General features: G+C 33.7%; 1 non-coding gene across 1 annotated transcript; it reads right to left on the minus strand.

Moving 5' to 3' along the window:
* Positions 1 to 20,128: 20,128 nt before the first annotated feature.
* On the minus strand, positions 20,129 to 20,235 carry LOC139846229 (small nucleolar RNA R71). Its single transcript, XR_011758958.1, has one exon. It is a non-coding gene; the product is annotated as a small nucleolar RNA R71 (small nucleolar RNA).
* Between the last annotated feature and the right edge of the window lie 51,854 nt (positions 20,236 to 72,089).

Here is a 72,089-nt window from a genome sequence, read left to right on the forward strand (position 1 = left end):
ATGAATTATTAAAGTTAATTATTAAAGTATGAATTATTAAAGTGAATTATTAAAGTATGAATTATTAAAGTGAATTATTAAAGTGAATTATTAAAGTATGAATTATTAAAGTGAATTATTAAAGTATGAATTATTAAAGTGAATTATTAAAGTGAATTATTAAAGTATGAATTATTAAAGTGAATTATTAAAGTAAATTATTAAAGTATTAATTATTAAAGTTAAAGTAAAGTAAAAGTAAAATAAAGGTAAAGTTAAAGTATAGTAAAAGTATAAAACTATGTACGTATAATACGCGTATAAATATATATAATATTAATTTAAATTGTTATATATATTTGATAAAATAAAATATAAATATCGTTATTTTATCATACTAGTTAAGTAATGAGTGGTCAAAAAGAATAGATTTCTTAAATCACAGTGGACCTCATAACATAGGCCCGTAATCATATCATAATGTATCTGATAATTCAATCATTTGATATTATCTCTTAATTCTGTCAATAAATATATCGAAACAAATACGTTCATGTAAAGTATCATATATCTAATACTTTGTTAATATTTTCAGTTAATATTATATATTATATATACATATCTATATACACATAATTGTTCGTGAATCGTCGAACACGGTCAAAGGATAATTGATTACGTGAATGTAGTTCCAAACTTTTTGAGATTCAACATTACAAATTCTGCTTATCGTGTCGAAAACATATAATGGTTAAGTTTAAATTTGGTCGGAAATTTTCGGGTCGTCACAGTACCTACCCGTTAAAGAAATTTCGTCCCGAAATTTGATCGAGGTCGTCATGGCTAACTATAAAAATGTTTTCATGACGAATATGAGTTGATAAATAGAGTTTTATCATCATTGAGTAATATAAATAAAACAATTTGATTACGCGAAGAGTATAAGTGAAGCTATCGCAAGAGAGTGAAATGAGTAAACGTATATTTATTTTAACTGATGACATAGTTATGATTGATTTCCAGAATTCATTGGATTTAAAGAAAATCTTTGCAATAAGATTTGGTTCTTCGGCGATTAAGAAAATCATGACCTTCTTTGATTAAATGCGATAATCTGTCTCGATTCCTCTGTCTGGTATTTTACTATAAATCCACCCCCTTTGTTTCTTTATTTTCACAGCTCACACCTTCTAGTCTTTCTCCCCAATTCATACTTTAAAGCATTCGTTAATATGCTTTATCCAGTATTGATTCTTGATATACTCTTAACTTTCATATCTGTCATTCTTCTTTTTCATCTACCACTGGAGGAAGTTATTTTCTTCTACCATTACCTTGGGGTTATTATGTTTTTCATTCTCCCGTGTCTTTATATTGCTATACGCATTGATATACACGGTTTGTAATTTCGAGGTTGTTATCGGGCTTTATATTCTCCATTATATTTCGGAGCTTCATGCTTTCATTTTCTCTTCCCAGCCTTAAGTCAAGCGGATAATGGTCCAGAATTCGTAGATATGAATTTTTGGATGAACATAGTTAATGTTCCAAGAAGAAAATCGTAATGGCACGATCTTAATTTGGCAACTTACCAGAATATCTGAAAATATAGAGCTATCAAGATGATATGTTCTTAATATGTTTGGGAATTGGGTAGAATGTAAGAGTCGTGTAAATAGTACATGATGACGGTATGTTCTATGAATCATCACGTTCCATTAGAAACTCAGCATGAATTACTGTAATATAATCACATTGATCAAGTGTCATTATATTATACTAACTCATGTTTCAGTTCCCAACACTGCTTTAAAAACATTCCTATTTTAAATTCGAATTTTTTTTTTCTTCAGAATTTAGAAACTAACACAGTTTCTTTTTATGTTGTAACGCAGATATTACGAAGAGATAAAAGATTTCGGATAAGAATAGTTGTGAAAATATCTTCAGGAATATCGAAGATATTTATAATAAAAGATACGATAATATCTTAGAATTCTTAACATAGATGGATGATGAAGAAGATTTGTATGTGAAGGTTTAGAATAAGAAGTAAGGTGTTTGCTAACGATTTCAGTAGACACTGAAACATTTGGATCCTTTGAAGGCAGGTTTAGTCTTTTTGATTTGTCCATAGCCTCCTTCATGGTCTGCTCAATCCATTTTCCAGTTTCAAACCTTCTCTTTTTCTCAGCTTTACCACCATACTATTCTTTATCATCAAACTTTTGACTGTTAAAGTCGTTTACAGTTTTTGCTGCTTCATCAGCATTTTTCCAATTTCGGAGAACTAGTTCATAGTTTGGGATGTTTTTCAGAAAATTCACATTCGAAGTATGTAAGTCTAGGAGATAGACGTTATATGTATACATATAACTTTTAACGTAAAATTGTCGCGAAATTCAAAATACTGATTGCTAATTCCCAGTAGTTGGTGTGACAATTATTGCTACAGGATGTAGGTGAGTACATGATGGGGTTTTAATGAATAAGTATAGTGGATTTTCGGAGAGGCTTAAGTCGAAGGTTAATGAAGTTATTGATAAGTTTACTGCTAATGTGACGAGATATGAAAGGTTCCCCGGTAACCATGATGAAGGGTTTATTCGTATAAACAAATGAAGGTGATTTGCTGGAGATGTGACAAAACTGTCTATTTTGGAAAGAGATTGAAAAATTATATTTGGTAATAAATATCAAAGGATCTGACATGGATACATGTTAAACTATAACTTTGGTTTCGAGAGCTTTTCAGGTGCATGACAGTGGGTAATGTGTGGTTGGATAATCATCTCGCATGTCTTTAGGAATTTCGAAGTGTTTGAACACATATTGTAATTGTTAATATACATATGATGTTCTAAGATTTTGAATGATACAAATATTTTTGTGAGTTCCATGAATAGAAATGAGGTTCTAGGACAGTTTTGAAGTCAAAGTATAGTTTTGAAAGATGTAGGAATCTAAGAGTGATGATTTCGGTTATATCTTGAATCGAATTCTGAGATTTTAAAATCAGAATATGTAATTAGATTTTGAATGAGTATGGTTGTTTTGATTTCTATAAAAGAATGTATATTGTTGTGAAAGTAGGGAGTATAATGGATGACTTGCTGAATCAGATTCGAAGAATGTAACATATTAATTGTGAATTTATATATCTCTCGGGTATTACCTACCCGTTAAAAAAAAAATTCACAATTAATATTTTGTACAAAAGAATTTTATTACAGTCTTTATGGAAATATATATGTGTATATTTCTTCAGATGTAATATAGATTTAATGAGTTAATATTAAATTAAACTCATTTGATTTATGGTTAAGGCTAGGATAGATAATTTCTAAACTTTAGAAATTACATAATCGCCGTAGAATGTTTCCCCAATGAAGTTATGAATCAATACTTAATCGTTGTGGTATTCCTTGGTATCTACATGGCATATGACGTCGATGCTCGTGGGACAGATTGTGAAGTTGAGGTTTGCGATGCGGTTGTTGTTGGTGGTGGTAATGGTACTGTTGATGTTGTTGATGGTGGTACTGGTTATGCTGCTGGTGCTGCTACTGGTGTTTGTAACCTTTGCACCATATTCTCCAAAGCCACTACCCGAGCGCGAAGCTCGTTGACTTCTTCTATTACACCGGGGTGATTGTCGGTTCGGACGAGAGGATAAATAAGATCTAGAATTTGGTGTAGTATATAATCATGACGAGATACTCTGGAAATGAGAGAGAAAATGGGGTTTCGGATAGGTTCGCCAGTAAGTGCTTCAGGTTCATTGCCAAGAGGGCAATGTGGTGGATGAAAGGGACCACCTTCTTCTTGTCTCCAATGGTTAAGTAGATTACGAACCCATCCCCAATTCATCCAGAATAGATGATGGCTAATTGGTTGATCCATTTCGGTCACGCTGCTTTCGGAGCTCATGTGAAAATCCATATCGGCATAGCTGTCGGAATCCGAGGAACTCAAACTGGTTGAGGGATCCATCTTATATGATCAGGGAAAGAATTTTTTTGTATGAAATAGATTGTAGAATTTAGATTTGGTATTCTTCAATACATAATTTATATATGTATATATAATACCAAAATCCCATAAATTACGGAGGAATCTTTGAAAGATGTCAGTCAAAGTTCACAGTAACAGATATGCTAAGATAAGAATTTGTCTATACACTATTATGCAATAAATGTAGGAAAACGCGTCTAGACTTAAGAATGATAAGCAGGTAATTTCCTAAGGGTGGTAAGTAGATGATTTCAGACTAAAAATGATAAGCAAAACTTTTGACATGCAGACACGGTCGAAGTCCAGACTCACTGATGCTTCTTAACAACTATCAGTTAGACACGCTAATACAAGACCTGGTTCGCTAAGACCACCGCTCTGATACCAACTGAAAGGATCCGTTCATATACATTATAAATGATTCACAATAGTTGATTACATCGCGAGGTATTTGACCTCTATATGATACGTTTTACAAACATTGCATTCGTTTTTAAAAGACAAACTTTCTTTACATCAAAAATTGACGGCATGCATACCATTTCATATTACATCCAACTATAATTGACTTAATATTAATCTTGATGAACTCAACGACTCGAATGCAACGTCTTTCAAAGTATGTCATGAATGACACCAAGTAATATCCTTAAAATGAGCTAATGCACAGCGGAAGATTTCTTTAATACCTGAGAATAAACATGCTTTAAAGTGTCAACCAAAAGGTTGGTGAGTTCATTAGTTTATCATAATCAATCATTTCTGTAATAGTAATAGACCACAAGATTTCAGTTTCTATAAATATCCGTACACTCGCGAGTGTATAAAAGTATTCTATAAGTTGTAGGCACCCGGTAACAAGCCTTAACATTCATGTTTTAGCCTCTGAAGTACACCAGATCAGGTGTGTTTAAAATAACCTCGAAGTACTAAAGCATCCCATAGTCAGGATGGGGTTTGTCAGGCCCAATAGATCTATCTTTAGGATTCGCGCCTACCGTACATAGACAAGTAGTTTAATGTTACCAAGCTAAGGGTATATTTCTGGTTTAAACCCACGTAGAATTAGTTTTAGTACTTGTGCCTATTTCGTAAAACATTTATAAAAACAGCGCATGTATTCTCAGTCCTAAAAATATATATAAAAAGGGAGTAATGAAACTCACCATACTGTATTTCGTAGTAAAAATACATATAACGTCATTTAACAAGTGCAAGGTTGGCCTCGGATTCACGAACCTATATTAATTATATATATTTATATGTTGGTCAATATTTGTCTAACAATTTTTGGTCAAGTCATAGTGTACCACAATTCTAATGCTCGAGACTAATATGCAAAAGTCAACAAAAGCCAACTTAACCCAAAATGACTTCTAAAATTTATACGTGTTTATTATATAACTTAACTATAGTCATTTTATATATTTAAATATATTTATTAGATTTTATAATAATAAAAGTCATTTATTAATAAAAATTTATATTAACGTTTATATATGATAAAATATACTTTTATATATCTTAAGTAGTAAAATTTATAAAGTTCACTTAATATCGTAAAACTATAGCGGTAAGTATTATTAATGTAATTATATTACGTTTGGTGAAAAATATCTTTGTATCCCCTATTTATTTGATAAAATAATATTGATCATAATAATAATAAGTAAAAGTTGTATTATTTTGTAATAATAATTATTATTATTCTATAAAAAAATAACAATATTTATATTTACTAAAAATGTTATTATGATAAAATGATAATACTAACATAATAGTAATAATGATATTTTATAATAACAATGATATTTCTATTAAAATAATAACGATGATAGTAATAATAATCATTTTAACAATAATACTAAAATTCAGTTGACTATAACTTCTAATCCGTTCATCGAAACCATTCGATATCTAAATGAAAAGTTCTTAATTTTTTGCTAGCTTTCCAATGACATGCATATCATATACCCTATCACAGTAGCATATGTATCTAATTCAGGATTCAACAAACCTATCTAAGGACAATATCGAATGTACAAGCATGCATAATCCTATATACTCGAGCACTAGTCAGGGATACACTATTAAAATATAAAAGTTAAGTTATGAGTGCTCACGTATCAATATTGAGATTCAATATTGCAGGAAAGTACGTAGACGAAACCAAAATGATAAACGTTAGGTTGACCTCACGAGCAATACCCTCGATCAATACCCATAACCTCCATAGCTATAACCCATAATTTCCTTAGCTCTATCCCGTTTGAAAACTTATTTTAAAATCGTCTGAATATAACTCCGTCGTAGTATTTTATGTATACTAATAATATCTTGAAATAATACAAAGAAAATATATATGTGTAATTCGATTGAGAGAGTTTAGAGAAATATATTTTCAAGTTTCTATGAAATAATAAAACCTATTGAATTCTATTTATAATAGATTTTTGAATTATTAAAGTGAATTATTAAAGTATGAATTATTAAAGTGAATTATTAAAGTATGAATTATTAAAGTGAATTATTAAAGTATGAATTATTAAAGTGAATTATTAAAGTATGAATTATTAAAGTGAATTATTAAAGTATGAATTATTAAAGTGAATTATTAAAGTGAATTATTAAAGTATAATTATTAAAGTGAATTATTAAAGTATGAATTATTAAAGTGAATTATTAAAGTATGAATTATTAAAGTGAATTATTAAAGTGAATTATTAAAGTATGAATTATTAAAGTGAATTATTAAAGTATGAATTATTAAAGTAAATTATTAAAGTATTAATTATTAAAGTTAAAGTAAAGTAAAAGTAAAGTAAAGGTAAAGTTAAAGTATAGTAAAAGTATAAAACTATGTACGTATAATACGCGTATAAATATATATAATATTAATTTAAATCGTTATATATATTTGATAAAATAAAATATAAATATCGTTATTTTATCATACTAGTTAAGTAATGAGTGGTCAAAAAGAATAGATTTCTTAAATCACAGTGGACCTCATAACATAGGCCCGTAATCATATCATAATGTATCTGATAATTCAATCATTTGATATTATCTCTTAATTCTGTCAATAAATATATCGAAACAAATACGTTCATGTAAAGTATCATATATCTAATACCTTGTTAATATTTTCAGTTAATATTATATATTATATATACATATCTATATACACATAATTGTTCGTGAATCGTCGAACACGGTCAAAGAATAATTGATTACATGAATGTAGTTCCAAACTTTTTGAGATTCAACATTACAAATTCTGCTTATCGTGTCGGAAACATATAAAGGTTAAGTTTAAATTTGGTCAGAAATTTTCGGGTCGTCACATATTCCAACTAATTAGGGATTCGAACTGTAACAAGGTTTTAATACTTTGTTAATAATTACACCAGGTTATCGACTGCGTGTAATTCAAGGTTTTAATACTTTGTTAACAATTACACCAATTAACCTTGTATGTAATCCACCCCTGTTTTAATTAGTCCATGATATATTAATTTATTCACTTGGCCAAAATGAATAATCAATTACCCAAACCCAATTGATTAATTAAATGATCGTAAATGATGTCGTATAAACGTCACTAAATAGGACATTCGTAATCAATTTAATAATTATTAGATTAACTAATTTGAAGATAGGTTCGACAGGTTCCAATGAGTTGTCATTCAATTAGACAATACCCCCCACCTATTAATAGTCATAGTCTAATGTCCACAAGTGTCGGTCTTTTGTCTAAACCCCAATTATGGTATAAAATCCAATAAACCCATCTTAATATTTAGTCCAACATCACGATTACTTCGGCTCAAATAAGCATAATAATAACTTAGTTACGATACATTAATTGAAAAAGGAAGAACATAGCTTACAGTGATTATTTTTGCGTAGCGCTACACGGACAGAGTTCCGACTTTAAAACACGTAAAACATTTCTTACAATAATACCCAATTATTATTAAAATTAAAATTAAAATTATAATTATAAATATATATATTACATGTAGAGAGAAAGAAAGAAGAAAATGTGTGTTTTTGCTCACCCGGATTCGTGGCTATTTATAGCACTTGACCAACTTTTTTGCTTCATGCGATCGCATGATAGTTCTTCTTCCTGGCCATGCAATCGCATGGCCAGCTGTATCAGGTCACTTGCTTGCTAAAAACGTGGGCGGCTTTAATTTAATTAATATATATATAATATATATAATTTTATATAATTATATATATATATATATATATATGTATATATATATATACATATATATATATATATATATATATATATATATATATATATATACATATATATATATACATATATATATATATATATACATATATATATATATATATGATGTTATGCGAGGCGTATATGAAATAGCTTTATTTTTACTAGGAAATACTATTAAATACGGTACAATTTTACACAAGATATTTATTTATTTATAGAATGGATATACTTAAACCTTGCTACAACACTTATAGACAGTGTACCTAATCGTACAGTAGTGTAGTTTTTTGTAAGTCCGGTTCGTTCCACAGGGAAAATCTTTAAACAAAGCTTAACGCTATATTAGTTTTATTTTATAAAAATACAAATATATATAAGTAATATTATTATTATAAAGGGGGGTTTTTACCGTTTAATGACCGGTTTATCGATTTTAAAACTTAGTCGCAGTTAAAACCTAATGTAAAATATTAAAAATAAATATAACTTAATTTAAAGCGTAAAGTAAATAACGATAATGAAATTGCGATAAATAAAAGTGCGATAAAATAAAATTGCGATAATTAAAAAGTACGATAATTAAAAGTGCAATTAAATACAATAACAATAAATAAAAGTGCGATAATTAGAAGTGCAATTAAATATAAAATAAAGGAAATTAAATATGAAATAAAATAATTATGCTTATTTAAACTTCCGTAATCATGATGTTTGACGCGTTGATTTTAGTTTTATGCCCATGGGTTAATTGTCATTTGTCCTGGATTATTCAATATGTCCATCTGGTTTTTGTCCATAACAGTCCATCAGTCATAAATATAAAGTGTGAGTATCCTCGTCAAATTATCCTTATACCCGAAGTTAAATATTCCAACTAATTGGAGACTTAAACTGTAACAAGGTTTTAATACTTTGTTTAATAATTACACCAGGTTATCGACTGCGTGTAACCCAAGGTTTTAATACTTTGTTATCAATTATGCCAAGTGTCCTTGTACATAATTTCACCCATGTTTTAATAATTCTAGTGACTATTAATCCATTCCCGTGTCCGGTTAAATGAACTATTATTCGTACATATAAATACCCCGCCCATCGTGTCCGATCGAGTGTATATGGTTATTTATAGGGACGTCCAATTGTAAATATTTATATTAAAATTAACAAACTATCATTTAGTTAAACAAATATAAAGCCCATTAATAGCCCATAGTCTAATTTCCACAAGTGTCGTTCTTTTGTCCAAACCCCAATTATGGTACCAAGCCCAATTACCCAATTTTAGTAATTAGCCCAACATCATGATTACTTTGTCTTAAATAAGCATAATAATAACTTAGCTACGAGACATTAAATTAAAAAGGTTGAACATAACTTACAATGATTAAAAATAGCGTAGCGTTACACGGACAGAATTTCGACTTACACCCTTACAACATTCGCTAACATACCCTTATTATTAGGATTTAAAATTAAAATTAAAATTAAAATATAAATATATATATATATAATTTACGTATGATGAAGAAGGAAAAAGATGATTAAAAATGATCAAAATGCGTTGGCTTTTATAGGCAGTTTTGTCCAGGGTCTCTCCGCGACTCGCGGTCTTTTTGCATTACAAACTCCGCAACTCGCGGAGTTCGTAAACCCAGCTCACACAAATTTGGATCCTAGTCTGCCGACGGTTTTAATATAAATATAATATATATATATAATTTATATAATTAATTATATATTATATTATATTTATATACATAGTTAACTTATAATTTTTAGTCCGTTGCGTCGAGCGTTGAGAGTTGACTCTGGTCCTGGTTCCGGATTTTCGAACGTCCTTGCGTACAATTTAATATCTTGTACTTTGCGTTTTGCATCTTGTACTCTTGTAATTTCGAGACGTTTCTTATCAATAATTGGAACCTCTTTGATTGTATTTTGTACTTTTGAGCTTTTTGGTCATTTGCGTCTTCAATTCGTCGAATCTATCTTTTGTCTTCACCTTTTATTATTTAAACGAATATCACTTGTAAATAGAACAATTGCAACTAAAAGCTTGTCTTTCTTGAGGAATAATGCTATGAAATATATGTTCGTTTTTAACATTATCAATATATTATATTATATTCTTGTGCATAGTAGACTTGTAATTTAAGGTCCGTTGTATCGCGCGTTGATGCTCATTTATGTCTCGGTTCCGGATTTTCGAACGTCCTTTCGTACGCTTTAATATCTTGTACTTTATGTTTCGCAATTTGTACTCTTGAAAATTTTAGACGTTTCTCATCAATAAATGGAACCACTTGGATTGTAACTTGTACATTTGAGCTTTTTAGTCATTTGCGTCTTTAAATCTTCGTTTTCTTCTTTTGTCTTCGCACTTATTTATTTAAACGAATATTACTTGAAAATAGAACAAATGCAACTAAAAGCTTTACATATTGGAAGGATATTGCACCTAAATATATGTTCATTTAGAGCACTATCAAATATCCCCACACTTGAGCGTTGCTTGTCCTCAAGCAATACAGAACTTGAAATAAAATCACACTTCACTTGAATCACTTTTTTATTCTCACACTTTATACATCAGTGATTTTGATACGGCGGTATAAACAATGATAGTAACAATAGAACCATGGTTAAAGGTGGGTGTGCCATCTGCAGTTGCCTCGGGTTCAGGTCAACGACACTTGCAATCAAATAGCAGATTTACTTTCGGTTTCCAAAGCAAAGTGCACATTTGAAAGGTGGTTTAAAGTCCCACGTGACTATGAAAATTTCGATCCTTAAGGAAATTGGATCTTTATGAAAACATTTGATCTTTTGAAAATTCAAGCTAGATTTTACTCTAGATAAGTTTTCCGAAATAACCCTTCACTGGTGTTTGCAAAATATTTTTGTGGATTTTGTGGGTTTCAGAGTTTAAAATTTTAGCTCAAAACTTGAGGTTTTGTGTCACCTACTTGCTAACCTTTTATTAGGAAAGCACACGTCCAGTTTACTTGTCCCGTATATTACCTTTGGGTAAACTACCGTCCGATTGTAAAGGAAAGCGATGAACAAGAAACTGTTAAGGCAATGTCTAATGACATGCAGATGTTCATGGTCCACAACGTGTCGGATGCAATTACTATCCTTTGTAGGAGAAATAGTAAAGATCACCCTATAATTTTTTGGTCTGGCACAAGGTCCTGTCTTCGACCATGCTATGAAACCACCGTTCTTACGGTTGACACCCGATTTGGTTCAGGTGACCTAATGAATTCTGGTGAATTCTTAGGATTTTACGTTCAATGGTAATGAACGCATTGAAAATGGGTTTTAAGAAAACAAATCGGTTTTAATTTGATCAAAATTTTTTCTCGTTCAAGCTCGAGTTTAGATATCATCAAATTCCATGAGTTTGTAATTCTCAATCTTTAAGGTCAATCTCAAGGATTGAGTAATATCAGGCTTAAAAGCTGATTTTTAATCTTTAAGGAGATTATCCTTTTTTGGGGGGTCTGATTCATTAGTCTTATCAAGCTAATTTGCACGGCACCCTCCCTATTTTACGAGACAGATCCTCTCATGGTTACGATAAGTCTGACCACTTGGCAACCCTGTTTGATGCTGAGGTCCGTGGATTTTCTACTGATTTTAGAGATGACTTTTCTAGATTTTTCGTCAACCTACATCTGGTCTGGACGACAACTTCCTGACCTAAATCAAGAAGTGCGTGTCTTTTTCGAAAGACTTTACTTCCTTTTAATGATGGAATTGATTCATCGTGTAGATCAATCTTTGTTTCAAATATATTACAGTAAATTGGGTAAAACTGATTAGTTTAGTCCAAAGCAAAAGTACCTGCAATAACTTTACAGAAACATGTGATAGATAGTTTTTAATTGAAAAACTTGGTACATTCTCCCCACACTTGGCTTTTATTTATTTCTTTCTTTGCCTTTTTATTCTCCTCTTTTCCATTTTAAATGAATTCAAGCATTTTAGGTTGTTTCTCAATTTATGTCCTTTCCGAGGTAATGATAATTTCAGTAATAAAACCTAGTTTTACCATTCATAAATATGTATAAACATGATTTTGAGTTCATTTAATTGAAAATTTTTCAAATTTTCACAAAATTTGGCAATTAAACTAAGTGTAAACCCGAGAGAATTTATAACCCTTCCACACACTTGAGATCTTGCAATGCCCTCATTTGCAAGAAATCAGTAAAAATTTAAATTCATGGGGGTGATTAGCGTAGAAAAATGATTAAAAATACCGAGTTTGCAAACATATTGTTTTATATCACATTTGTTATTTTACGTCTTGTCGTGAAAATTAGTAACTTTTGCTGAACTTAATGCCAGTCTTTGAAAGTGCGATATTTTACCCTGTTTTGCATATAACATAAAATACATACATATATATATATATATATATATATATATATATATATATATATATATATATATATATATATATATATATATATATATATATATATATATATATATATATATATATATATATATATATATATGTTATAAAACCTTTATTTATTAAAACAATTTAAATGAATAATTTTATTAAAATTTTGTTTCCTTTTACTTTAGGTAGAGGTAGTTTCGGTACGTTTACCTAGTCCATCCCTCGACAAAATTTAAAAATTGTCGTTTTAAAGCGATTGTTTTAAAAACAAAGATTTTGGGTTTTTAATTTTTTTTGGCATACTTTAGATCAATATAATGATAACAAAATTTTTCGCCCCGTCCTTAGGTAAAGTAATTTCGGTTCCATGACCTAATCTTTAACTTATGACAAATTTTAGAAATCATTTTTTAAACTTAATGAAAGAAAGTAAATTTTATTTTTAAATCACACAAAAATTAATTTTAAAAAGTGTATTAATTTCATCCAAAACCTACAAAACAAAAAATTCAGAATGGGGGAAGAAAACTAGTTCTTTAGTGTCTGCTAGTGGAAAAGACCAATCGGATTCCATTCTCGGAACTACACGAGAACAGATTCTTTTTAGAACATTTGAATCTCCCCACACTTAGGTAGCTGTGGTGTCGAAATTGTGATTAACTTCATCGTCAAAATCTTTTGGACCATAATCAACTTGCATATCTGTGACTTTTGCTTTAAGCCATTGGTCGGATTTCTGTGTAATATCCACAAATTCAACTAGTTTTTCCTTTTCTTTAGGCGATAGATTGGATACTAACTGGTTACATAACATAAAGTTCCCCTTGGTTCTATCATCGCGAATCCGTTTAATAAGTTTCTTCATTGAACTGTTAATAACGGGGTCATTTAATTTCGTATCAACAACGGGGTTCTTTGTTATCAAGTCATCATACTTCATCTTCCCCACACTTAGGAGTTTTATTATTGCTAAGCACTACTGTTGGAGTTGGTAAAACAATATGCTTCTCATCGATCTTTTTTATTGGTTCAACGGTTTTGGTTGGTGGAGATTTAGACTTTCGAATCACAATGGTGATCGATTTGTCACCATCACTAAGTGTCATTCTACCCTTTCTTACATCAAATAACGCCTCGGTGGACGCTAAGAATGGTCGACCTAAAATTTGAGGAATGTTTGAGTCCTCTTCTATGTCAATAACAACAAATTCGACTAAAAAGGTTAAATTACCCACTTGAACGGGTAGGTTGTCAGCAATTCCAACTGGGTGCCTAATGGTTTGATCAAAGAGTCGAACACTCATCTCTGTTGGACTTAACTCACCTACTCCTAATCTCTTATATAATGAAAGAGGCATAACACTCACACTTGCACCTAAATCTGCTAGTGCATTATACATGACATAATCACTAATTAGACAAGGAACAATAAATTCACCCGGATCACCCAACCTGGGTGGAACTTTTGGTGGAACTGTCTTCACTGGGTTTACTTTTACGGTTTTTGTTTCTTGCACTTTCTTATTCTTCTTCTTCTTTCTAGAGGTATCACAAACTTTATTACCTATCACTTGCTCGTACTTAACTCCTTTTCTTGGAAACGGGATGGGTGGTCTGTATGGTGCCACCATTGGTTTTACATATTTGGGTGGTGGTGGTGTTGTAACTTCTTCGTTGTTACTCACATCTAAAACCTTCCCATCTTATGGTGCTGATTTTTTCGAATTTGTTGACACCATATTAACATTCTCATTCCTAGGATTTACTTCAGTATTACTCGGTAGCTTTCCTTGTTCCCTCTCACTCATCATGCTAGTAAGAGTACCTACGTGTTTTTCTAGATTCAAAATAGAAGCTTGTTGAGTTCTAAATGACTGATCATACCTCTCATTTGTTTGGGTTTGAGATGTAATAAATTGTGTTTGAGATTCCATTAGCTTTGCCACCATTTCTTCCAGATTTGGCTTTTTCTCTTCTGTTTGTTGTGGTAGTTTATACAAGCTAGGTCTTTGTTGATTGAAAGTGTTGTTTTGAGTTGGTTGGTTATTCGAACCTTGTTGGTTATACGAGTTATTGTTGGGTCCATTTAGATTGTAAAGAATGTTTTGATTTCGATTGAAGTTTGGCCTTGGCGGTCGATAATTATTTTGATAATTATTTTCCGGACTTTGGTTCATGTAGGAAACATTCTCTCGTAAATCCATCGTTTGCTCAATGTGACAATCTTTCGTTAAGTGTGGTCCACCGCATTGCTCACAACTGATTCGTATTGCGTGAATATCTTTAGTCATCTTTTCCATTAGTCTCTCGAAAGCATCTATTTTTGCAGAAATAGAATCAAAGTCGTGGCTAGAATCGGCTCTAGCCGCTTTAGATGAACGAAAGATATCTTTTTCCTGGTACTACTCATGCGAGTGGGAGGCTGTGTTATCAATGATTTTGTGAGCTTCGATTGCGGTTTTCTTCATAATGGAACCACCAGCTGCTGTGTCGATGTCTTTTCGTGTAGCAACGTCGACACCTTGGTAGAATATTTGTACTATTTGATAAGTGTCTAAACCGTGCTGAGGACATCCTCTCAACAACTTCCCGAATCTTGTTCACGCCTCATATAATGTTTCATTTGGCTTTTGCGCGAACGTAACAATTTCTCCTTGAAGTCTCACGACTTTAGATGCCGGAAAGAATCTTTTAAGAAATTTCTCAACTAAAACATCTCATGTATCAATCGCTCCTTCAGGTAACGATTTTAACCAATCTTTGGCTTCTCCCTTTAAAGTCCAGGGAAACAACATGAGATAGATCTGTTCATCCTCAACTTCTCTGATTTTGAATAGAGTACAGATCCTATTAAAGGTTCGAAGATGTTCGTTTGGATCTTCTTTTGGCGTACCACTATATTGGCATTGATTAGTTACCATGTGTAGGATTTGTCCTTTGATTTCATAATCTGGCGCATTAACATCTGGCCGAATAATGGCGTGACCTTGGCCAGTGCATGTGGCTCTCATTCGATCTTCCATACTTTGAGGTTCCGTTATTTCCATATTTGAATTTGTTGAATCCGAATCACTAGAGAATTCTGATTTAACGGTTTGTGATTCAGGAGGAATAATTAGTGGTTCAGGATCTTGGAATGGTCCTTGAATATCCTCTGGGTTCTCAATTGTGAAATCGGGTTTAAAAGATGGATTATCGGAAATTTGAATGGGAGTACTTGTTCGACTAGATGATGATTCTAAAGAAAAATAAATAGCGGCAATATTAGCTAGATGTCTTGATCGAGTTACAGGAGGTGAACGTATGAAAGGTGGTGAATATTTTGCTCAGTGCATTCACTGAATATCCTATTAGTTATAAAGATAAAAATTATTAAAGTTATCAAATTAATAGACTTTTCTGATTTTGCCCACATTTCGAATAGCCAAAAGATGCAGCAGGTAGCCAGGACCCTTTAAATCGGAAGCCCACAACTCGCCACTAACAAATCCAACTATTACTACGAATGATAATGCTAAAAACGAACATATATTTCATAGTATTATCCTTCAAGAAAGACAAGCTTTTAGTTGTTGTTTTATTTACAAGTTATATTCGTTTAAATAATAAAAGGTGAAGACAAAAGACAGATTCGACGAATTGAAGACGCAAATGGCCAAAAAGCTAAAAAGTACAAAGTACAATCCAAGTGGTTCAAATTATTGATGAGAAACGTCTAAAAATTACAAGAGTACAAGCCGTGAAACGCAAATTACAAGATATTAAATCGTACGAAAAGGCGTTTGAAAATCCGGAACCGAGACATGAACCAACTATCAGCGTGCGACGCAACGGACCAAAAATTACAAGTCAACTATGCACAAGAATATAATATAATATATAATTAATTATATATATTATTATATATTATAATTATACGCAGCCCACGTTTTGGATTTGATCAATGAGCTGGAATCTAGAGCTCCGCACTCGCGGAGCTGTGAGGAACAAAACCTCCGCACTCGCGGAGTTACACAGTGATCGAGTGGGCCTATAAAAGGCAACGAATTCTGCTCGATCAAACACACATTTTCTTTTCCTTTCTCATATCATATACGATATATATATATATATATATTTATATTTTATAATTTTAATTTTAATTTAAGTTTAATAATAATAAGGTTATAGTGGCGAATGTTTTAAGTTTGTAAGTCGAAACTCTGTTCGTGTAATGCTACGCTATTAATACTCATTGTAAGTTATGTTCAACTTTTTTAAATTAATGTCTAGTAGCCAAGTTATTATTATGCTTATTTAAATCGAAGTAATCGTGATGTTGGGCTAAATATTAAGATTGGGTAATTGGGCTTTGGACCATAATTGGGGTTTGAACAAAAGAACGACACTTGTGAAAATTGGACTATGGGCTATTAATGGGCTTTATATTTAATTAACTAAATGATATCTTGTTAATTTAATATAAAGGTTACAATTTGACGTATATATAAATAACCACATACGCTTAATCGGGTACGGTAGACGGGATATCTATAAATACCAATAATTGTTCATTTTACCGGACACGGGGATGGATTAATAGTCAATGGACTCGTTGAAACAGGGGTGGATTACATTCAAGGGTAATTGGTGTAATTGTTAACAAAGTATTAAAACCTTGGACTACACGCAGTCGATAACCTGGCGTATTTATTAAATAAAGTATTAAGACCTTGTTACAGTTCGAATCCCCAATTAGTTGAAATATTTGATTTCGGGTATAAGGATAATTTGACGAAGACTCTCGCACTTTATAATTATGACTGATGGACTATTATGGACAAAACCAGATGGACATATCGAATAATCCAGGACAAAGGACAATTAACCCATGGTAATAAATTAAAATCAACACGTCGAACATCATGATTACGGAAGTTTAAATAAGCATAATTCCTTTATTTTATATCTTATCGCACTTTTAATTAGCGTACTTTTATTTTATCGCATTTTTATTTATCGTCATTTACTTTACGCTTTAAATTAAGTTATATTTATTTTTAATTAGAACTTAAAATCGACAAACCGGTCATTAAACGGTAAAAACCCCCTTTTATAATAATAATAATACTACTTATATATATATATATATACACACAAATATAGTTTAATATATATATATATATATATATATATATACATATATATATATATATACATATATATATACAAATATAGTTTAAAAAAATATAGCGTTAAACTTGGCTAGCTCCCTGCGGAATGAACCGGACTTACTAAAAACTACACTACTCTACGATTAGGTACACTGCCTATAGTGTTGTAGCAAGGTTTAGGTATATCTACTCTATAAATAAATAAATAACTTGTGCAAAAATTGTATCATATTTAATAGTATTTAGTAGTAAAAATATAACTATTTCGTATACACCTCGTATAACATCAAGTATTTTTGGCGCCGCTGCCGGGGAAAATTCAATGCCGAAGCGAAACGCTATAAAAAAAGATTTTTATTAAGTTTTAATCTATTTTTCTAAAAATATAAGTTTTAAATATTAAAAACAAAAATATAAAAACATAAAAAATATATATATATATATATATCTATTTAGGTGTTTTAATTAAAAAATTTATTTTTTTAGAATTATAAAAATCTAATAAGTAATTGTTAAAATATAAGTTTTATTTAAGTTATATTTTATAAAAACTAAAAACAGAAAATATAAATTAAAAGTAAAAAGTTAAAAAAAATAAATATATATATTTTAAAAAAAAACTAAACCTGTCGAACGAATTTGAACCTACAGCTCATTTGAATCTGCATCCTTCGCACTCGCGGAGTTTTTGGGCAGAAGACATCCGCACTCGCGGAGCCGTCTGACATCTGCGACCTGGTACCTCATTTATTACGAAATTAGGGTTAAAAATTAATTATTATTAATTATAATTAGTGTTTAGTAATTTAATATAATTATTTTTAAGTTTTAATTAATTTTTTTTTAAGTTTTAATTAGTTTTATTAATATATAAAACTAATATTTTTGTAAAATACTTTATATAAAAATAATATTTTTATAAAAATTGTATTTTTATAACTTCAAGTTTTATTTTTATATTTTGTATCATTTTAATCGTTCAAGCGTAATTTTGTATATTTTTCGTTCGTAATTAGTTTTAAGGTTAGTTTTTGCCGTAGTTTATTTTTATTTCTAGATTTTTAGGCTTTGCCGTAAAATCCCTTAAGTTCTTTTTCTTTAGACTAAGATTTAGGTGCTTTAGAATTTTGCGACGCCGTTTTAAGATTTTAGTACTTTTTAAGTTATTGCCGTTTTGGATATAGAATTCTTTTTAAGCTTTAATACCTTTAGACGTAAGTTTTAATTTTTAGTTTTTAGACTTTTAAGTTTCGACGTTTTTCTTTCTTATTAATATTTTTCGACCTTTTATTTTTCGACGTTTTACGACGCACTCTTTTTCTTTCTTATTTCTCGACGCTCTAGTTTTTAGGATATAGAATTTTTTTATTTTCTTTAAAACTTCGACGAAAAATTATTTTAAGCGGTTAAATTGATAAACATCCAAAATTTTCTGATTCGTAGTTATAGTTAGATTTGTTAGTGGCGATTTGTGGGCTTCTGATTTAAAGGGTCCTGGCTACCTGCTGCATCTATTGGCTATTCGAAACGTGGGCAAAATCAGAAAAGTCTATTAAATTGATAGCTTATATAATTTTTATCTTTTATAACTAATAGGATATTCTGTGAATGCACCGAGCAAAACGTTCACCACCTTTCATACGTTCACCACATGTAACTCGATCAAGACATCTAGCCAATATTTTCGCCGTTGATTTTTCTTTAGAATCGTCATCTAGTCGACCAAGTACTCCAATTCAAATTTCCGATAATCCATTTTTTGAACCCGACCTCACAATTGAGAATCCGGAGGATATTCAAGGACAATTCAGAGATCCTGAACCACTAATCATTTCTCCTGAACCACAAATCACTCATCCAGAGATTGTCGAGGAAGAAACCATTAAGTCAGAATCCTCTAGTGATTCAGATTCAACAAACTCAATCATGGAAAATCTAGAACCTCTAAGTATGGAAGACCGAATGAGGGCTAAACGCACTGGCCAAGGTCACGCAATTACTCAACCTGACAATAATGCACCAGATTATGAAATCAAAGGACAAATACTACACATGGTAACTAATCAATGCCAATTTAGTGGTGCGCCGAAGGAAGATCCAAACGAACATCTTCGAACTTTTAATAGGATTTGTACTCTATTCAAAATCAGAGAAGTTGAGGATGAACAGATCTATCTCATGTTATTTCCCTGGACTTTAAAGGGAGAAGCCAAAGATTGGTTAGAATTGTTACCTGAAGGGGCGATTGATACATGGAATGTCTTAGTTGAAAAATTTCTTAACCAATTCTTTCCGGCATCTAAAGCCGTGAGACTTCATAGAGAAATTGTTATGTTCACGCAAAAGCCAAATGAAACACTATATGAGGCGTGGACAAGATTTGGAAAGTTATTGAGAGGATGTCCTCAACATGGTTTAAATACTTATCAAATAGTACAAATATTCTACCAAGGATGCGACATTACTACACGAAAAGACATCGACATAGCATTTGGTGGTTCCATTATGAAGAAAACCGCAACTGAAGCTTACAAAATTATTGATAACACTGCTTCCCACTCACATGAGTGGCATCAAGAAAAAGACATCGTTAGATCATCTAAAGCGGCTAGAGCCGATTCTAGCCATGACTTTGATTCCATTTCTGTAAAGATAGATGCTTTCGAAAGACGAATGGAAAAGATGACTAAAGATATTCACGCAATACGAATTAGTTGTGAGCAGTGTGGAGGACCATATTTGACAAAAGATTGTCTCAGTATTGAACAAACAATGGAACAAAAAGAGAATGTTTCATACATGAACCAAAGGCCTGGAAATAATTATCAGAATAATTATCAATCGCCAAGACCAAACAACAATCAAAACCAGAATTATAACCGAAATATTCCATACAACAACCAACAAGGTCCTAGCAATCAACAAGTATCTAATAATACTTACAACCAGCAAAGACCTATTTTTCCAATTAAACCACCAGAAACCGATGATAAAAAGTCAAATTTAGAAGATATGATGTCAAAGCTAGTTGAATCTCAAATGCAGTTTTTCACATCTCAGAAACAAACCAATGAACAAAATGCTCAAGTATTTAGAAATCAACAAGCTTCAATTCAAAATTTGGAACAAGAAGTGAGTAACCTAGCAAGGTTAATAGGTGAAGGAAAACCGGGGAGTCTTCCTAGCGATACAAATGCTAACCTCCGGAATGAAACAGCTAAAGCCATTACCACAAGAAGTGGTATTACACTTAAACCACCTGAAATACCTGTAATTTCCGATGACTCTACTCCTACTACACAAGAACCACAACCTGAGCAAGAGAAAGAATCAGAACCTGTAGGTGAAAAGGTTAATGAAGATAACACAGTTAAGGCTAAACCTTATGTTAAACTATACCAACCACCGCTTCCTTACCCGAGTAAAATGAGAAAAGAAAGACTTGAAGCCGAGCAATCCAAATTCTTGGATATGTTTAAACAAATAAATGTAAATCTTCCTTTCATTGATGTGATTTCAGGAATGCCAAGATATGCTAAATTCCGGAAAGATCTAATCACAAATAGAAAGAAAATGGAAGAACTCTCGGCTGTTACTATGAATGCTAATTGTTCTGCAGTGCTATTGAATAAACTGCCAGAAAAACTCTCAGATCTAGGAAGTTTCACAATTCCATGTTTTCTGGGTAGTCTTAGTTCAATAGAAGCATTGACAGACTTAGGTGCTAGTATAAATTTAATGCCGTATTCACTATACGCTAAACTAGACCTCGAAGAATTGAAACCAACACGAATAAGCATACAACTAGCAGATCGATCAGTAAAATATCCTAGAGGGATAATGGAGAACATGCTAGTTAAAATTGGTACTTTAGTATTTCCAGTAGACTTTGTTATTCTGGATACGGAAGAAGATTCTCGAGTTCCTCTTATATTAGGAAGACTATTCTTAAACACGGCTAAAGCAATAATAGACGTGTTCGGTAAGAAATTGACCCTAAGTATAGAGGACGAGAGTATTACCTTTTCTGTTGATAGAGCCATGCAACAACCGCAATCTGCAGATGATACATTGTTAGGACCCCGAAGTTGTGTAGTGTTAATGTGAAATAAGCTTAATTGAAGGTTCCTTAGAAGAGGGCTATATAAGGAACCTAAGTAGTCCTAATTAGATAGCCATTGCATTGTAACTGAGTTCTAGAAGCTGTGGAATGTAATTGTACCGATTCTCTCTAATACCGAGTCTCATGCTTACATACTGAATCTCTCTTTATCTTATCATTTCTCTCAATCTCAACATGATCTGACCTATCATTTGGTATCAGAGCTTCCAGGAAGTGATTCTACATCACTATATCGATACAGAGATTGTAGATTATAGAATCTGAATACTCTCGGTATTTTGAATCACATTCGGTATTATCGAATTTGATAATCTGATGTTCAGATTCTTGTGATAAGTTCAGCGAAGGTGCATTAGGTATTTTAGAAAGAGTTTCGATCATCATTACAGCTTTTTAACTTCAATTATGGAGAATCAAGTTGATTTTTAGAGTTTGTGGCTAAAACTCTCGGTATTGCTTAATTCAAGCTTGATTCTGGATTTTTGTGAAGATTTAAGGTTTCAGTTGTGTTCGTGAGGTGTTAAATCACATTTCTGACGATTCAATTTCTTCAATTCATCAAGTTTTGAAGATTTGATCAACACTCGGTATCGTAACTATCATACCGAGTCTGCTTCATTACTTAAATTCATCTTAAGTGTTGCAGATTGTGGTGTGATTGTGATTCTATCACATTCGGTTTGATTATACGCAGCTACTTGGTGTGATTTGAGAAAGGATTCTATCATATTTTTAAGTTTTAAACTTAGACTCGGTATTGTCAACTGCTACAGTTGACATTCGGTATCCTATACTTTCGGTATCTTTGATATTTTGTGTGATACTAATGTGTTTCCTTGTGCAGCAAGGTTACAGAATCTAATTCAAAAGGATTGAATTGAGTTTGAACTTCAAATTCATACAGAATCTGACTACTGAATCAAATACAGAATCTGAGTTTCTGTATCACTTAATCCATTGTTTTAAGTGGTTACAGGATACAATTCTTGTGATTACTGAATCTATACTGAATCTGGGTGTGTCTCTTGTATTTCTGATCAGTTTCTTTTACAGAATCTGATATACAGAATCTTTACCGAATCTGCTACAGTACCGAATCTGCTAAAGTACCGAATCTGACACAGAATCTGACATTCTGATCAGATTGTTGTGATTTTTCATCTTAGATTTGTGTAATACAAAATCTTTACCAAATCTACCTCATTTTCAAGATGTCTACTCAAGATACTTTGATCATTGGATCAGATTCCCGTCCTCCAGTGTTGTTTGATGGAAAGTACACTCAGTGGCTTCACCGTATCACTCAGTACATAGACTATAAGGGTGAGAAAGCAAAGTACATTTGGGCTTCTCTGAGAGATGGTCCAGTTGTTGATTATCATCCGGATACTGGTATGCCAATTCCAGTCTATGAACTTTCTGGTGATAAGCGTGAGAGAGCTCAGGGTGACATAGAGGCAAAGAATATTGTTATGCAAGCTATCCCGTATGAATTGTTTGAAAATGTTGATAGCAACACAACAGCAAAAGATATATGGGATGAGATCAAACGACAGCAAGAAGGTTATGACATGTCAGACGTTACTAAATTGAATAAGGCTCTGGGATTCTATGAAGATTTCAAGCAGGAAACTGATGAACCACTCAAGGATACCTATCATCTTTTCAATGGTGTTCTCAATGAGTTGAAAAGGTGCAAGATCATAAAAGTAAATGCTGAAGTCAACATGAAGTTTCTCAAAAAGCTCAATGCTGATTGGCTTCCTTATGGAACCATTGTTCGATCTACTAAAGAGATTGACAAGTTGACTATTCATGAGCTTGTTGAAGTTCTTATGCATTACCAACCTGAAGTGTCTAAACTTCAAGAAGGAAGGAAAGAGTCTTCTCTGGGCGATCCACTTGCCCTAATTGCCAAAAAGAAGAGTAAACCGTTGACGTCTTCCAAAAGCTTGTCCAAGAAAGTGCTTGTAGAAGAATCAACTGATTCAGAAGATTTGAATCTTTCTGATGTTGATGATTCTCACCTTGAATTAGTCAAGATGGCAGCCATATTCACAAAAGCCTTGAACAAACATAAGTTTAAAGGCAAATCAAGCAATCAACGCAAAAACTCGTCATCTTCCTCGTACTACAAGAAAGCTGATCAATCTAAACAACAATGTGCTGATGATTCCAAGAAGGAAGATTCAATTTGTTTCAATTGTGGCAAAGCTGGTCATTACTCTCGTGAGTACAAGATGCCTAAGAAGAAGGACGCAGCTTACTACAAGAAGAAAATGTTGATGGCTAAGATTGTGAAAACTTGGGGAGAGCTAAAACCGGTTGATGATACTTGGTTTAACTGGACTGACGATTCAGATTCAGAGGTGGAACATGCAAATGTTTACAAGGTGACAAAGCTCATCAAAGCTAAGGAAGCAATGGAGAATTCTGACTCAACATCCGATGATGATGAGGTACAATCAACTGAAATCTCACCTGATTTTATAAAAATGCAAAATGACTTGATGAAGAATCTGGTCTCAATGTCAAAAGAAGTCAAAGGCTTAAAATCTGAAAACAAGGTTTTAAAAGATAAAATCAAAATGAATGAGACCAGACCTTCCTCATCCAAATTGCAAACGGATGTGCAACAATTGACTCTCCAACTCAACTCTACGGAAACTGAGTTGGAAGATCTAAAAAAGACAATTCATCCAATTAAAGTTGAAAGAACTGATTATCGTTTAAAATCGGAACGACTTGCAGAAAAAGTTCAATTTTTAGAAAAAGATCTTTCTGATTTGAAAAACCAACATGAACCCACACTTTCAAAACAAACAAGAAAATCGTTCAATTGGAAAACACCATAATTGAAAAGAACACTGAAATTTCTTTATTGTCAAAAGAATCTTTTCAAATGAAAGCTCAACTTGCTCGATATGAGGAAAAACTCTATCGAACAGAGCAATCCAAAGCTATCATGGATATGGAACTTTCAAAACAAATGATTTTCATGAATAGACCAATAACGATTCATGGTGAAAAGTGGGGGTTGGGTTACGAAGATCCGAAAATTTTGGAAGATGCTTCCAAAAAGATTCCAGGATTATATCATTCTAATTATTTTCAAGCCGGTTTACCATCGCATTTTGTACATGCTTCTGATGCTGATTTTGATGATATTATTGTAAATCGTAAATCTAGGAAATACTATCAAATTAGCTTAATGTATGAAAAAATCAATGCTAAGATAGGTAAATCGAATCCTGATTTCTTGAAAAATCTTGTTGAAACTGAAAAAAACATGCAACGTGAAGATTATGTGCCTAAGCGTAGACTGGTTTATATCCCAACACTCATGCTAGAGAAATACATTTTAATGCTTGAGAATGAAGTGTTTAACAAACCTAGTTCTAGCATTACTGCAATAGATGAGGTGTTTGATGAACCAATTTTTGATGTGAAACCAATTCTACCAACTTTACCTGCATTTTCAGATGATGTTTTCCGTGAAGACCTAGCACATGAACTAACTGTCTTCTTTGAGACAGATTCTCTAGGTCAAAATTCTTTAGATGAAAAAGTAGAACCTCAGGATGAACCGAACATTGAACATTTGATAGATTTTGAAAGTCAACTTGATCCTTTGCATGATTATTACTTGTATTTGCCTGCTGTACGTAATTTGAATCGTATAGTAGCTCAACTTGAACAGGAGAATATTGACTTGCAACTTAAGTGCCAATCATTAGAACAAATGCTTGCTTTGTGTGATAAATTGCCTTCACTGCCTAAGAAAGAATGTACTTATGCTTTTAAGGAGGGTGAAGTGATAGTTTCTGCTGAAGAATTATGTCTTGAGATTAAAAGCTTAAAACAAAAGATAATTTAAATGAAACAGGCTAACACACTTAAGCAAACGTCTAATGTTGCAACCAATGTGCTTGAATGTACTGGTGGGATTACTAAGAAGGGGAAGGGAACAACAACATCTAAGGATGTAAAACCTATTACTATTCTTAAAAATCCTCTACGTTCTCAATTTGGCAATCATGGTTCGAAAGTTGTTTCTACAACTCAGTATATTGTTAAAAAGGTTCATTCTCCAAATGGTTCTGTGTTAACTGAAAAGATTCCTATGATTCCTCTGACAAAAACTTCAAAAGCGAGTCTTTTAAAGAAATCAGTTAAGTCCACAACACACAAGTTCTAAACCTGATTTAAGTGAGTATGATGCAAAAGAACGTACAATCAAATTGGAAATTCTGCAAAATCAGTCATCTCATGTGTCAACTGAAAAGTTTGGACGTCTAACTAACAAAGGTGTTTCTCGTGTCACATGTCATAATCCAAACTTGAATTACAAATCTGTATGGGTTCCTAAGTCCACGACTAAGAAAGTAGCAACCAAACCAAAGCAATCTGCTAGTCGGCCTAGGAAATCATCTCATGTTTTTCAATTTTTGTCTGTGAACAAAACATCTACTTGGAATAAATTGTGTGTTAAGACTTCTGATAACGATGTAAAGATTGATATTGTGTATGATGCTTCATGTAATGTGGTTTTAAATGATGCTTTATTTTCTAAACTGCATGATGCTTTACGTGATTATTTCATCATTGATCCAAAGTTTGTTGTTAATCAAAAGTTTATTGCTGGTACTAACCGAAAAGGACCCAAGAAACTTTGGGTACCTAAACTCTAGGGAATTTACATTTACAGGGTTTCGACGTCTGTGTTTGGTATATCAATTCAGGTTGTTCTCGACACATGACGGGCGATAAATCCTTGCTTGTCAACTTCATTGACAAATTCCTAGGAACGGTTACATTCGGAAATGATGAGATTGCAACAATAACGGGTTACGGAGATTTTGTGCAAAATGGCATAATAATCAAACGGGTTTCATATGTTGAGGGTTTGGGGTGCAGTTTATTTAGTGTGAGCCAATTCTGCGATGGAGATCTCAAAGTTTTGTTTGAACGTCGACAATGCTCGGTGCAATCCACCGAAGGGAATGATCTTCTTGTTGGTAAACGTTGTGCTTCACTATATACTATTGACCTCAATGATGCACCATCACATGCAACCATGTGTTTGGCCACTCGTTCTACCAAAGAAAATTCATGGTTATGGCATCATCGGATGTCACACCTGAATTACAAGGGTATCAATCGATTAGTCTCTAAAGATTTAGTTGATGGTATTCCAACCTTTCAATATGATAAGCATCATGTGTGTCCATCATGTGCGATGGGTAAGCTGAAATGGACTAATCATCCGCTTAAGCAAAACCCCAGTACTTCATCGTCTTTGCAATTATTGCATATTGACTTATGTGGACCCATGCGTATTTCTAGCCTCGGTGGCAAGAAACATGTACTTGTCATTGTTGATGACTATACCCGGTTTACATGGATTTTTCTCTTGCGAACTAAGTCAGAAACCCCCGCCATTATCATTGAATTCATTAAAAAGATTCAACGCTCTTTTAACAAACATGTTAAGAGCATCAGAACTGATAATGGGACGGAATTTAAGAATGACCCACTTGATAGTTATTTGAAAGACCAAGGCATTGAACATCAGTTCTCTGCTGCTCGGACCCCCCAACAAAATGGAGTAGTCGAACGACGTAATCATACGTTATGCGAAGCAGCACGAACGATGCTTGCATACTCCAAATTACCTCCAAAAATGTGGGGGGAGGCCATTTCAACTGCATGCTATACTCAAAATCGTTGTATTGTAAACAAACGTTTTGATAAAACTCCATATGAGTTATTATATGGTAGACGCCAGAATGTCAAATATTTCCGTGTTTTTGGTTGTATATGCTATGTGCTTAACGATTTTGACAGCCCTGGAAAGTTTGATCCTCATGGCGATCAGGGCATATTTCTTGGTTATTCCTCGAACAAAGTTGCTTATCGTGTTTATCATAAGCGGACAAAGATGATTAAAGAGAGCATTAACGTCAAGTTCGATGAATTTTCGGGAATGGCTTTTAAACAACTCAGTTCAAAACCCGATCCTAACCTGGCTACTACTTCTTCCGCACAAAACTCAATTTTATCGAAGAAGGGTGTTCCTACAGTTACATCAGAGGAACTGGATATCTTGTTTGATAGTCTTTATACTCCTCAACGGGATTCAAATGTTCAAGCCGTATCGGTTACACCATCACAGTCAACTACTGTGGAGACTCTTCAAAGTCTTTTTGATGAAGATTCAACACCAACTGATTCACCTGTTGCTTCTTCATCCTCCCTCCAACCTCCTGTTATTGATAATCTTAAACAAGATCAAGATTCATCATTTGATACAACTCCAGCTGTTTCTCCAGATACTCTATTGAATCCATTAGATACTGTTACATCAGATCAAGCAGATCAAGGCTCAACGTCGACAACGGTTGATGTTCTGATGGATACAATTGATGTACAATCTCTTCCACACACCCGATGGACTAAAAGTCATCCAATAGATCTTATTATTGGTGACGCATCTGCTCCAGTTTCAACTCGAAGGGCTACTCAGAATATGTGTCTATTCACAGCCTTTCTTAGTAAGATTGAACCAACAATGGTTGCTCAAGCTTTACTAGATCCATACTGGGTAGCTGCAATGCAAGACGAGATCAATCAATTTGAATGATTGAAAGTATGGCGATTAGTTCCAAGACCAACGGGTCAATGACCAATAGGGGTTAAATGGATTTTCAAGAACAAGAAGGATTCTGATGGAAATGTGGTTCGAAATAAGGCACGTCTTGTGGCAAAAGGATATCAACAACAAGAGGGCATTGATTATGACGAAACGTTTGCTCCGGTTGCTAGGATTGAGGCAATTTGTCTTTTCCTTGCATTTGCTTCTCATATGAAGTTCACGGTGTTTCAAATGGATGTCAAAACTGCTTTTCTGAATGGTTATCTTCAAGAGGAAGTCTATGTTGATCAACCAGAAGGCTTTATCGATCCCATTCATCCAAACCACGTTTACTACTTGGAGAAAGCTTTATACGGTCAGAAGCAAGCACCGCGTGCATGGTACGAGACCTTAACATAGTATTTACTGGACAATGGCTTCTATCGTAGAACGATTGATACAACATTATTCATCTGTAAAAACCACAGTCACATTCTCTTGGTTCAAATTTACATTGATGATATTATTTTTGGTTCCACGTCCCCGGCCTTATGCAAAGAATTTGGTGACCTTATGGCCAGCAAATTCAAAATGAGCATGCTTGACCAGTTAACTTTCTTCTTAGGGTTACAAGTAAAACAATTACCAAATGGGATTTTTATCAGTCAAACAAAGTATATCAATGATATGCTAAAACATTTTAAAATGACTGCTTTAAAACCAATGACAACCCCAATGAGGACTTTACTGGATGCTGATACTAATGGGGAACCCTTTGATATTACGCTTTATCGAAGCATGGTTGGTTCTTTAATGTATCTGACTGCGAGTCGACCAGACATTACACTTGCCGTAACTGTCTGTGCCCGCTTTCAGTCCAACCCTAAGAAATCTCACTGCAAAGCGGTTGTTAGGATTTTTCAATACCTTAAAGGTACACCTAACCTTGGGATCTGGTATCCTCATGGATCCGATTTCAATCTCACTGCTTATACTGATGCGGATCATGGTGGTTGCCATGTTGATAGAAAGAGCACATCTGGATCAATTCAGATGTTGGGGAATAGACTAGTTGGTTGGTCATCCAAAAAGCAGAACTGTGTGTCTTTATCAACAGTTGAGTCTGAGTACATTGCTGCTGCTCACTGTTGTTGAAACGACCTGTCCTAATCCACCTGGACGAAGTCATCAACATTTGGTCCCATTGCGATGATCGGCTCCAAGTAATGTCCTTATATTGAGCAAATGCACAGCGGAAGACTTAATTCGTACCTGAGAATAAACATGCTTTAAAGTGTCAACCAAAAGGTTGGTGAGTTCATACGTTTATCATAACAATCATTTCAATATGTTAATAGACCACAAGATTTCATAATCATAAACATAATACACTCGCAAGTGTATGTAAAGTATTCTAAGTGGTTGAGCACTTGGTAACCATACTTAACATTTAATCAACGTCGCATATTCCCTTTATTATGAAATCTCACTACACCGTACCAAGTGTAGTCACCAAAATGAAGTACTGTACAACCGTTGAATACTGGTCGTCCAGTCCGGTTGGGGTTGTCAGGCCCGATAGATCTATCAACAGGATTCGTATTTACAATACCCATGTAAATAGTAGTTACCAAGCTACAGGGAAATATACCAGTGGTACAACTCAACGTAGAATATATTTTTAAGTACTTGTGTCTATTTTGTAAACATTTATAAAAGCATATTTTTAAGTACTTGTGTCTATTTTGTAAACATTTATAAAAGCAGCGCATGTATTCTCAGCCCAAAAACATATATTGCAAAAGCAATTAAAAAGGGAGCAAATGAAACTCACTTTTGCCTTGAAGGTATTTAATTCGACTTGGTCTCCGATAGATATCACGAACCTAACCATATATATAATATATCAACATATTTTCTTTTTAAGTAATTGTTACATATATATATACTTTTAATACTTTTAATATTTTCTTAGTACGTAGTTAGCAGTCCGATGTTAGTGGTCCACAATTAGTTGCTTAAATAAAATAAATAAAGACCCCATCATATTCGTATTGATCAGAATTAATCTCGACCCATGGTACCATGTTGTCAAATGACGTGTTGCGTACATAAAGTACCGTGTTGTCAAATGACGTGTTGCGTACAATCATGAGGTCTTATGATTAATCTTCTCGTGTTATTTACGGGTGGTCCTGAAATATATAAAATCAAATCATAAGTAATTATATATAAAATATCATATTTATTAGAAAAGATATGATTAATTTACTTATTCTCCAAATATTTTCGTAGCTAAACTAGCTTCGGATACCCAATCTTGTTTTAGTCGTAGTTTCTTCATTACAACTCCGTTTTTGTTGGTTCAACTTGCCACTTCCTTGGATCGAGTCAAATTTTAAGAATATGAACTGAAAATACCTTAATTTGTATTCGAAATCATAGGTTATAGGTCAAACTTTGGTGAAACTTATGAAAGTGATCATTTTCCATCATAAAAACAACATTTGATGATCATTTTTCTAAAAATACTTACACTTTGAGTTATACCATGAAATTTTTATGTGTTAACATATTCATAAGAAATATCATTTTTCCAGAACATGAACTTCCAATTCAAAGTTCAAGATGGTTTTTAATTATCCAACCCAAAACAGCCCCCGGTTGCACTCCGACGACGTAGATTCAGTTTTTAAGATGTTCTTTGTAAAACCAAGTTATATCTTGTTAGGTTAGCATATCATTATGATATATTACAGGTCTTAAAGTGTTTTAAAAGTCAAGTTAGAAGGATCTATTTAGTTTGCGAACAAGTTTGAAATCATTCAAACTATGTTCTTGTTGTTATAATTTTATACCACAAAATAAGATAGCTATATGAATATGAATTGAACAAGATTATGAACAAGGTTACTACCTCAAGTTACATGGACATAGTTACTGCAAAAGATAAGAAATAATCTTGGAATCAAAGAGTGGTGAAGTTAGATCAAAAGGTTGGAAGTAAACTTCTTCAAATGGGTGGTTATTTTGATATGTTCTTGAAAGAGTTTTCTTATGGTGTTTAAGGCTTGTAATTGAAGCTAAATGATGGGGAAAATGCTTGGAGATGATCAAGTATGAAGTTAGGAGTATTTTGAGAGAGAAATGAGGGTGTAGGTATGAGAAAATGGAGTGAAAAAAATGGTGTTCATTTATAAAAACGTTTTTAGTTTATAAAGAAAGAAAAGGATTCCTAATTTTGTTTTCTTACTAATAATTCATACTACTTGACAAATTATAGTTACCTCATATCTAGGGCAGTAATAATGTTGATTAGGATGTTGATTTGATGTGTATATACTAATAGTAAATACGTATAGAAGCTGGGTATGATACGGGTACATATAGCCTAGATATACGTATAGAAATCTTGAGGAAACGGAACGAGAATTCAAATATAGCTATCTTTTGTGAATATACTTATATTGTTTTATGTATTTAAGTCCTTAAAAAGTGATTAAATACATTATATATACGATACATGTATAAGCATTATAGATTATAAGTATATATATCAAAGAATGTTACGTATAGTTATCGTTTTGAAAACTTAAGTTAGTAGTTTCAAAATATACTTATAACTCATTGTCATTAGTACACAATGAGATGTTAAACCATCCTTAGATCATGTTAAATATATATAAATACATATATATACACAAACGTATAATTATCGTATGTTATATAGTTCGTGATATCATCGGTCATATTAGACGGTCAAACGTTGTGTAAAACTCTTTTTAAAAACACAAGTCTCAACAATTTGGATTGCTTATCATGTTGGTATGGTTTAATTTATGTAAATATTAATCTCATAAGTATAATTTGGTCAAAAAATTCCGGGTCATTACAGTACCTACCCGTTAAAGAAATTTCGTCCCTGAAATTTGATAGAGGTTGTTATGGATAACAATAAGAAGGTTTTCATGACAAATATAAGGTGATAATGGAGTTTTATTATCATTGAGTAATGTAGATAAAACGATTCGATTATGCGAAGAATATAAATGAGACTATCGGAAAAGAGTGAGATGAGTAAAATATATTCGTCTTAACCGATGACGTAGTTATGATTGATTTCCGGGATTTAAGGGATTTAAAGAGAATCTTACGTAATAAGATTTGGTTCTTTGGTGATTAAGGAAATCAGGATCTTCTTTGATTATATGCAATAATCTGTTTCGATTGCTCTGTCGGATATTTCACTATAAATTTACCCCTTCGTTTCCTTATTTTCCACGACTCATACCTTTTATTCTTTCTCCCTTGATTCTTACTTTAAAGCATTCATCAATATGCTCCATCCAGTCCTGATTCTTGATATACTCCTAAATTTTATATCTGTCATTCTTTTTTTTCATCTACCACCAGAAGAATCTATTTACTTCTACTATACTCTTGTGTTTATAGTGTTTCTAATTCTCCCGTGTCTCTATATTGCTATCTGTATCGATATACATGGTTTGTAATTTCGGTGTTATTATCGAAGTTTATATTCTTCATTATTTTTCGGAGCTTCATGCTTTCATTTTCTCTTCCCGACTTCGAGTCAAGTGAGTAATGGTCCGGAATTCGTAGATATGAAATTCAGAATGAACATAGCTAATGCTCTAAGAAGAAAATGGTAATAGAACGATTTTGATTTGTTAAATTACCAGAATACCCTGGAGAAGACCGAGTCATCCAGAAAAATATTCTCTTGATATGTTTAGAGATTAGATAGAATGTAAGAGTCGTGTAAATGGCGCATGATGATCACATGATGACGGTACTGTGAATCATCATGCTTCATTAGAAACTCAGCATGACTTACTGTAAGATAATGACGTTGATCAAGTGTCATTATATTATACTAATCCATGCTTCAGTTCCCAACACTACTTCAAAACATTCATATTTTAAACTCGAAGGTTTCAGAATTTAGAAACTAACACAGTTTCTTTTATGTTGCAGATATTACGGAGAGATAAATGATCTCAGATAAGAATAGTTGTGAAAATATCGCCAGAAATATGGAGGATATTTATAATAGAACATACGAGAATATCTTAGAATTTCTAATATCAATGGATGATGAAGAAGATTTGTCTGTGAAGGTTTAGAATGAGAAATAAGATGTTTGCTAACAATTTCAGCAGGCACAGAATCATTTGGATTCTTTGAAGGCAAACTTATTCTTGTAATTTGTCCACGGCTTTCTTCATAGTTTCACATAATCCGCTTTTTGGTACTAAATTTTCTATCGAGCGTTCCTAACACTCCTTTCTTTATCATCAAAATTTTGGCCATTAAGATCATCTACAACATGCTGCTTCGTCAGCATTTTCAAAGTTAACTGATCTGGGTCATCGGTTATCAAACTGAGGTAGTTTTAGGAGAATTGTGTTTTTAGAATGATTAATCGCTGATGGTAATATTGTGGAATATAAAAGGTTCCCAAGTAATAATAAAGAGTACGCATATATATCGCGGTTATAATAAAGTTGTTTCGGATGAAAAGTCAGAGTTGACTTGCTGGAGCTGTGACAAAATTAGCTACTTTGGAAAGGGATTGCAAAACGATCTTCGGTAATAACAATGTCAAAGGAACTAGAACAGATACGTGTCAAACGTTTACTCAGTTTCCGAGGGTTTTTCAGGTGCATAACTATATGCATCAATCTTTTCTTCCGTAGATGAAGTGCGGTTGGTTTATCCTCTCGATTGAGGTGTTTTTAAGAATCATGATAGATTTGAACGCTGATTGTAATCGTCGAGATACAATGAGGTTTAAGATGAAATCAAGTGGCAATCTTGAAGAAATGTTTAGTTTCATATGTTATAATCAATATTTTAATTTATTTTAATTGTCCAATGTCATTAGTCCACAGTCGATAGTCCACAGTAACAGTCCAATAATTCATATATAGTTTAATATATAATATACGAATTAATTAATACGTGTCGTGACCCGTATACCTCTCAGACTCAATCACAACTCAAACTATATATATTATTGTAGAATCAACCTCAACCCTGTATAGAGAACTCGATCATTACTGCATATAGAGTGTCTATGGTGATTCCAAATAATATATATAGATGCGTCGATATGATATGTCAAAAAATTGTATACATGTCCCGATATTTAAAGTGCGTAAAATAATTACAGAAATTAAATGACGATAAATAAAAGTGTGATAATTAAATTGCGATAAATAAACTGCGATAAATAAAATGTAATCAGTTAGCTAGGAACAGTTAGCTGGAACAGTTAGCGTGGATTCTTTACAAAATTTTTCATAGTTAATTTGTTTGTTTCTAACATATTTTATTTTGTCATATGTTTTCTTCATATGCCACTTGTTGGATTCTGGGAAGTCAAAATCCAAATATGAAATTGAATGAAAATGGTTATCCTGCGGTGAACGGATACGTATATCGGTGGTTGTAAGTAGGATAGTAAATGACTGTTGAATCAACTTCGACGAATGTACAATGTAACTTATTAAGATGAAATCTAATTATTCCTCGGGTATTACCTACCCGTTAAAAAAAAATTTTCACCATTAATATTTTGTACAAAAGAACTTTTAATTACAATCTTTATGAAAACATACATACATATATATTTTCTTCAGATGAAATCATGAATTTAATGAGTTAATATGATATTAATCTCATTTGCTTTTCGGTTTGAGCTAGAATATGAAATCTCTAAAACTTTTTGAAACCACATATTCTTCGCAGAATATCAATGAAGTTATGGATCAATACTTCATCGTTCATTATTGTTGGTACTCCTTGGTATCAATGGTGCGTATGATGTTGATGTTTGTGGGACATATTATGATGTCTAGACGTGTGATGCGGATGTTGTTTGTTAGTGGTGATGATGGTATTGTTGATGTTATTAATGGTGGTGCTGATTATGCTGCTGGTGCTGCTGCTGGTGTTTGCAATCTTCGCACCATGTTCTCCAAAGCCGTCACACGAGCGCAAAGTTCGTTAACTTCTGCTAGTACACCGGGATGATTGGCGGTTGAAGCGAGCGAATGAAAAAGATTTGTAATATGGGATAGTATATAATCATGACGAGATACTCTAGAAATGAGAGAGAAAATGGTGTTTCGAATAGGTTCGCCGGTAAGTGCTTCAGGTTCATCGCCAAGAGGGCAATTTGGTGGATGGAATGGATCACCTTCTTCTTGTCTCCAGTGATTTAGTATATTACGAACCCATCCCCAATTCATCCAGAATAGATGATGGGAAATTGGTTGATCCATTTCGGTGACACTGCTTTCGGAGCCCGAATGGAAATCCATATCGGCATAACTGTCGGAATCTGAAGAATTCGAACTAGATGCGGAATCCATCTTGTATAATGGGGAAAATGAATTTTTGGTATGGAATAGATTATAGGAGTTAGATTTGGTACTCTTCAATACATAATTTACATATGTATATATAATACCAAAATCCCGTAAATTACGGAGAATCTTTGAAAAGATATCAGTCAAAGTTCGCAATAATAGATATGCTAAGAAAAGAATTCGTCTATACACTATCAATGCAGTAAATGCAGTAAAACATGTCTAGACTTATGAATGATAAGCAGGTAATTTCCTAAGGATAATAAGCAGATGATTTCCGACTAGAAATGATAAGCAAAACTTTTGACATGTAGACACGGTCGAAGTCCAGACTCATTAATGTATCCTAACAACTACTAGTTAGACACACTAATGCAAGACCTGGTTCGCTACGACCACCGCTCTGATACCAACTGAAACGACCCGTCCTAATCCACCTGGACGAAGTCATCAACATTTGGTCCCATTGCGATGATCAGCTCCAAGTAATGTCCTTATATTGAGCAAATGCACAGCGGAAGACTTAATTCGTACCTGAGAATAAACATGCTTTAAAGTGTCAACCAAAAGGTTGGTGAGTTCATACATTTATCATAACAATCATTTCAATATGTTAATAGACCACAAGATTTCATAATCATAAACATAATACACTCGCAAGTGTATGTAAAGTATTCTAAGTGGTTGAGCACTTGGTAACCATACTTAACATTTAATCAACGTCGCATATTCCCTTTATTATGAAATCTCACTACACCGTACCAAGTGTAGTCACCAAAACGAAGTACTGTGCAACCGTTGAATACTGGTCGTCCAGTCCGGTTGGGGTTGTCAGGCCCGATAGATCTATCAACAGGATTCGTGTTTACAATACCCATGTAAATAGTAGTTACCAAGCTATAGGGAAATATAACAGTGGTACAACTCAACGTAGAATATATTTTTAAGTACTTGTGTCTATTTTGTAAACATTTATAAAAGCATATTTTTAAGTACTTGTGTCTATTTTGTAAACATTTATAAAAGCAGCGCATGTATTCTCAGCCCAAAAATATATATTGCAAAAGCAATTAAAAAGGGAGCAAATGAAACTCACTTTTGCCTTGAAGGTATTTAATTCGACTTGGTCTCCGATAGATATCACGAACCTAACCATATATATAATATATCAACATATTTTCTTTTTAAGTAATTGTTACATATATATATACTTTTAATACTTTTAATATTTTCTTAGTCCGTAGTTAGCAGTCCGATGTTAGTGGTCCACAATTAGTTGCTTAAATAAAATAAATAAAGACCCCATCATATTCGTATTGATCAGAATTAATCTCGACCCATGGTACCATGTTGTCAAATGACGTGTTGCGTACATAAAGTATCGTGTTGTCAAATGACGTGTTGCGTACAATCATGAGGTCTTATGATTAATCTTCTCGTGTTATTTACGGGTGGTCCTGAAATATATAAAATCAAATCATAAGTAATTATATATAAAATATCATATTTATTAGAAAAGATATGATTAATTTACTTATTCTCCAAATATTTTCGTAGCTAAACTAGCTTCGGATACCCAATCTTGTTTTAGTCGTAGTTTCTTCATTACAACTCCGTTTTTGTTGGTTCAACTTGCCACTTCCTTGGATCGAGTCAAATTTTAAGAATATGAACTGAAAATACCTTAATTTGTATTCGAAATCATAAGTTATAGGTCAAACTTTGGTGAAACTTATGAAAGTGATCATTTTCCATCATAAAAACAACATTTGATGATCATTTTTCTAAAAATACTTACACTTTGAGTTAAACCATGAAATTTTTATGAGTTAACATATTCATAAGAAATATCATTTTTCCAGAACATGAACTTCCAATTCAAAGTTCAACATGGTTTTTAATTATCCAACCCAAAACAGCCCCCGGTTGCACTCCGACGACGTAGATTCAGTTTTTAAGATGTTCTTTGTAAAACCAAGTTATATCTTGTTAGGTTAGCATATCATTATGATATATTACAGGTCTTAAAGTGTTTTAAAAGTCAAGTTAGAAGGATCTATTTAGTTTGTGAACAAGTTTGAAATCATTCAAACTATGTTCTTGTTGTTAAAATTTTATACCACAAAATAAGATAGCTATATGAATATGAATTGAACAAGATTATGAACAAGGTTACTACCTCAAGTTACATGGACAAAGTTACTGCAAAAGATAAGAAATAATCTTGGAATCAAAGAGTGGTGGAGTTAGATCAAAAGGTTGGAAGTAAACTTCTTCAAATGGGTGGTTATTTTGATATATTCTTGAAAGAGTTTTCTTATGGTGTTTAAGGCTTGTAATTGAAGCTAAATGATGGGGAAAATGCTTGGAGATGATCAAGTATGAAGTTAGGAGTATTTTGAGAGAGAAATGAGGGTGTAGGTATGAGAAAATGGAGTGAAAAAAATGGTGTTCATTTATAAAAACGTTTTTAGTTTATAAAGAAAGAAAAGGATTCCTAATTTTGTTTTCTTACTAATAATTCATACTACTTGACAAATTCTAGTTACCTCATATCTAGGGCAGTAATAATGTTGATTAGGATGTTGATTTGATGTGTATATACTAATAGTAAATACGTATAGAAGCTGGGTATGATACGGGTACATATAGCCTAGATATACGTATAGAAATCTTGAGGAAACGGAATGAGAATTCAAATATAGCTATCTTTTGTGAATATACTTATATTGTTTTATGTATTTAAGTCCTTAAAAAGTGATTAAATACATTATATATACGATACATGTATAAGCATTATAGATTATAAGTATATATATCAAAGAATGTTACGTATAGTTATCGTTTTGAAAACTTAAGTTAGTAGTTTCAAAATATACTTATAACTCATTGTCATTAGTACACAATGAGATGTTAAACCATCCTTAGATCATGTTAAATATATATAAATACATATATATACAAAAACGTATAATTATCGTATGTTATATAGTTCGTGATATCATCGGTCATATTGGACGGTCAAACGTTGTGTAAAACTCTTTTTAAAAACACAAGTCTCAACAATTTGGATTGCTTATCATGTTGGTATGGTTTAATTTATGTAAATATTAATCTCATAAGTATAATTTGGTCGAAAAATTCCGGGTCATTACAGTTGTTCACAAGTTTTGTGGATGCAAACTCAACTCTTGGACTATGGCTTTAAGATTTCTAAGACCCCGATCTATTGTGATTCACAAAGTGCTATTGCAATAACAAGCAACCCGGTTCAGCATTCTAAAACTAAACACATAGATATTCATTATCATTTCATTAAGGACCATGTAGAGAAAGGGGATATAGAGTTATACTTTGTGCCTACTAAAGTGCAATTAGCTGACATGTTCACTAAACCTTTAGATGAACTTAGGCTAAATTTCTTGATCAAAGAGATTGGCATGGTAGAGTATAGTGCTTGATATTCCTTAGATCTTGTAACGACCCGGATTTTTTCGATCATTTTATACTTATGAGATTAATATTTACATAAATTAAACCTTACCAACATGATAAGCAATCCAAATTGTTGAGATTTATGTTTTTAAAAAGAGTTTTACACAACGTTTGACCGTCCAATTTGACCGATGATATCACGAACTATATAATAAATGATAATTATACGTTTGTGTATATATATGTATTTATATATATTTAACATGATCTAAGAATGGTTTAACGTCTTATTGTGTACTAATAACAATAAGTTATAAGTATACTTTGAGACTACTAACTTAAGTTTTCAAAATGATAATTATACGTAACGTTATTTGACATATATACCTTTAACCTATAATACTTATACAAGTATCGTATAAATATGTATTTAATCACTTTTAAAGGGCTTATATACATAAAACAATATAAGTATATTTACAAAAGATAGCTATATTTGAATTCTCGTTCCGTTTCCTCAAAATTTCTACATGTATACCTAGAGTATATGTACTCGTATCATACCCAGCTCCTATACGTATTTACTATTAGTATATACACATCACAATTACTTTATTAGCAGCCATGAGTCAGCCAATTTTAGATCTTAGCATGCATGATTAATCAATTTGGCATATTACAAGACTTTTGCACAATATTACAAATTTATACATCTTTTCACCACCATTTATACTCCATTCCAATTTCATTTTTACTACACATTTTCTCTAACAAAAAACACACTCTTAGGAACCTTAAGTGTTCTTCAACAATTCAGCAAGTTACCATGAAGATCTAGCTTCAAAAACAAGCCTTAATCTTCATAAGAAAAACCTTCCAAGAACACTTCAATAACCTTCCAAAAATACAAGTTTACTTCCAACCTTTTGATCCAACTCCACCACTATTTTGATTCTAAGATTTTTCTCATCTTTTACAGTAACTTTGTCCAAGTAACTTAAGGTAGTAACCTTGTTCATAACCTTATTCGATTCATATTTATATAGCTATCTTATTTTGTGTTGTAAAATTTTAACAACAAGAACATAGTTTGAATAATTTCAAACTTGTTTGCAAACTAAATAGATCCTTCTAACTTAACTTTTAAAACACTTCAAGACCTATAATATATCATAATGATATTCTAACTTAACAAGATATAACTTGGTTTTACAAAGAACATCTTAAAAACTGAATCTACGTCGTCGGAGTGCAACCGGGGGCTGTTTTGGGTTGGATAATTAAAAACCATCTTAAGCTTTGAATTGAAAGTTCATGTTCTGGAAAAATGATATTTCTTATGAATATGTTAACACATAAAAATTTCATGGTTTAACTCAAAGTGTAAGTATTTTTAGAAAAATGATCATTAAATGTTGTTTTTTTGATGGAAAATGATCACTTTCATAAGTTTCACCAAAGTTTGACCTATAACCTGTGATTTCGAATACAAACTAAGGTATTATCAGTTCATATTCTTAAAATTTGACTCGATTCAAGGAAGTGGCAAGTTGAACCAACAAAAACGGAGTTGTAATGAAGAAACTACGACTAAAACAAGATCGGGTATCCGAAGCTAGTTTAGCTACGAAAATATTTGGAGAAAAATTAAATTAATCATATATTTTCTAATTAATATGATATTTCATATATATTTACTTATGATTTGATTTTATATATTTCAGGACCACCCGTAAACAACACGAGAAGATTAATCATAAGACCTCATGATTGTACGCAACACGTCATTTGACAACACGATACTTTATGTACGCAACACGTCACTTGACAAAATGGTACCATGGGTCAAGATTAATTCTGATCAATACGAATACGACGGGGTCTTTATTTATTTTATTTAAGCAACTAATTGTGGACCACTAACATCGGACTGCTAACTACGGACTAAGAAAATATTAAAAGTATTAAAAGTATATATATATATATATATATATATATATATATATATATATATATATATATATATATATATATATATATATATGTAACGATTACTTGAAAAGAAAATATGTTGATATATTATATATATGGTTAGGTTTGTGATATCTATCGGAGACCAAGTCGAGTTAAATACCTTCAAGGCAAAAGTGAGTATATAGTCCCACTTTTAAACTCTAAATATTTCGGGATGAGAATACATGCATTTTATAATTTACGTTATGGACACAAGTGATTAAAAATATATATTCTACGTTGAGTTGTACCACTGGCATACTTCCCTGTAACTTGGTAACTATTATTTACATGAGGTATTGTAAACGCGAATCCCGTTGATAGATCTATCGGGCCTGACAACCCTAACCGGACTGGACGACCAGTATTCAACGGTTGCACAGTACTTCATTTCGGTGACTACACTTGGTACGGTGTAGTAAGATTTCATAATAAAGGGAATATGCGACGTTGATTAAATGTTAAGTATGGTTATCAAGTGCTCAACAACTTAGAATATTTTTATTAAAACGTTTATATATGAAATCTTGTGTTCTATATTTATAACGCTGCCGGCATTAAACCTATATCTCACCAACTTTATGTTGACGTTTTAAGCATGTTTATTCTCAGGTGATAACTAAAAGCTTCCGCTGCAACATGCTGAATTTAAGCAAGATCTTGAGTATGCATATTGTGTCAAAAATAAAACTGCATATCGGAGGATTTGTAATGTAAAATATGTTGGAAGTCGTATTGTTATTATCACATGTAAAGTTTGTAAGTCTAAGATTATCGCTAAACGATAATCATTATTAAGTTGTTTAAACCTTGTATTTGTAATAAAAGCTATGGTTTGTATTGTAAAAACGAATGCAGTTTTTGAAAAATGTCGCATATAGAGGTCAATACCTCGCGATGAAATCATATGTTATTGTATTCGTCCTTATGGTTAAGGTCAGGTTATGACATGTGGTATCAGAGCGTTGGTCTTAGAGAACCAGAAAATTTGCATTAGTGTGTCTTATCGAGTTTATTAGGATGCATTAGTGAGTCTGGACTTTGACCGTGTTTGATTTCGAAAACTATTGCTTATCCTTGTTGGTTAAGAAAAAATTAATATGTAAATATTATGTGATACTAACGTGCTAGTTGTTATGTGATAGATGTCTGGCTTAGAACTTGTTATCACATTCAGCGACTCCGAACCAGAATCTTCAGATGGTGTTCCAGTCATTAACCTGTCCGATGATGAAAACGATACCTTTGGGGAAGACTCACAATTTTCGGATGAATCAATTGAAGAGGAACCGGAAAGTGATCATGAGGAGGAAGAAATACAGGAAATTACGAAAGACAAGTTTGAAAGAGGAAAGAAACGAAAGGCTACTGAATTGGAAAATCCAAATCCCAAGTTTAGTGAGGATGTTGTGGCACCAACTCCACCAGACACTTCCACCCCTATTCCCGCTATTCCTATTAGTTCTATCCCGGCATCCAGTTCTTCAGCCCCTCCGCAAAAACGCAGGGAGACAGTCAAGATAACCTATAAGCGATTTCTTTGAACACAAACGTTTTGGGTTAAATGATGCGCTGTTGTTTTAAACCATGGGATCATATAACGTTTTGTATAATATTACTAGTGTGGTTTGCTTAATGTTTGATGTAAGATAAGCATATGTAAAATAGTGAAGTGTGAAATGCAATAATTTTCCATGGTTGAGTATTATTTGGGTGATAGTAATTGATTTCTGTACTAAGCTATTAAGTATGAACTTTAACGGGTAGGTACTACCCTAGATATAATTATAAAACGCTAATAAGAAGAAAAGGATTTTATAATAATAACTGGTTCATATTATTAATAAGCTACGATGTACAGTAAATACATACTACATCTATAATATTCCATGTGAATAATTATTTTTTTTCATTCTTATTGAAGATTATGGCGCGATTGAACCGAATGACGGAACAAGAAATCGAGGAACTCATCAATCAGCGAGTGGATGACAGAATGTTATGGGTCGAGGCTGCGAGAGGTGCTGCAGTTAACCCAAATCCTCGTGTGGGATGTACTTACAAAACTTTTCAAGGTTGCAAGCCCTCATCATTCAGTGGAACAGAAGGACCAGTCGGTTTAACCCGGTGGATCGAAAAGATTGAGTCTGTGTTTAAAATCAGTGGTTGTATTGAGAAGGACATGACCAAGTATGCATCGTGCACCTTACAAGATAGTGCACTCACATGGTGGAAAAACTATGTGAAGGCCGTAGGAGGAGATGTAGCTTATGATACTCCCTGGGAAGAATTCAAAACAATGCTAATCAACGAGTATTGTCCAAGGAACGAGGTTAGGAAGTTGGAAGCTGAATTACGAAACCTGAAAGTTGTTGGTACTAAACTCACCAACTACAATCAGCGATTCATGGAATTAGCTTTGCTATGTCCCGAATTGGTACCAACCGAAGAACGGAAGATAGAACTGTACAAAGATGGTTTGCCTAAAAATGTCAAAGCAAATGTTACAGCATCGAAAACCAAGACTATTCACGAAGCCATCACCATGGCAAACGAGTTGATGGACCAGATTATTTTGGATAAGAACACCGATGTCAAGACATCAGGAAACAAAAGAAAGTGGGAAGGTAATCATCAACAATCCAACAAGAAACAAGAAACCACGCAAGGTGCGGGTAGCGGTTCGAACTCAGGTTACAAAGGACGAAATCCTTTATGTAACAGATGCCACAAACATCACTCTGGTTATTGTAATGTGATGTGCGAAAATTGTAATCGAAGGGGTCATCTTGCTGAAGATTGTCGGATTCCTGTTACAAATACAAATGGCACCAAGACTCCTGCCACTAATGCAAATAGAACTGCCTTGGCCACTGTTACTTGTTATGGGTGTGGGAAACAGGGTCATTATAAGATCCAGTGTTCGAATCCAGAGAAGAATAATGGATCTGCACGTGGAAGAGCATTTGTTATTAATGCTAGAGAGGCGTGTGAAGACCCGGAGCTTGTTACGGGCACGTTTACCATTAATAACTTATCCGCATCTATTATATTTGATACTGGTGCTGATAGAAGTTACGTGAGTAGAGACTTTTACGCTAAATTGAATTGTTCATCATTACCTCTAGATGCTAAGTACATGATTGAGTTAGCTAATGGTAAACTAATTAAAGCCGATAAAATTTGCTGTGATTGTAAAATAAATTTAGCCGGAGAAATATTTAAGTTTGATTTGATACCCGTAGAATTAGGAAGTTTTGATGTAATAGTCGGCATGGACTGGATGTCCAAAATAGGAGCTAAAGTTGTGTGTGCCAAGAAGGCAATTCGCATTCCTCGTAAGGATAAAACGCCAGTAATGATTTATGGAGAGAAGGGTAACTCAAAGCTAAAACTCATTAGTTGTTTGAAAGCTCAAAAGTGCTTGAAGAAAGGGTGTGTAATGACCCAGAATTTTCTGACCAAATTATACTTATGAGATTAATATTTACATAAATTAAACCATACCAACATGATAAGCAATCCAAATTGTTGAGACTTGTGTTTTTGAAAAGAGTTTTACACAACGTTTGACCGTCCAATATGACCGATGATATCACGAACTATATAACATACGATAATTATACGTTTGTGTATATAAATGTATTTATATATATTTAACATGATTTAAGGATGGTTTAACATCTCATTGTGTACTAATGATAATGAGTTATAAGTATATTTTGAAACTACTAACTTAAGTTTTCAAAACGATAACTATACGTAACATTCTTTGATATATATACTTATAATCTATAATGCTTATACATGTATCGTATATATAATGTATTTAATCACTTTTTAAGGACTTAAATACATAAAACAATATAAGTATATTCACAAAAGATAGCTATATTTGAATTCTCGTTCCGTTTCCTCAAGATTTCTATACGTATATCTAGGGTATATGTACCCGTATCATACCCAGCTTGTATATGTATTTACTATTGGTATATACACATCAAATCAACATCCTAATCAACATTATTACTACCCTAGATATGAGGTAACTAGGATTTGTCAAGTAGTATGAATTATTAGTAAGAAAACAAAATTAGGAATCCTTTTCTTTCTTTATAAACTAAAAACGTTTTTATAAATGAACACCATTTCTTCACTCCATTTTCTCATATCTACACCCTCATTTATCTCTCAAAATACTCCTAACTTCATACTTGATCATCTCTAAGCATTTTCCCCATCATTTAGCTTCAATTACAAGCCTTAAACACCATAAAAAAACTCTTTCAAGAACATATCAAAATAACCACCCATTTGAAGAAGTTTACTTCCAACCTTTTGATCTAACTCCACCACTCTTTGATTCCAAGATTATTTCTTATCTTTTGCAGTAACTTTGTCCAAGTAACTTGAGGTAGTAACCTTATTCATAATCTTATTCAATTCATATTCATATAGCTATCTTATTTTGTGGTATAAAATTTTAACAACAAGAACATAGTTTGAATGATTTCAAACTTGTTCGCAAACTAAATAGATCCTTCTAACTTGACTTTTAAAACACTTCAAGACCTGTAATATATCATAATGATATGCTAACCTAACAAGATATAACTTGGTTTTACAAAGAATATCTTAAAAACTAAATCTACGTCGTCGGAGTGCAACCGGGGGCTGTTTTGGGTTGGATAATTAAAAACCATCTTGAACTTTGAATTGGAAGTTCATATTCTGGAAAAATGATATTTCTTATGAATATGTTAACACATAAAAATTTCATGGTTTAACTCAAAGTTTAAGTATTTTTAGAAAAATGATCATTAAATGTTGTTTTTATGATGGAAAATGATCACTTTCATAAGTTTCACCAAAGTTTGACCTATAACCTATGATTTCGAATACAAACTAAGGTCTTTTCAGTTCATATTCTTAAAATTTGACTCGATCCAAGGAAGTGGCAAGTTGAACCAACAAAAACGGAGTTGTAATGAAGAAACTACGACTAAAACAAGATTGGGTATCCGAAGCTAGTTTAGCTACGAAAATATTTTGAGAAAAAGTAAATTAATCATATCTTTTCTAATTAATATAATATTTTATATATAATTACTTATGATTTGATTTTTTATATTTCAGGACCACCCGTAAACAACACGAGAAGATTAATCATAAGACCTCATGATTGTACGCAACAGGTCATTTGACAACACGGTACTTTATGTACGCAACACGTCATTTGACAACATGGTACCATGGGTCGAGATTAATTCTGATCAATACGAATACGATGGGGTCTTTATTTATTTTATTTAAACAACTAATTGTGGACCACTAACATCGGACTGCTAACTACAGACTAAGAAAATATTAACAGTATTAAAAGTATATATATATATATGTAACGATTACTTAAAAAGAAAATATGTTGATATATTATATATATGGTTAGGTTCGTGATATCTATCAGAGACCAAGTCGAAGCTCCCTTTTTAATTACTTTTGCAATATATATTTTTGGGCTGAGAATACATGCGCTGTTTTTATAAATGTTTACGAAATAGACACAAGTACTTAAAAATATATTCTACGTTGAGTTGTACCACTGGCATACTTCCCTGTAGCTTGGTAACTACTATTTACATGGGTATTGTAAACGCGAATCCTGTTGATAGATCTATCGGGCCTGACAACCCCAACCGGACTGGACGACCAGCATTCAACGGTTGCACAGTACTTCATTTTGGTGACTACACTTGGTACGGTGTAGTGAGATTTCATAATAAAGGGAATATGCGACGTTGATTAAATGTTAAGTATGGTTACCAAGTGCTCAACCACTTAGAATGCTTTACATACACTTGCGAGTGTATTATGTTTATGATTATGAAATCTTGTGGTCTATTAACATATTGAAATGATTGTTATGATAAACCTATGAACTCACCAACCTTTTGGTTGACACTTTAAAGCATGTTTATTTTCAGGTACGAATTAAGTCTTCCGGGTCGAAGTTGTGTGTGCCAAGTTACCATGAAGATCTAGCTTCAAAAACAAGCCTTAATCTTCATAAGAAAAACCTTCCAAGAACACTTCAATAATCCTTCCAAAAATACAAGTTTACTTCCAACCTTTTGATCCAACTCCACCACTCTTTTGGTTCTAAGATTTTTCTCATATTTTACAGTAACTTTGTCCAAGTAACTTTAGGTAGTAACCTTGTTTATAACCTTATTCGATTCATATTTATATAGCTATCTTATTTTGTGTTGTAAAATTTTAACAACAAGAACATAGTTTGAATGATTTCAAACTTGTTTGCAAACTAAATAGATCCTTCTAACTTAACTTTTAAAACACTTCAAGACCTGTAATATATCATAATGATATGCTAACTTAACAAGATATAACTTGGTTTTACAAAAAACATCTTTAAAACTGAATCTACGTCGTCGGAGTGCAACCGGGGGCTGTTTTGGGTTGGATAATTAAAAACCATCTTAAGCTTTGAATTGGAAGTTCATGTTCTGGAAAAATGATATTTCTTATGAATATGTTAACACATAAAAATTTCATGATTTAACTCAAAGTGTAAGTATTTTTAGAAAAATGATTATTAAATATTGTTTTTATGATGGAAAATGATCACTTTCATAAGTTTCACCAAAGTTTGACCTATAACCTGTGATTTCGAATACAAACTAAGGTATTATCAGTTCATATTCTTAAAATTTGACTCAATCCAAGGAAGTGGCAAGTTGAACCAACAAAAACGGAGTTGTAATGAAGAAACTACGACTAAAACAAGATCGGGTATCCGAAGCTAGTTTAGCTACGAAAATATTTGGAGAAAAATTAAATTAATCATATATTTTCTAATTAATATGATATTTCATATATATTTACTTATGATTTGATTTTATATATTTCAGGACCACCCGTAAACAACACGAGAAGATTAATCATAAGACCTCATGATTGTACGCAACACGTCATTTGACAACACGGTACTTTATGTATGCAACACGTCACTTGACAACATGGTACCATGGGTCGAGATTAATTCTGATCAATACGAATACGATGGGGTCTTTATTTATTTTATTTAAGCAACTAATTGTAGACCACTAACATCGGACTTCTAACTACGGTTAGGTTTGTGATATATTATATATATGGTTAGGTTTGTTGGGACTATATACACACTTTTGCCTTGAAGGTATTTAACTCGACTTGGTCTCCGATAGATATCACAAACCTAACCATATATATAATATATCACAAACCTAACCGTAGTTAGCAGTCCGATGTTAGTGGTCCACAATTAGTTGCTTAAATAAAATAAATAAAGACCCCATCATATTCGTATTGATCAGAATTAATCTCGACCCATGGTACCATGTTGTTAAGTGACGTGTTGCGTGCATAAAGTACCGTGTTGTCAAATGACGTGTTGCGTACAATCATGAGGTCTTATGATTAATCTTCTCGTGTTGTTTACGGGTGGTCCTGAAATATATAAAATCAAATCATAAGTAAATATATATGAAATATCATATTAATTAGAAAATATATGATTAATTTAATTTTTCTCCAAATATTTTCGTAGCTAAACTAGCTTCGGATACCCGATATTGTTTTAGTCGTAGTTTCTTCATTACAACTCCGTTTTTGTTGGTTCAACTTGCCACTTCCTTGAATCGAGTCAAATTTTAAGAATATGAACTGATAATACCTTAGTTTGTATTCGAAATCACAGGTTATAGGTCAAACTTTGGTGAAACTTATGAAAGTGATCATTTTCCATCATAAAAACAACATTTAATGATCATTTTTCTAAAAATACTTACACTTTGAGTTAAACCATGAAATTTTTATGTGTTAACATATTCATAAGAAATATCATTTTTCCAGAACATGAACTTCCAATTCAAAGCTTAAGATGGTTTTTAATTATCCAACCCAAAACAGCCCCCGGTTGCACTCCGACGACGTAGATTCAGTTTTTAAGATGTTCTTTGTAAAACCAAGTTATATCTTGTTAAGTTAGCAAATCATTATGATATATTACAGGTCTTGAAGTGTTTTAAAAGTTAAGTTAGAAGGATCTATTTAGTTTGCAAACAAGTTTGAAATCATTCAAACTATGTTCTTGTTGTTAAAATTTTACAACACAAAATAAGATAGCTATATAAATATGAATCGAATAAGGTTATGAACAAGGTTACCACCTCAAGTTACTTGGACAAAGTTACTATAAAAGATGAGAAAAATCTTAGAACCAAAAGAGTGGTGGAGTTGGATCAAAAGGTTGGAAGTAAACTTGTATTTTTGGAAGGATTATTGAAGTGTTCTTGGAAGGTTTTTCTTATGAAGATTAAGGCTTGTTTTTGAAGCTAGATCTTCATGGTAACTTGCTGAATTGTTGAAGAACACTTAAGGTTTCTAAGAGTGTGTTTTTGGTTAGAGAAAATGTGTAGTAAAAATGAAATTGGAATGGAGTATAAATGGTGGTGAAAAGATGTATAAATTTGTAATATTGTGCAAAAGTCTTGTAATATGCCAAATTGATTAATCATGCATGCTAAGATCCAAAATTGGCTGACTCATGGCTGCTAATAAAGTGATTGTGATGTGTATATACTAATAGTAAATACGTATAGGAGCTGGGTATTATACGAGTACATATACTCTAGGTATACATGTAGAAATTTTGAGGAAACGGAACGAGAATTCAAATATAGCTATCTTTTGTAAATATACTTATATTGTTTTATGTATATAAGCCCTTTAAAAGTTATTAAATACATATTTATACGATACTTGTATAAGTATTATAGGTTAAAGGTATATATGTCAAATAACGTTACGTATAGTTATCATTTTGAAAACTTAAGTTAGTAGTCTCAAAGTATACGTATAACTTATTGTTATTAGTACACAATAAGACGTTAAACCATTCTTAGATCATGTTAAATATATATAAATACATATATATACACAAACATATAATTATCGTTTATTATATAGTTCGTGATATCATCGGTCAAATTGGACGGTCAAACGTTGTGTAAAACTCTTTTTAAAAATATAAATCTCAACAATTTGGATTGCCTATCATGTTGGTAAGGTTTAATTTATGTAAATATTAATCTCATAAGTATAAAATGATCGAAAAAATCCGGGTCGTTACAGTACCTACCCGTTAAATAAATTTCGTCCCGAAATTTTAAAGTTTTACCTATTTTACGTTCTCGGGAAACAAATGCGGGTACTTTTGTTTCATCTGATCCTCTCGTTCCCAAGTAAACTCGGGACCTCTTCGAGCATTCCAATGAACCTTAACGATTGGTATGTTGCTCTGCTTGAGTTGTTTAACTTCACGGTCCATGATTTCGATTGGTTCTTCTATGAATTGTAATTTCTCGTCGACTTGGGTTTCTTCAAGAGGAATGGTGAGGTCTTCCTTTGCAAGACACTTCTTAAGGTTTGATACGTGAAATGTATTATGTACTCCGGTGAGTTGTTTCGGTAACTCGGGTCGATAAGCTACCGGTCCAATGCGTTCGATGATCTTGAACGGGCCTACATACCTTGGGTTCAGTTTACCCCTTTTACCGAAACGTATTACACCTTTCCAAGGTGACACCTTTAACATAACCATGTCACCGATCTGAAACTCTAATGGTTTCCTTCGGACATCGGCGTAGCTCTTTTGGAAACTACGGGCTGTTTTCAATCTCTCCTTGATTTGTACTATCTTCTCAGTCGTTTCGTGTATGATCTCGGGACCAGTTAATTGTCGATCTCCTACTTCATTCCAATAGATAGGGGATCTACACTTCCTTCCATACAGTGCTTCGAATGGTGCAGCTTTAATTCTCGCATGAGAACTGTTATTATACGAGAATTCTGCTAATGGTAGATATTTATCCCATCCGTTTCCAAAATTGATCACACATGCCCTGAGCATGTCTTCAAGAGTCTGAATTGTTCTTTCACTCTGCCTGTCAGTTTGTGGATGATATGCGGTACTCATATCCAAACGAGTTCCTAGGGCCTCCTGTAGCGATTGCCAGAACTTTGATGTAAATCTACTATCACGATCGGATATAATGGAAATAGGTATTCCATGCCTTGAAACAATTTCCTTTATGTACAGTCGTAATATTTTCTCCATTCTATCCGTTTCCTTTATAGGCAAGAAATGTGCAGATTTGGTGAGTCGATCAACTATTACCTAAATGGTGTCATAACCCCAGGCAGTCTTAGGTAACTTTGTGATGAAATCCATGGTAATACCATCCCATTTCCATTCTGGGATTTCTGGTTGTTGAAGTAACCCTGACGGCTTCTAGTGTTCTACTTTGACTTTGGAACAAGTTAAACATTCCCCAACATATGTTGCAACGTCTGTCTTCAAATTAGGCCACCAATAATGCGTCTTAAGATCTTGATACATCTTTCCAACTCCAGGATGTATCGAGTATCTTGTCTTATGTGCCTCATTCAATATCAACTTCCTTAATCCACCCAACTTCGGTACCCAAATACGGTTTGCAAAATATCGAATTCCGTCTTCCCGCATAACGAGTTGCTTCTCATACTTCTTCATTATTTCATTTCCTATGTTTTCTTTAGTAAGAGCTTCTCGTTGAGCCTCTTTGATTTGTGAGTTGAGATTCATGCGAATTTTTATGTTCATTGCTTGTACTCGAATTGGTTCCCGTTCCTTTCGGCTTAGAGCGTCGGCCACTACATTCGCTTTCCCGGGATAATAGCGAATCTCACAATCATAGTCGTTTATCAGCTCGACCCACCTACGTTGCCTCATGTTCAGCTGTTTCTGATCGAAGATATGTTGAACGCTTTTATGATCGGTAAACACAGTGCATTTAACCCCATGTAAGTAGTGTCTCCATATCTTCAATGCAAACACTACTGCTCCCAATTCTAAATCATGCGTCGTATAATTCCGCTCATGAATCTTCAATTTTCGGGATGCGTATGCTATAACTTTCTTCCGTTGCATAAGGACGCAACCAAAACCTTGTCGCGAAGCGTCACAATATATCTCAAAATTATCGTTCCCTTCAGGTAACGATAAAATAGGTGCAGTGGTCAACTTCTTCTTGAGTAATTCAAATGCACTCTCCTGCTCAAAGGTCCATTCGTACTTCTTCCCTTTTTGTGTTAACGCTGTCAATGGTTTAGCTATTCGGGAAAAATCTTGAATAAACCTTCTATAATAACCGGCTAAACCCAAAAATTGGCATATCTGCGTTGGTGTCTTAGGAGTCTCCCATTTTTCAATGGCCTCAATTTTAGCTGGGTCAACCTGAATTCCTTTGCTACTAACAACATGGCCAAGAAATTGCACTTCTTTCAACCAAAACGCACACTTAGAAAATTTGGCGTATAACTGTTCTTTTCTTAACAATTCTAATACCAACCTTAAATGCTGCTCATGCTCTTGCTCACTCTTGGAATAGATAAGAATATCGTCAATGAAAACGATAACAAACTTATCTAAATACGGACTACAAACTCGATTCATGAGGTCCATGAATACAGCTGGCGCATTAGTCAACCCAAACGGCATAACCAAAAATTTGTAATGACCGTAGCGTGTCCGAAAAGCAGTTTTTGGAATGTCTTCTTCCTTAACACGTAGTTGATGATAGCCCGACCTTAGGTCGATTTTCGAGTAAACACATGATCCTTGCAATTGATCAAATAAGTCATCAATTCTCGGTAGTGGATACCGATTCCTGATAGTTAACTTATTTAATTCACGATAATCTATACACATTCGGAAAGATCCGTCTTTCTTCTTGACGAATAAAATCGGAGCTCCCCACGGTGAAGTACTTGGTCGTATGAATCCACGGTCCAGTAATTATTTTAACTGACTCTGAAGTTCTTTTAACTCAGACGGTGCAAGTCTATATGGAGCATGAGCCACTGGTGCAGCTCCTGGTACTAGATCTATTTGAAATTCTACAGATCTAAATGGAGGTAATCCCGGCAACTCTTCCGGAAAGACTTCAGGAAAATCTCTTGCCACAGGCACGCCATTGATGCTCCTCACTTTTTCCTTCATTTCGACTTTATTAACATGTGCTAAGATATCATAACACCCTTTATTCAAGTACTTTTGAGCTTTCAAACAACTAATGAGTTTTAGTTTTGAGTTACCCTTCTCTCCATAAATCATTACTGGCGTTTTATCCTTACGAGGAATGCGAATTGCCTTCTTGGCTTCAGCTCCTATTTTGGACATCCAGTCCATGCCGACTATTACATCAAAACTTCCTAATTCTACGGGTATCAAATCAAACTTAAATATTTCTCCGGCTAAATTTATTTTATAATCACGGCAAATTTTATCGGCTTTAATTAGTTTACCATTAGCTAACTCAATCATGTACTTAGCATCTAGAGGTAATGATGAACAATTCAATTTAGCATAAAAGTCTCTACTTACGTAACTTCTATCGGCACCAGTATCAAATATAATAGATGCGGATAAGTTATTAATGGTAAACGTACCCGTAACAAGCTCCGGGTCTTCACACGCCTCTCTAGCATTAATAACAAATGCTCTTCCACGTGCAGATCCATTATTCTTCTCTGGATTCGGACACTGGCTCTTATAATGACCCTGTTTCCCATACCCATAACAGGTAACAGTGGACAAGGCAGTTCTATTTGCATTAGTGGCAGGAGTCTTGGTGCCATTTGTATTTGTAACAGGAATCCGACAATCTTTAGCAAGATGACCCCTTCGATTACAATTTTCGCACACCACATTACAATAACCAGAGTGATGTTTGTGGCATCTGTTACATAAAGGATTTCGTCCTTTGTAACCTGAGTTCGAACCGCTACCCGCACCTTGCGTGGTTTCTTGTTTCTTGTTGGATTGGTTATGATTACCTTCCCACTTTCTTTTATTTCCCGATGTCTTGACATCGGTGTTCTTATCCAGAATAATCTGGTCCTTCAACTCGTTCGCCATGGTGATGGCTTCGTGAATAGTCTTGGGTTTCGATGCTGTAACATTTGCTTTAACATTTTTAGGCAAACCATCTTTGTACAGTTCTATCTTCCGTTCTTCGGTTGGTACCAATTCGGGACATAGCAAAGCTAATTCCATGAATCGTTAATTGTAGTTGGTGAGTTCAGTACCAACAACTTTCAGGCTTCGTAATTCAGCTTCCAACTTCCTAACCTCGTTCCTTGGACAATACTCGTTGATTAGCATTGTTTTGAATTCTTCCCAGGGAGTATCATAAGCTACATCTCCTCCTACGGCCTTCACATAGTTTTTCCACCATGTGAGTGCACTATCTTGTAAGGTGCACGATGCATACTTGGTCATGTCCTTCTCAATACAATCACTGATTTTAAACACAGACTCAATCTTTTCGATCCACCGGGTTAAACCGACTGGTACTTCTGTTCCACTGAATGATGAGGGCTTGCAACCTTGAAAAGTTTTGTAAGTACATCCCAAACAAGGATTTGGGTTAACTGCAGCACCTCTCGTATCCTCGACCCATAACATTCTGTCGTCCACTCGCTGATTGATGAGTTCCTCGATTTCTTGTTCCGTCATTCGGTTCAATCGCGCCATAATCTTCAATAAGAATGAAAAAAATAATTATTCACATGGAATATTATAGATGTAGTATGTATTTACAGTACATCGTAGCTTATTAATAATATAAACCAGTTATTATTATAAAAGCCTTTTCTTCTTATTAGCGTTTTATAATTATATCTAGGGTAGTACCTACCCGTTAAAGTTCATACTTAATAGCTTAGTACAGAAATCAATTACTATCACCTAAATAATACTCAACCATGGAAAATTATTGCATTTCACACTTCACTATTTTACATATGCTTATCTTACATCAAACATTAAGCAAACCACACTAGTAATATTATACAAAACATTATATGATCCCATTGTTTAAAACAACAGCGCATCATTTAACCCAAAACGTTTGTGTTCAAAGAAATCGCTTATAGGTTATCTTGACTGTCTCCCTGCGTTTTGGCGGAGGGGCTGAAGAACTAGATGCCGGGATAGAACTAATAGGAATAGCGGGAATAGGGGTGGAAGTGTCTGGTGGAGTTGGTGCCACAACATCCTCACTAAACTTGGGATTTGGATTTTTCAATTCAGTAGCCTTTCGTTTCTTTCCTCTTTCAAACTTGTCTTTCGTAATTTCCTGTATTTCTTCCTCCTCAGGATCACTTTCCGGTTCCTCTTCAATTGATTCATCCGAAAATTGTGAGTCTTCTCCAAAGGTATCGTTTTCATCATCGGACAGGTTAATGACTGGAACACCATCTGAAGATTCTGGTTCAGAGTCGCTGAATGTGATAACAAGTTCTAAGCCAGATATCTATCACATAACAACTAGCACGTTAGTACCACATAATATTTACATATTATTTTTTTTTTAACCAACAAGGATAAGCAATAGTTTTCGAAATCAAACACGGTCAAAGTCCAGACTCGCTAATGCATCCTAACAAACTCGATAAGACACACTAATGCAAATTTTCTGGTTCTCTAAGACCAACGCTCTGATACCACATGTTATAACCTGACCTTAACCATAAGGATGAATAAAATAACATATGATTTCATCGCGAGGTATTGACCTCTATATGCGACATTTTTCAAAAACTGCATTCGTTTTTACAATACAAACCATAGCTTTTATTACAAATACAAGGTTTAAACAACTTAATAATGATTATCGTTTAGCGATAATCTTAGACTTACAAACTTTACATGTGATAATAACAATACGACTTCCAACATATTTTACATTACAAATCCTCCGATATGCAGTTTTATTTTTGACACAAATATGCATACTCAAGATCTTACTTAAATTCAACATGTTGCAGCGGAAGCTTTTAGTTATCACCTGAGAATAAACATGCTTAAAACGTCAACATAAAGTTGGTGAGATATAGGTTTAATGCCGGCAGCGTTATAAATATAGACCACAAGATTTCATATATAAACGTTTTAATAAAAATATTCTAAGTTGTTGAGCACTTGATAACCATACTTAACATTTAATCAACGTCGCATATTCCCTTTATTATGAAATCTTACTACACCGTACCAAGTGTAGTCACTGAAATGAAGTACTGTGCAACCGTTGAATACTGGTCGTCCAGTCCGGTTGGGGTTGTCAGGCCCGATAGATCTATCAACAGGATTCGCGTTTATAATACCTCATGTAAATAATAGTTACCAAGTTACAGGGAAGTATGCCAGTGGTACAACTCAATGTAGAATATATATTTTTAATCACTTGTGTCCATAACGTAAATCATAAAGTGCATGTATTCTCATCCCGAAATATTTAGAGTTTAAAAGTAGGACTATATACTCACTTTTGCCTTGAAGGTATTTAACTCGACTTGGTCTCCGATAGATATCACAAACCTAACCATATATATAATATATCAACATATTTTCTTTTCAAGTAATCGTTACATATATATGTGTATATATATATATATATATATATATATATATATATATATATATATATATATATATACTTTTAATACTTTTAATATTTTCTTAGTCCGTAGTTAGCAGTCCGATGTTAGTGGTCCACAATTAGTTGCTTAAATAAAATAAATAAAGACCCCATCGTATTCGTATTGATCAGAATTAATCTCGACCCATGGTACCATGTTGTCAAGTGACGTGTTGCGTACATAAAGTACCGTGTTGTCAAATGACGTGTTGCGTACAATCATGAGGTCTTATGATTAATCTTCTCGTGTTGTTTACGGGTGGTCCTGAAATATATAAAATCAAATCATAAGTAAATATATATGAAATATCATATTAATTAGAAAATATATGATTAATTTAATTTTTCTCCAAATATTTTCGTAGCTAAACTAGCTTCGGATACCCGATCTTGTTTTAGTCGTAGTTTCTTCATTACAACTCCGTTTTTGTTGGTTCAACTTGAAACTTCCTTGGATCGAGTCAAATTTTAAGAATATGAACTAATAATACCTTAGTTTGTATTCGAAATCATAGGTTATAGGTCAAACTTTGGTGAAACTTATGAAAGTGATCATTTTCCATCATAAAAACAACATTTAATGATCATTTTTCTAAAAATACTTACACTTTGAGTTAAACCATGAAATTTTTATATGTTAACATATTCATAAGAAGTATCATTTTTCCAGAACATGAACTTCCAATTCAAAGCTTAAGATGGTTTTTAATTATCCAACCCAAAACAGCCCCCGGTTGCACTCCGACGACGTAGATTCAGTTTTTAAGATGTTCTTTGTAAAACCAAGTTATATCTTGTTAAGTTAGCATATCATTATGATATATTACAGGTCTTGAAGTGTTTTAAAAGTTAAGTTAGAAAGATCTATTTAGTTTGCAAACAAGTTTGAAATCATTGAAACTATGTTCTTGTTGTTAAAATTTTACAACACAAAATAAGATAGCTATATAAATATGAATCGAATAAGTTTATGAACAAGGTTACCACCTCAAGTTGCTTGGACAAAGTTACTGTAAAAGATGAGAAAAATCTTAGAACCAAAAGAGTGGTGGAGTTGGATCAAAAGGTTGGAAGTAAACTTGTATTTTTGGAAGGATTATTGAAGTGTTCTTGGAAGGTTTTTCTTATGAAGATTAAGGCTTGTTTTTGAAGCTAGATCTTCATGGTAACTTTCTGAATTGTTGAATAACACTTAAGGTTCCTAAGAGTGTGTTTTTGGTTAGAGAAAATGTGTAGTAAAAATGAAATTGGAATGGAGTATAAATGGTGGTGAAAAGATGTATAAATTTGTAATATTGTGCAAAAGTCTTGTAATATGCCAAATTGATTAATCATGCATGCTAAGATCCAAAATTGGCTGACTCATGGCTGCTAATAAAGTGATTGTGATGTGTATATACTAATAGTAAATACGTATAGGAGCTGGGTATGATACGAGTATATATACTCTAGGTATACATGTAGAAATTTTGAGGAAACGGAACGAGAATTCAAATATAGCTATCTTTTGTAAATATACTTATATTGTTTTATGTATATAAGCCCTTTAAAAGTGATTAAATACATATTTATACGATACTTGTATAAGTATTATAGGTTAAAGGTATATATGTCAAATAACGTTACGTATAGTTATCATTTTGAAAACTTAAGTTAGTAGTCTCAAAGTATACTTATAACTTATTGTTATTAGTACACAATAAGACGTTAAACCATTCTTAGATCATGTTAAATATATATAAATACATATATATACACAAACGTATAATTATCGTTTATTATATAGTTCGTGATATCATCGGTCAAATTGGACGGTCAAACATTGTGTAAAACTCTTTTTAAAAACATAAATCTCAACAATTTGGATTGCTTATCATGTTGGTAAGGTTTAATTTATGTAAATATTAATCTCATAAGTATAAAATGATCGGAAAAATCCGGGTCGTTACACCGAGTCTCATGCTTACATACCGAATCTATCTTTATCTTATCATTTCTCTCAATCTCAACATGATCTGACCTATCATACATGTTATTATATTCAAACTATAGATTCACATGCAAAATTGTTACAAGAATTTCCAGAATTACAAGGAATAGGAGAATGTTCTTTAGGAGAAGAAACTGAACCAATTGATGAAGCTGAAATGTTAGCCACACTCATGACTAATAATTACGAACCAACAACAGAAGAACTTCAAATGCTAAAAGAGGATGACAGATATCGATATAAATCATCGATAGAAGAACCACCAATATTAAAGTTAAAGCCACTTCCAAACCATTTGGAATACGCTTATTTACATGGTGAATCTGAATTACCTGTAATAATATCGTCTTCTCTTACTGAAAATGAAAAATCTCGACTCATTTCTGTGCTAAAAGCTCATAAACCAGCTATTGCATGGAAGATTCATGATATTAAAGGAATAAGTCCTTCGTATTTCACACATAAAATCCTTATGGAAGAAGGTCATAAAACATATGTGCAACGCCAACGAAGACTAAATCCTAATATGCAAGATGTTGTTAAGAAAGAAATTATTAAACTGCTAGATGCAGGTTTAATTTATCCAATCTCGGATAGTCCATGGGTAAGCCCAGTTCAATGTGTACATAAGAAGGGTGGCATGACTGTCATCACAAATGAAAAAAATGAGCTTATTCCTACTAGGACTGTAACAGTGTGACGACCCGGAAATTTCCGACCAAAATTTAAACTTAATCTTTATATGATAACATTATTCTGACATGATAAGCAATAAATTTTGACAAGTTTTAAAACTTTTGAAATGAGTTTCATACAAACAATTGACCAACCATTTGTTCGACGATTCACGAACGTCATAACTTGTATTAAATATATACTTATGTATATATATGGATATATGGATTATATCTAACTTGAATATATGATAGTTAAGTATCTCATTAAGTATATTAATAATGGGCTTTATATATATAAATTGAGACTACTAACTTAAGGGTTTCGAAAACAATATATATATATGTAACATTTAACGACGTAATAACCCTTATGTTAAAATGAATATATATGTATTGTATTAAGATGTATTAATACACTTTTGAAAGACTTAAATACATATATTAATATAAGTATATTCAACAAAGATAGCTATACTCGTATTCGCATTCTATTCCCTCATGAATTCTATTCATATTTTTACGGTATTTTTACCCTTCTAATACGCAGCTTATAGATGTATAACTATTGAAAAATACACTCCTTAGCAGTCCCATTTTTGGATCCTAGCATATTTTGTCATGTTAATGAGTCATGAGACAAAAACTCACAAGTTTACTAACCATTTTGGCAACATATGACTCCATTATTAACTTAAAATTCGTCCATATGTACCACCCCATTTTTCCATTCCATTTTCTCATTCTTTACTCCAAATTACTCTCTCAAAATACTTCTATCTTCATACTAGATCATCACCAAGCATTTTTCTCATCATCTAGCTTCAAAATCAAGGTAGAACACTTCTTAAAACTCTTGTTAAATTCCTACTTTATTGCTATCTTAATAAGTTTATAAAACTTTTAAAAACTAGAACTTGTTTTGGTGGAAACCAAGCATGTTTATAAACTAATGTAACCTTACTAACTTGACTTTAAAAATACTTATTTGTATGTATTATGACATTATATAAAGTTATTATAAGAATATATAACTTGTATATATGTATTATATAACTTGTATATATGTATAACACCTTAGAACTTAATATACAACAATTGGTCTCTTTCAGTTCTTGAAAACTATTTTGACACACAAATTTAAAAGCTATTTTAAACTTTGTTTTAGAGCATATAACTCTGGATATATGTTAATATATATGAATCAAGATTTCTGTAATTTTTTCATGATTTTAGACGAAGTGAAAGTATTTTTCAAAAATTCATTAGTTGACTGATGACAGATTTTATCCGAATATGTCCACCGTTACAAGTTAAGGGAATAAGCCTAACTTCGACTATGAAACCAAAACTTTTCGATTAAGTTTTGAAAACACAACATATTAAGGAGTCTCCAGCAACTTGATTCATTAAAAACCATGCAGTAATAAATAATTTATGAACCGAAAGATTTGGCTAAGATTAATGTTGTATGCTTAATCAATCTAACTAGAAAACTATGCTAACTAAGACCTGGGCTATTTTCCTTGATAACACCTATTAGTGTATATGTTAATAACTAAAATATAGAAGGAAAATTAAAAATATTGAGTTTAGCTATTTTTCATAGCCTACGGACTGTTCATATGACGAATTATTGAACTGTGCGGACAGATTTATGCACCTGTGACAAAATGAAATTTTTTTTAACTAACCTATACTCCGATTCAGAATATATGCCGATTATGGCTGGTTATAGAACTCAAATACCTTTCCAATGATGGCTCTTACACCTATAGAAGTCGAACACACTATGAGATATACCTATCGGGAGTTGACTATTTAAAATCAGGAAATCTATATAAGATTTAAAATAAGACTAACAACTAATTACTAACTTAAACAAGTAAAAATATTATATAATTAATATATAAACTTGTTTTATCAATATTATATGTTAATAAATATATATAATTGATATAGGTTCGTGAATCCGAGACAAGCCCTGCACTTGTTTAGTGCCGTCATATACATAATTGCTACGAAATACAGTATTGTGAGTTTCATTACTCCCTTTTTATATATATTTTTGGGCTGAGAATACATGCGTTGTTTTAGAACTGTTTTACAAAATGGACACAAGTACTAAAAACATATTCTACGTTGAGTTGTACCACTTTGCACATTTTTCCCTAATAGCTTGGTAACTAATATTTACATGTTGTAAGAGCATGTAAGCGCGAATCCTATTGATAGATCTATCGGGTTTGACAACCCCAACCGGGCTAGTTGCTCTAGTATCATAAACGGTTGCATAGTACTTCATTTTTACTACACTTGGTACAGTGTAGGGAGATTTCATAATAAAGGGAATATGCCACATTAATTGTTAAGTATCGTTACCGAAGCGCTCAACAACTTATAGAATACTTTTATACACTTGCGAGTGTACGAATATATATGGAAACTGAAATCTTGTGGTCTATTACTATTACGAAAATGATTGATTATGATAAACTAATGAACTCACCAACCTTTTGGTTGACACTTTAAAGCATGTTTATTCTCAGGTATTAAAGAAATCTTCCGTTGTGCATTAGCGCATTTTAAGGATATTACTTGGAGTCATTTATGACATACTTTGAAAGATGTTGCATTCGAGTCATTGAGTTCATCAAGATTAATATTAAGTCAATTATAGTTTGATGTAATATGAAATGGTATGCATGCCGTCAATTTTTAATGTAAAGAAAGTTTGTCTTTTAAAAACGAATGCAATATTTGTAAAATGTATCATATAGAGGTCAAATACCTCACGATGTAATCAACTATTGTGAATCGTTTATAATGTATATGAATGGGTCATTTCAAATAGGATGGCGAGTTTGTATTGATTATAGAAAATTAAATGACGCCACCAGAAAAGATCACTTTCCCTTACCTATCATTGATCAAATGTTGGAAAGGTTAGCTGGGAACAGTTACTATTGTTTTCTTGACGGTTTTTCCGGATACTTTCAAATTCCAATAGCACCCGAGGACCAAGAGAAAACCACATTCACGTGCCCTTATGGTACTTTTACTTACAAACACATGCCATTTGGACTTTGCAACGCCCCTGCAACCTTTCAAAGGTGCATGATGGCAATTTTTCACGACATGATAGAAGAATGCATGGAAGTTTTCATGGACGACTTTTTAGTCTTCGGTGATACTTTTGAAATATGTCTAGTTAATCTTGAACGAATGCTTATTAGATGCGAACAATCAAATCTAGTACTTAATTGGGAGAAATGCCATTTCATGGTTAAAGAAGGCATCGTTCTTGGTCACAAAATTTCAAAGAAAGGAATTGAAGTGGATAGAGCTAAAGTAGATGTAATTGCTAAACTTCCACATCCCACCAATGTTAGAGGAGTTAGGAGTTTTCTAGGGCATGCCGATTTTTACCGATGTTTCATAAAAGATGTTTCTAAAATTGCCACTCCTATGAATAAACTCCTTGAAAAGGATGCTCCATTCATCTTTTCGGATGAATGCATAAAATCTTTTAATATTCTTAAAGAAAAACTCACTAATGCGCCGATCATGATAACTCCAAATTGAAATCTACCATTTGAACTTATGTGCGATGCAAGTGATTTTGCAATGGGAGCCGTTTTAGGACAAAGGATTGAAAAACAATTTCAATCTATCTATTACGCTAGTAAGACGTTAAAAGGAGCACAAACGAATTACACAACTACTGAAAAAGAACTCCTTGCTATTGTCTTTGCTTTTGACAAATTTCGTTCATATCTCGTTCTAGCTAAAACGGTGGTCTATACCGACCATTCTGCTCTTAGATACCTATTTTTAAAACAAGATGCCAAACCACAATTAATCCGTTGGATCTTACTCTTACAAGAGTTCGATATTGAAATCCGAGACAAAAAGGGAGCAGAAAATCTCGCAGCTGATCATTTTTCTCGTCTTGAAAATCCCGAATTAGAAGTTCTAAATGAATCGGCCATACAAGACAACTTTTCTGATGAATATCTATTGAGAATCGATTATAATAAAATTCCAAGGTTTGCAGACTATGCAAACTACTTAGTATGTGGATTCCTTGAAAAAGGGTTGTCGTACCAAAAACGAAAGAAATTCTTTAGTGATATAAAACACTATTTCTGGGAAGATCTACATTTGTTTAAAAGTTGTCCCGATGGAATAATACGCCGATGTGTATTCGGAGATGAAGCTAGTCAAATCTTAAACCATTGTCACACAGGACCAACAAGAGGGCATTATGGGCCTCAACTTACAGCAAGAAAAGTCTACGACGCTGGATTCTATTGGCCTACAATTTTCAAAGACGCACACCTTCTTTGTAAATCCTGTGATGCTTGTCAAAGGGCTGGAAAAATAAGTCAACGTGATAAAATGCCACAAAATGTCATTCAAGTATGTGAAGTATTTGACGTTTGGGGTATTGACTTTATGGGTCCATTTCCAAAATCTTATAATAATCTCTACATTCTCGTTGCCATTGATTATGTATCTAAATGGGCGGAAGCATAAGCTCTCCCAACTAACGATGCACGAGTTGTAGTCAACTTCTTAAAACGTCTTTTTGCTAGGTTCGGAACACCGAAAGCTTTAATAAGTGATCGGGGTACTCATTTTTGTAATAATCAACTTGAGAAAGTTCTCAAAAGATATGGAGTAACTCATAAAATCTCAACCACTTATCATCCACAAACAAGTGAACAAGTTGAAAATACCAACCGAGCTTTAAAACGTATTCTAGAGAAAACTGTAGGATCAAATCCAAAGGAATGGTCCATGAAATTGGAGGATGCACTCTGGGCTTTTAGAACAGCCTACAAAACTCCAATTGGTACCACACCTTTTAGACTCGTTTACAGAAAAGCATGTCACCTTCCAGTAGAAATTGAGCACAAAGCATTTTGGGCTCTGAAGACATGTAATATTGATTTACATGAAGCCGGACGTCTAAGATTAAGTCAACTAAACGAATTAGAAGAATTGAGACATGAAGCATACGAAAATTCGTTAATCTATAAAGAAAGAACAAAGAAATGGCATGATAAAAGAATCAGAAGTTCAAAAGAATTTAAGGAAGGAGACAGAGTTCTTCTTTTCAATTCACGATTCAAGTTATTTCCTGGAAAATGGAAATTATGTAACAACCCCAATCCGTTTAACCAAAAATGGAGTACATTTTTTTTTATTAGTTAGGTCCCATTAATACAATACATTTTCAACTCTGTTTTAATCAAAACATAACATCGTAATGATACGTTTAACAACCTATCATGACTCTTGGTACACAAATTACACTTTTACAAAATCATTTGTAATAATGACCCGATCACAAGAAATACGGGTTAATACACAATAGCCCAACCCGATACCAAGAGCATAATCCCGGGGACTACCAAATCCCCAAATCCGCGTCCAAAACTCCAAAAGCTACCCCATCGAGCCCAAGCGCTCCTACACATCTAGTCTAACGACTAGCTAACTTCACATACACAATACCTGAAAAAGGTAAACAACGAGAGGGGTAAGCTTAACGCTTAGTGAATGCAATAATTATACATATACATATATAATGTACCTACTTGCATACACTTACCAACATACCGCATACATGCTAGCAACATAATTAGCAAACCATCTCAAGTATCAAGCTAATAACCTCCAATATCACAAGCTAGCATAATCAATAGCATATACTCAAACAATATAATATGCTACACTACAACACATACACAATACCATATGGTTAACCATAAACGCTATGGTGCTACCGGTACGTGGTTCACACCATACGCATTTGAGTCTCACTCTTTTATAGTGCTACCGGCACATTGTTCACACTTTGACGCTACCGGCACGTGGTTCACACTTGATGCTACTGGCACGTGGTTCACATCCAAAGTTTATAGTGATACCGGCACGTGGTTCACACTTGATGCTACCGGCACGTGGTTCACATCCAAATTTTATAGTGCTACAGGTACGTGGTTCACACTTGATGCTACCGGCACGTGGTTCACATCATTCTATGGCACTACCAGCACGTGGTTCATACCATAACATTCACAAATACATACGCCATATATATACGCATAATTATTCCACTCACCTCGAAATGCCCGCATAAGTCATGTATGTAAATCGCCTCCAAACGCAACCGAGCAAACCTTTTACCTATAATACACATATAGATATACAAACAATCAACATACATTCTCTACGAGAGAATTCGACTCCAACACCCTTAACCAAGGGTTTATACCTACCTCCACAAACCGCCCATTTAGACAACTAAAGTGGACTTCACCAATTACCACTACGGGTGGTAATTTCGACTCATTCAAACAAGTACAATTTAACCTAAATTACTTGACGCCATTTAAACCCACCAAGGTCTTAACACTAAATTACTACTTAGGTAGTAATCATTTCAAACGCCTTTGACTTATCTTAAAATATCACTTTAACCCAAAATTACTTCTCGCGAGTAATTACCTTCAAAAACATCACTTAATACTTAACAAAAGTGTTTAACATCCATTTGACTAAAACTAGTGTCATTACCAATTTTGACCCATCAAAGTCAACTCATTTTGACTTAAGTCTCAAAAACATCTTTAATCACTAACGGCTAGTGATTAACTTTCCAAAACGCCATTTAACACTTGAATCAAACATTAGTATACTCGATCCTTCAATTCTTGACTCAAAACTTAGTTTGACAACAATTTGAGGTTAACACCCATTTAGACCAACTAACATGTTCTTTAAGAACATCTAAACACTAACAAACTATAATCTTAGTGATTTAACAACCAAACCATGAAAAACACTTCCAATTTCATCATCAAACCCTAACCCACCAATAACGGGTCAAAACTCATCGACTAACCACAACAAACCCATTTCACAACCATTAAAGGGTTTCTAACAAAATCAAGCTCAAACCCTAAATTGAATATCAAAGTCAAATAATGAATTTCGGATTTAGAATTTACCATAACAATCAAAACGTAGCCGAGAACGAAAGGAACAACTTTATCACTCGCACCTTTGATCGATTCAAGCTTCTTCTTCATCAAAACTCCAAATCTCTCTCTAGAATCTCCCTCTCTCTCTAAACTTGAAGATGAGAGTGTTTGGATGTGAAAATGAAGATGAGATAAGCATTGGAACTGATTTGGGGTATAATACCCGTCCATATGTGAATTTACCAAAACACCCTCAAAAGATTCCATTAAAATAACTAAAATTGTCATTACAGCGACATTTATCGCGTTTCGCGACACTTCGTCGCGTTTCGCGACACCAGGACGCGACAAACTCACCCAAAACGCGATAAGGTGGTCAGAACTCATCATCGGAAGTTGTCACATTTCGGTCATGTTTGTCACGGATCACGACAGACCAGAACGAGACAAAACACACCCGAACTCGACAGTTTACCTGATTTTCTCCAATTTCACTTTTAAAACATCCCAAAGTCCAACGTGGTCAACTAATTACATCCAAACTATTAAATAATCATTCTTGGACTTCAAATGACGCCCCGAACGTCATGTTTAGAAAATTGGGGTGTTACAACTCTCCCCCACTTAAATTCGATCACGTCCTCGTGATCCTAGTCACTTAACCGATCGGAACCGAACTCTATGGTCCTCGAACAAACGTTTCGATCCGAATTCTACCGCATTACTCATTAACCCGAAGATTAATCCATTAACTCAATACACACTTGCATGCATTCCGAGACGTACAACACACAACATCCGAAGTCTATAACGATCACCTAGAATACCCAGATTCACCTTGTATTCTCCTAACTCCTCTAAGTAATTCCTTTCAAAGAGTCACCTTCAACAACTCGTCACCCGCAATTGATCAAAATCTACAAATCCGAGCACTAACATTTGTTCAATTCCACACATTGGAAAAACTCAACCACTCTCATACCGAGATATCAATCTCCTTAGCGTACCCATACCAAGTACAATGCTAATAATCATAAACTTGCATTACAGCAACCAGCGGTATCTCTTGCACTCAACGTCAAAATACGGAAAACTCCATTAACCCTTCAAGTTCTCTCGACTAAAACTCGCAACAAGCTACATCCATAACTATATCACCCAACGGGATCTACTAGGTCCACTACGCCGCGAACCAAGTCTTGCATTAATCCAAATCGAGAAGGATTCATGCCGCGTCAAAACTCAGCACTTCATCAGCTCACAACGCACCACTCAACTGGTCAATCATGTATGTCCTCTATTTCAAGAACCAACTTCCCCCATCTCCACAACCGGGTTATTCCCTCGACGAATAAATCTCGGTACACCCAAATAATCAGTTTAGGAACACCACTTTCCCATCAATCGATCCGCATACGACCATCCATCACTGGATTAATCCAGGACGACAACAATACACCACGCGCTGAACAAATCATCAACACTCGCCATAGGGTTTCTCCTTCAAACCCTACAACACAACCACACAAGACAGCCCCCTAGCACTAGCATGGAAACTATTCGTGTACTAGAATCCCGTCAACAGCGAATTATCATCACAACAAATTCGCAATTTGCCACACGACCCACATAATATTCACCAACGTGTGAATCCTCCTATCTAGACCGTCCATTAAGGGTGGCCTTGACATTTCAATGCAACCATCGGGTTACATCACTAGGGAAAACACCCTCACAAACAAACAACATCCGTGTTTCTCTATGTGAGACAACCGGAACCGGCACTCCCCGTCTCACAATCACCCATAAAGTGGAATAATCCACTGTCAATTTTCACGATCACGTTTCCCGACAGGGAAAATACAGCAACTACCACAATATTTAACTCATATTCACACAACAGTACTATCCAAGTTTCGCACCAACCCAAGTTTATATCATGAGAGCACCTGCAACGACAGTTACATTCTCTCACGTCCATCATCTCAAACTTCACACTTGGTCACATACCGCACTTGGTACTGCACGACCACCTCACACAAGAAGACTTACGCTTCACTTGATCTAACTCCACCGGAGATTCCTCGGGCGGTAGTAAAAACTCCCCCACTTAGGATTTAGCTCCATATTCTTACCGCAAGATGATAACATCCAGCAGAATTACCATTCCACAACACATATGATCATTCTCATCACCGATCATAAACACCGAATCGCTGCAAATTCACTTTAGGCTCTCAGAGCCGTCGTATAAAATTGCTAGAGATGTCATACACGCGACGACTTCGTACCTTCATACCACAAATCACAATCGACTGCCTTAATTGTTCGCGAAGCGAACTCCACCAAAGCCCCACATACGTCACTCCGATAAATCAGTCGTGCATCTCAGTCGAGATCACCCGACCTTCGACACAACGAACCTTTACCAACAATTGCTCACTCTCATGGAGAAGAGTGACCAATCCGACACAATAATTTCGTCGACCGCAATACCAACACTTCCTCATAACCTTCGGTCTAATCGACCCTTAAGTCCGTCACCGGCTCACCTGTCATCTTTACTCGTCTAACACTTAAAAGCAACAAGATTCGCTCATCCGTCACTTCCCAAGAAGTATTTACCGAAATGCTCTTAAACCTCGACTTTTATAACCGTCGAATTACAATCACTCGTCGATCACTATTGTAATCTCCGCTGCTTCCAAGGGTATCTCACGAGCACCCTAAGCACAAAGTGATCACACCACTACTGGAGTTGGACATTACACTAGCAGGTATAAAGAGGCACCTGACGCAGTGTCATGTAGACACCCACCACAATCTACCGAATTTTAGAAACTCGATCTTTAGGTTCCATACACCCGATGTTGCCCATCTATCCACAATAATGGCCCGAAGCCATACTTACCCGAAAAATCTTACAGTTTATTGTCTTATCGAAAGTTTCTAGCGATCACACGCTACCCACAATTTCCACAAGACCAAAATGATATAGCCTAAAGAAACCTTTCATCCAACACTAAGGAGATGCTTGGAAACACCAAGTCTTACATCCTTCCATACCTCGATAAAACCACTACTACAAGGGATATTCCATTAGGAATGTTACCCTATAATCCACAACACACTAACGCAACTGTCGTCATACGGGTCCCACTCCCATGAGCTTAATGACCCAAAGACTCCCCGATTCGCCAATTCCAAGGCGACTCACAACAAGAATCCTAACACGATTCTCTAACCACACACTCTACCGAGTGTAACTCAAACCACAATCATTAGACTTGTCGCATTCCATTACAGAATTCAAGTCCTCGTCGCACACACGCACACGTAAATCGGTCATCGTAGTTACGATGAGTAACTTCAACGAATGACAAATCTCAAAATGCACCCACTACTTAGTGTGACTAATCATGCACCAAACTCGTGAGTTGGCTCACTCACTTAACTAAACGAATACACAGTAACACTTCCCGACTCGCAAAGAACTCGATGTGACAACAAGCACATCACTCGAGACCACAATATCCTAGGAACCAATAGAAGATTCCTAATTCATCCCGAATCTACCCCAACCGTGCCACGTTTCCTCCGTTCAGTACTCGTCATGTCATGCTTGGTGTCAAGATACACTTTCGTAATAATGGTGATCGGTCACTATTACAAATGCGTACCTTACCATTTTCACATAGTCACGCAAAGTACTTTACCCGGACTGACGCAACATTCACACAAGATAATACGCGATAATCCCAAGTACCAGTATGACCAAAGTCCTTACCGCGAACTTGATCACTTCAAACCGCCAAACATTCGAATCTCTCCAATAGATTCATCCCTAGGACACTGCACCAAATAGATACCAGTATATATATACACCAATATACAATATAATAATAAATGTACACAAGCACACCGCAACAACAAGTCAACCTACAACCTAGGTGACTATCACTGAAACAACGTCCAAGTTCGCCTACTTACATTAGGCACTAGAAATCTAAGGCACTAATTTACGAACGAAATAAGGCCCCACAAAATTCCACATTTGACAAACACAAGTCCTAGTTAGTCACCTACTCTAAGGCACTAACAAATCTCAATTCCCGTAATCCTACAAGTCCTGCAATTAACGCACCACTGTCAATAAGTCTAAGACTAGGCACCTATTCCAAGGTCACCTAATTCCCTTAGACCATGCTCTGATACCACTTGTAACAACCCCAATCCGTTAAACCAAAAATGGAGTACATTTTTTTTATTAGTTAGGTCCCATTAATACAATACATTTTCAACTCTGTTTTAATCAAAACATAACATCGTAATGATACGTTTAACAACCTATCATGACCCTTGGTACACAAATTACACTTTACAAAATTATTTGTAATAATGACCCGATCACAAGAAATACGGGTTAAGACACAATAACCCAACCCGATACCAAGAGCATAATCCCGGGGACTACCAAATCCCCAAATCCGCGTCCAAAACTCCAAAAGCTACCCCATCGAGCCCAAGCGCTCCTACACATCTAGTCTAACGACTAGCTAACTTCACATACACAATACCTGAAAAAGGTAAACAACGAGAGGGGTAAGCTTAACGCTTAGTGAATGCAATAATTATACATATACATATATAATGTACCTACTTGCATACACTTACCAACATACCGCATACATGCTAGCAACATAATTAGCAAACCATCTCAAGTATCAAGCTAATAACCTCCAATATCACAAGCTAGCATAATCAATAGCATATACTCAAACAATATAATATGCTACACTACAACACATACACAATACCATATGGTTAACCATAAACGCTATGGTGCTACCGGCACGTGGTTCACACCATACGCATTTGAGTCTCACTCTTTTATAGTGCTACCGGCACATTGTTCACACTTTGACGCTACCGGCACGTGGTTCACACTTGATGCTACTGGCACGTGGTTCACATCCAAAGTTTATAGTGATACCGGCACGTGGTTCACACTTGATGCTACCGGCACGTGGTTCACATCTAAATTTTATAGTGCTACAGGTACGTGGTTCACACTTGATGCTACCGGCACGTGGTTCACATCATTCTATGGCACTACCAGCACGTGGTTCATACCATAACATTCACAAATACATACGCCATATACATATACGCATAATTATTCCACTCACCTCGAAATGCCCGCATAAGTCATGTATCAAGCTATCATAATTAGCAAACCATCTCAAGTATCAAGCTAATAACCTCCAATATCACAAGCTAGCATAATCAATAGCATATACTCAAACAATATAACATGCTACACTACAACACATACACAATACCATATGGTTAACCATAAACGCTATGGTGCTACCGGTACATTGTTCACACCATACACATTTGAGTCTCGCTCTTTTATAGTGCTACCGGCA

The sequence above is a fragment of the Rutidosis leptorrhynchoides genome, chromosome 4 (assembly GCF_046630445.1).
Source record: "Rutidosis leptorrhynchoides isolate AG116_Rl617_1_P2 chromosome 4, CSIRO_AGI_Rlap_v1, whole genome shotgun sequence".
Taxonomy (NCBI): Eukaryota; Viridiplantae; Streptophyta; class Magnoliopsida; order Asterales; family Asteraceae; genus Rutidosis; species Rutidosis leptorrhynchoides.